General features: G+C 38.9%; 1 protein-coding gene across 1 annotated transcript; it reads left to right on the top strand.

Moving 5' to 3' along the window:
- Positions 1–8,046: 8,046 nt before the first annotated feature.
- On the top strand, positions 8,047–27,644 carry axin2 (axin 2 (conductin, axil)). The gene is given in 11 exon segments (NM_131561.1): positions 8,047–8,255; positions 9,453–10,360; positions 14,135–14,275; positions 16,769–16,871; positions 18,245–18,385; positions 18,542–19,017; positions 19,118–19,285; positions 19,810–20,022; positions 20,111–20,191; positions 23,281–23,448; positions 26,784–27,644. Coding segments are annotated over 10 exon segments (2,439 nt in total). The 5' UTR covers positions 8,047–8,255; positions 9,453–9,539; the 3' UTR covers positions 26,911–27,644.
- The last annotated feature ends 39,892 nt before the right edge of the window (positions 27,645–67,536 follow it).

Genomic DNA, 67,536 nt, shown 5'->3' with positions numbered 1-67,536 from the left:
TAAAGAGATCAAGAGGTAAAACCATACGAATCAAGCTGTTTAATCCAAGTCTTCCAAAGAGACATAATCTCTTTCAGTGAAAAATAGAATCTAAACCATACCTGATTTACATACCAGAACAGACCACACTGTTTAGGTAAAAGTATGAGTTTCCTGTCATTGTGTTAGAGTATGTCCTTTAGTTTGTCTATATTTTGAAAAGAGCCATTGAATGACAACAGAGCAGAAACAGCAGCCAAAACTGACTGACTCTGGCCATAACCGTGCTTCACCTCCTAGACGAATGAAGAAATAAAGAAGATGAGGGAGAACCTTTAGGATGTGCTTCCCACCACTGGCAGAGGAAATGAAAATGATTTCTACAGATGTGCTCCCATTCATGGCCAAGAGGGGATTAGCGAGAACATCAGACATTGTTTCTATGTATTGTTTGACTTTAAAGTCATGCGCAAAATGGGATTAAAACAAAACAAAAAAAATGCAGATAAATAACCTTCAGTAGCCCCCTCCTGCCTGAAAATGAAACCAGCTTCAAACAGCTACCATGTTCCCGACAGCGTCCCACAGCTAGCACCTCAAAGGCCATTCCAGGACAAAATTCGAGTTTATTTTCTTCAAATCTCCCATTTCTAACAAGATCCTCTTAAAAGCCCATAACAAGGAGCTGAATTGTTGCTCTCTTCATCTGGAGGGGTGTAAGACACCATGTCTAACTTCAAAGTCCATCTTAACGCCACACTATAATTGTATCTTCTCTGACACCCTGCATGCCATCTGATTCTGCTGACTTCACTTACTGCGCTTACACTAACAGTTCTTTCTCTTTCTGGCTCCAGTTATTTGTTCTTTTGACCCAATGTACACTTAAACATATTGTAGAGGTTTAATTTACTTAAAATCAGTTTTCATTAGTTTATTAAGTGTATGTTTTGAGGTTTTTACATGCTTCCGTGTAAACACCCAATTTGGGAATCTTTGAAAATAGTGATTACATGCTCTTGTGTAGTATAGGTTATGTAGAACAACAAAGAATTTAATTGAAATAATTCCAACCGTTTCATTAATGGAAATCTTATTTATTTATTTATTTATTTATTTATTTATTTATTTATTTATTTATTTATTTATTTATTTATTTATTTGATAGGTGGTATGACAGAGGTTTCTTTTAATTTATGAAGTTGTATAATTTTTATTTTATTTATTTATTTGACATGGACATCACAATTACACTGGACAACCAAATGCTTTTGTTTGAGTGTTTTAGCAGGCATGCTAATTCTCAATACCTGTGGACAGGAGGCTGAAAAAAAAAAAGATACATATACACAACATCACAATTATAAACAGATTGACCAAAACAGGTCCTACACTTGAGGTACTAGACAGTCACCATTAGCAGTTCCTCGTGTGACTGTGAGTGGTTTGATGCTTACTGATTAGATCTGAAAACACTATGATTTTTTTGTTGCTATCCAAGCGTTTGTCATCAAGTTATGTCCATATATTTTAAACATTCCTTATTTTTAGTGAGAGGACAACAATTACGCCCAAACTTTTATTGGATTTTTTATTACTGATAAAAATGTGACAGCAGATATGGCAAACAATTGTTGCGTAATTTTGACGTAAATTTTTCTGGACCATTTTTTTTTTTTTCGGATCAATTAAAGAGAGCACAGTTATTACTTAAAATGTCTAATAAAATAAGAGACATTTTAACACATTTTAAAGTTGGCGTAATGCATATCTAACAATTCCTAATTGGCTAATTATTTTAATAAATTTACCTCGTTTACTTTCTGGAACATACAAAAAATTTACCTTATTTAATTTATTCTGTCATTGCAATCATTCGTTTTCTTGTCGGCTTTGTCCCTTTATTAATCCGGGGTCGCCACAGCGGAATGAACTGCCAACTTATCCTGTGAGTTTTTACGCAGTGGATGCCCTTCCAGCCGCAACCCATCTCTGGGAAAGTCATTGCAATCAGATAAACAAAAACATATTTAGTGTCCTTGCTAGAATATGATATAAATTACCTATGAAAGATATATTTCTGTACTTTTTTATGATCATGCTATCAATTTTATTGGTTGTTTTGTGTTATTTATTAATTAATTCTTTCATTCATTCATTTATTCATTCATTCATTTTTCCCTCCTTCGCTTAGTCCCTTTATTCATTAGGGGTCCCCACAGCAGAATGAACTGCTTTTTCAGCATATGTTTTACACAGCGGATGCCCTTCCAGCTGCAGCCCAATACTGAGAAACATTCATGCACACTCATTCCCACACAAACGAACAATTTAGTTTATTCAATTTATCTAATACCACATGTCTTTGGACTGTGAGGGAAACCGGAGCACCCAAAGGAAACCCAGGCGAACACGAGGAGAACATGCAAACGCCACAAAAAAATGCAAACTGACCCAGCTGGGACTCAAACTAGCAACCTTCTTGCTGTGAGGTGACAGTGCTAACCACTGTGCCGCCGTGTCACCAGTTTTGTGTTATATTGTATATTGTGCTTGTTATCATACTATATCATAACTGTAGCAAGAGGCAATTCAATCATATTTTCACGTTAAAACAGCTATCATAACATTATTTATCAATATGTGGACTTTTATGGATTCTTGGTATATATGGAAATTAAAAATGTATAACAGGAAATACAATATGACCCTTGTTATTGTTTACATTCCTCAAAATGGTATATACGCAGAAATATACAGACGGAATTTTAAATTTCGGTAACCTGTGCTTCCGGTGCACTGCAGTTACAAAATCTGTGCGTTTGTCAAAAATCTACAATCTCCGCTGTCTAATTTATATACAATATAAAGTTGATCTCAGAATGTGCGAGAAACACAGCATTAAATACCATTTTTTGACATGTTTTACCATTAAAAATTAATTTTATTCCAGTATTTTTAATGGAGTTTCTACGCTTGCCCGCTGATCTTGACAGCGTGTGCATGTAAACGGCTTTTCATCTCATTTTACACTTGAACAACTAAATGAATGCTGAAGTCTATTTAACTGATTGTATTTTAATTAAATTACAACATCGATGCTGTAAAAGGAACCATATAAATTTTGAAAAAGTCACATTAATCGTCCACCGAAAGTTTATCGATATGGTAAGAAACACTAGCTGTGCGTATACCCTATAGAAGGGGTCACCAAACTTGTTCTGGAGAGTCGGTGTCCTGCCGATTTTAGCTCTAACCTTTATCAAACGCACCTGAACAAGCTAATTAAGGTCTTATTTGGTATACTTGGAACATTCAGGCAGGTGTGTTGAAGGCAAGTTGGAGCTAAACCCTGCAGGGACACTGGCCCTCCAGGACCCCTGCCCTATAGTGAAGTATGGTCGTGTTATTCCTGGTCAAGAGTTTGCTAACACTTCAGCAAAGTGTGGATGCATCATATACACATGGCAAATTCTAAATCAGAACCAACTACAAGCTTGGCGTATGTTTTGTAGGCTGTTTCGTAGATTTGTGTGAACACGAATCGTTTTGAAAATGTTGTGTGTACATGAAATTTTATAAAAGCGCAATGGAATAATTTTTCTATTTTTGATGACGTTTGTCATGTAAGAAGAGCCTCCATCGGAGATTTCCATCATATTTTTTGTTGCTTTGTGTGGTTTCAATGCAATCTCACAGCAATTCGTACCATTTGATTTAGTGGCTAATTTGTATGAATTTGTACAATCTAATTCGTACAATTTAGTACGATTTGCTCATCACCCAATTACGGTTGGGTTTAGGGGTGGGGTTGGGTGCCACCCCTCCTTTCTAAAATCGTACATTTTCGTACGACTGAACTCGTACGAATGAACCAATTTGTATGAATTAGCCACTAAACTGACAAAATGTCAAATACTTTCTCGTGAGATCAGACTTTTAGTTTGCCACATTTTGCCACATCACTTGAGTAGATTGGAAAATGAATTGATGTAAATATCACAGCATATAATTGAAAATGGGTAAAAACATAAAGCAACTTGATTTAGATTTTAGACTTGTAATATAATAGAAACAGTTATTGTGATATTAGTGCACTTACATTTCTTACAGTTCTTTTTTAGAGATGATTTCAGGTAACACTTTACAAAAAGGTTCATTAGTTAAAACATTTACTAACATGAACTAATCATGAACAACACTTGTACAGCATTTATTAATCATATTCGAACATTTGCTAATGCATTATTAACATTCAAGTCCATGCTTGTTAACATTAGTTAATGCTGCATGAGTTAACGTGAACTAACAATGAACAACTGTATTTTCATTAACTAACGTTTATTAACATGAATAAATACTGCAGTAAATGTATTGTTCAATGTTTGTTCATGTTAGTAAATGCATTACTTAACATTAAATAATGAACCTTATTGTAAAGTGAATTGTTTTCATTACACAAAAATAGCATCTTGGAAATGTGCATACTATCTCACTTTTGGAAAGACATGGATAAATGTTGACAAAACGTTATCTTCTGATTGCGCTGTACCGGTATTGTCCCAGTCTTGTTTATTTGCCTACGCCATCGTTTCCTCCCAAGGCATGGTCACTGCTCTGTGTATACCATGCAAATGATGATCTGTTTTATTTTCCTTTGCCTCCTTGTGTCTGCCTTCCTCCTCCCCCTCCTGCACACACACACACACACACACTCACATCAGACATTCACAAAGTGGACATTCACACTTCACTCCTGGTGGACGTCTGTGATAATTGCCATAAGCCTCCTACTTGCTTTCATTTTCCATTGTTCTCCCTAAAGTCTTTGCTCTGGCTTGTGATAAAGGGATAATCACTTCAAAGCAAACTGCTGAGAGTTTAGCCCTGAGCTGAAAGAGCAGGCAGACAATACAGTCATTGAGAGCAGTTACTGATCACAGCGTTCATCACGGAGCAGCAGACGCTCTCAGACGCACTTACTTTAGCCAGTTCAAAATGAATACTCAGCAAACAGGACTTTTTTTTTTTAAATAGTTTGGATGTTAGCTATCAACTCTATAAGACAGGTATAAGGTATTTATAAAATGAGTACCAATCCCCCCCCCCCCCCCCCCCCCCCAAAAAAGAAATATATATATATATATATATATATATATATATATATATATATATATATATATATATATATATATATATATATATATATATATATATATATAATTACACACACACATATATATATATATATATATATATATATATATATATATATATAATTTTTATATATATATATAAAATTGAACACAAAACTAAACAGTTGAAATGTGTTAATCTCCATAAGCCGTAAGCCTGTAAATGATTCCTCCTGGATGGTACATTGACATAACTCTAATTAGAATTAGAAAAGAACATTGACATTTGTGTCTCATTTGCTGTCTGTTTACTACAGATAAACATTTAACCGATGTGAAAGACTGTCTGTAAAGATAGAAGGAAATGTCAAAAGCTGATCTAAAATTCTTCAAACCTTTTCCAAAATGTACTTTATGTTCTGCTCACCATAGTATGGCGGCGATGTATACAGAGCTTCACATCTGCTCTTTAAATTCATCTCATTTAGCACTAATGCATGTATTTTATAATATCCTGCTCCTTAAAGTGAATGTAGAACATCAAAGGAAGCGCTCAAGCCTTTGAAGTATCATGAGTGGAATCAGTGGAACGTCCTCCCTCACTAGTTCAAAATGCAGGACAAGCTTTTCTGGTAGTTTTACTTTTTTAGTTGAGAAGGACTTTTAACTACGCTGCTACTGTAAAGTAACCTACTTGAAACTTTTTGTGCTGTTTCAACTAAGCTTATCAAGTCTGAAAGGGGAAGTTCATCTAACAAGTCATTTTCTTTATTTATATATATTTAAAGTCGGAATTATTAGACCCCTTTTTATTTTATTTATTTTTACAATTTTTTTTTATATTTCCCCAATGGTGTTATGGAGCAAGGAAATTTTCACAGTAAGTCTGACAATATTTTTTCTTCTGGAGAAAGTTTTGTGTTATTTCAACTAGAATAAAATCAGTTAACATTTTTTTATAAACTATTTTAAGGTCAAATTTATTAGCCCCTTTAAGCTATATATGTTTTCGATAGTCTACAGAATAAATCATCGTTATACAATAACTTGCCTAATTACCCTAACCTGGCTAGTTAACCTAATTAATCTAGTTAAGCCTTATATATATAATATATTTCCCTATGTTTATTCAATGGGAAGATTTATTCAACACGTAATCGTAATATAGTTTTAATAACTAATTTCTACACTGTAAAAAAATATTTGATCAATTAGTTATTGTAGCTTAATAAATTAAGTTAATTATGTTCTAACTTAATTTAATAAGTTATGCAAGATGTTTTTAGTCGGATTAATATAATATGTGTAATGGACTCATAAGGTAATTTGATTCAACTTTAAAATTTAAGGTTACCAGGAGTTTTTTTTTTACAGTGTAGTAATTGATTTATCTTTGCCATGGTGACAGTATATACTATTTTACTACATATTTTGCAATTTAAAGGCTCAACTAGGTTAATTGGGTTAACTAGGCAGGTTAGAGTAATCAGGCAAGTTATTATAATGATGGTTTGTTCTGTAGATAATAAAAAATAAATAAAAGTATGCCTAAGGGGGCTTATAATTATGACCCTAAAATGGGTTTTAAATTTTAAATCCTGCTTTTATTCAAGCTGATTATTTTTTTAATTTATAAAAATTGCAATGAGATTTTTATTATCAGTTCAGTAAATAAACAGTTTCTTGTGTTTTCCATTTATTTACACATTTGGGTAGCATTTTGGGAAATTGATCTGTGCTCTGTCAACATATTATGAGCAACCCAAACAATATATTTCATGACTAATATTTTCAAACCATATATTTCAAACTACTAAATTAACTAAAACTACTTCAAATAATAAGATCAACGACCCATAATACTGTCTAAAACAAATAAACAGAAAACACAAGTGATGTATTAATGTTAATAGTGTTTGTTTTTTTGTGCTGATATGTAATATAATAAATTATATATTAGTAATGATGGCAGAATTTTTATTTTTGATTGAACAATTCCTTTAATCGTTATGTATATGTCAGCTGTATAGTTTTCTATTTGACTCATAAACGATCATACTCACCAATAAATAAAATTGTCATAAATTACTTTAAAAATAACTTTTCGTTGCTTTCTACCAAAAAAGGCAGCGAGAATAAAAAGAAGCAATATAAGGATGTGTAAAATCATTTGACAAACTATTCTATAAAAGTTTTTTAGTGTCAGTAATAGCATATAATGCCATTGCATACCGTTCTTAAAGAGTAATCCCCTATGTATTTAGTATAGTCTGGTATAGTTGAGTATACAACATATGTGTTATTTTATTTAAAAAAATTTTTACTTCATTTATTTATTTATTTTTGCGGGGATTTCTAGGAATTGGAAAAATTATTTTGATTAAATGCTGATGTTTTTCTAAAACCTCAAAGTAATTAGGAGAGCTCTAAACGGCCAGTTGGGGGATTTTAGATTGCCAACTTGTCAGCTCTATTATTTGTGAATGACGGCGAAGAAGGGGTTAACAGTGCGCGTGGTTATGAAGGGGTTAACATCGAGTCCTCAGAGGAAAAAGCGGCCTGTGTCTTTAAAGTTTCTGTAGCAACAGCAGGATCGCGGCGCTGCAGATCACTTACTCCTGACGCTCCACAGCTCGAGGGGAGTCGGCTCAAGATCTTTCTGCTTTGATAAGGTCCTTGCGCTTCAGTTGAAACTTTTGCCTCACGGACTTTAGCTAGCGCACTTTTTGCTGTGACCCACGAATAGCGTCGAGGTTGCACGGGTTGATAGGGTTTATGCCAAAAGGATTGTGTGCGTTTAGACATTTTTTCCAGCCGTCTGTGTTGTTTTAAAGCGGGAATGCGAGAAATAGTGTTTTATGTATCTGTCGGGACCGTGCGGTCGGCTGCGCTCTTTGATGTCCGCTCTTAAACCCTGAGCTCAGTCCACACTGGAATAAGAGACCAGAGCACATTCAACACACTATACAGGGATCCAGTGTGTTCTTTACGGGAGGAAGAGTACGTTTAAAAGCTCCAATCTGCGTTTGACACTAAACAACACCAGAGAACAGAAGGACGTGCAAAATTGGATATATTGTGGATTATTTTTTTGTTCGGTTGGAAGATCGGGACTTTACGGACTGAACTCATGGATGGATGGTGAGTTAGCTGTGTGTGTGTGTGTGTGTGTGCGTCTGTATGTGTGTGTGTGTGTGTGTGTGTGTGTGTGTGTGTGTGTGTTCTCCCAGCGCTGGCCCCATGCTATTGCTTTGATGTGCTGTTTACCGACTTTGAAGTCATGTGTCGCTGTGAAATGAAGTATTTCTGATAGACGCTACAATAAAAAGCATGTTTTCGTTTTGGCTTTTTATCGTGTTGTTTTGAGGTTAGATTAGTGTCTCTTGACTATGCTTAAAGAGTGTTCATGATGGTGTTATGGGACTTCAACCCCTGTGATCTCATACTTTAGTTTTTCTCTCTCTCTCTCTCTCTGAGGGGTTTGAAGTTGCATGAATGCATTATTCTTTTATCTTATTTCATTCGGTCGCATACATGTAACTGGATTTGATCACTCTCAATATCTTTAATGGAGACTTTTTAAACTCGGAGGTATCTTAATGCGCCTTTTATGCTTTTTCGATCACGTTGTTTGTTTTACGATGTATTTAATCCGGGTTGTTACAAAGAGTAACTTTGTACTCTATAGTCCTTGATACTATAATTGTTTTAAATGTTAAATGAACATGTCGAGGTTACTGTTTGTGTTGAGAGCAGTCAATCTGGGCTGTTATTGATTGCTTCTATACTGTACATATATACTGTATTTATAGTTCGACATATATTGATAAATAACTTTCAGTTATTTGATATCAATACGATTTCAAGAATCGACAACATATTTATTAACACGGTGAAGAACGATTCTATTTTCACTTGTGTCGCCTTTTTGAAACTCTGAGCTCTTGTAGTTTTTTTTTTTTAATTCTTAGGTCTATGTACATTTGTGTGTTTAACACAACCAAGAATCATAATACAAAATCTAAATCGCACAACTCATCTGTTAAACTCTGGTTTCTTTGATGTATTTTTTCCTAGTTTTTCCCCCTTTCTCATAACATCACCGGGAAGTGCTTTAGAAGGGATTCGAAAATAATTTAATCATTTTGAAAGTTTGAAAAAAGAAAAAAAATCAAACATCGTGCCTACGTTGAATTTAAATAAGGTCGCTTCGATTGCATTCGACGAAGCCGATTGTACACCGCAAGCGCGCACAAAGTAGACGTACGTGTCTGAAGTGACTCTTTTGAAGTTTTGGGGCGGATCTGGTTTTGATGAGATCAATACTTTGTGTTTCAGAGAGAAGCTCCCCTGCTGATTTAAGAGAGAGAGGAGATTACAGCTGAGCTTCACACTGAAGGCTTTGCTGCTGGAGCTGCAAGAGCCATGAATAGGACACTAACAGATCCTATGGTCAGTAGCTTCAGAGAAGATGACCCACGTCCACCGGTCCCAGGGGAAGAGGGTGAGACGACATGCCACCATCCCAGCAAACTGGCCATGATGAGACCGAAGGATCCTGTCAAGACCATTATGGCTGATCTTCGTTGTTCCACGGCCAGGAGGGATGAGGATGGACTTGGGGAACCTGAGGGCAGCGCATCCCCGGACTCCCCTCTTGCCCGGTGGACCAAATCTTTGCATTTTCTTCTCGGGGACCAGGATGGTGCTCAACTTTTCCGGGCATACCTTGAACGCGAGAAATGTGTGGACACTTTAGATTTTTGGTTTGCCTGCAATGGTTTCAGACAAATGGACCTCAAGGATACCAAAACGCACAGAGTTGCCAAAGCCATTTACAAGCGGTATATTGAGAACAACAGCATTGTGGCCAAGCAGCTTAAACCTGCCACTAAGACCTTTATTAGGGATAATATTAAGCGTCAGCAGATTGACTCTGCAATGTTTGATCAGGCTCAAATGGAGATCCAGACGGCTATGGAGGAGAATGCCTATCAGATGTTTTTGACCTCGGACATATACCTCGAGTATGTCAGAACTGGGTGCGAGAACCCCAGTCATGTGAATCCCAATGGTCTAGGAGGTCTAAAGCTGGTGTGCGGATACTTGCCAACTTTAAATGAAGAAGAAGAGTGGAGTTGTAATGACTTTAAAGCCAAAGCTTTGGCCACTGTAGTGGGTCTGTCTGCCAAAACACTACGGTCACCACCTCTTCGTGCTGTGGAAGCACTGGAGAAAGGCTACAGGTAAGACATCTAAAAATCTTTATCACCCACTGTATGCTATGTACCCATTGCTGCATGACTTGTACTGCTTCATGTAACACAGCGAATAGGGTGTATCCATAGGGATCTAAAGATCTGGTGTGGAAAGTAGCAGGTTGAAAGATCACAAAGATTGTTTGATCTATGAGCCATCACTGTTTGTGTCCTTGAGCAAGAAACGGCTCCAGAATGATTAATTCTCTGAGTGTAATGCAAGTCACTTTGGATAAATTCATCAGACGAAAGACAAATGAATAAGTTTGTAATGAGTTTTCAAGTGTATTATTACCATTTCATCTAACTATTGCTCACGCAATCTTGCATTAAACATGAGGGGCCCTTTCTCGTTAGTTTGGGGAGGTTTGCTCTCACCTGGCTTGCATTACGCAGAGAGCGAAGGGAGAAAAAAACATCAATAGAGCAGCTCTTCCTTTCATGTAAATATTGTCTAGCACCAGGCCCTCTGCTGGCTCCACACAGTTTCCTCCGCTTTGAAATTCTTCTTCAGTTAGAGGATCATCTTCAAGGATCAAGGCTAGTTCACAATGCAGAATTGGTTTCAGTCATCAAACGGATAAAACAAGTGACACACATCAAAAAAGTCACTGATCCAAAAATGAAACTTTTGTTGTTGCTTTGCCGTGAACAGCACAAAGCATTTCAAATAATTTAGCTTATTCTGATTTAAACAGAGTGTGTAGTCCCACTTTCTTACTGCAGTAAGTGATGCTTGTATGACACCTTTAGATGTCTTGATGAGCGGTTTGGTTATTTAAAAAGGTTTATTGTCTGGGTTTAACAAAACATCAGGGCGAATTTGGCTTGACGAATTAGTACCTGTCACAACTCTCGATGTTGTAAATGAGGTGACCCATCAAAGAGTGGTGCCAGACAAATGTTTATCTGTCTCAAAGACAGCCCATTGGGAGGGTGATCTTGAAGAAGGTGACAGAATGTTTCATCCCTGCTTATCTTTGTCGGGTTGTTTATGTAGGAGATGATTAAGAACCAGACGAAAGTAAGCAAAGTCTCTCTTTTTTTGATGTTATTCCCTGATTTCCTTTTGAAGAATGTTCCTTGAGCAGTCTGTTTTTCCTCTCTCTCGGGGCACTTTTTTGTTCCTCTGAAGCATGTGGAACTTATTTCTCTCCCTTTCTGTGTTTCTGAATCGAGTTATTCACAAAACAACACGCAGCAGCGGTTCCTCTGTGAGTCACAGAGACCGTGGCCTTCATCTTCTCCGATTCTTATTTACCACCGTTCTCCTCTGATTTAAGCTGCCTCTCTTCGCACTTTTATCTAGGAAAAAAAAACCCCGACGGATGGAGAATAAGTACACTTTTTGAGCAGGCGGAAAAGAAGGACAGAGGGGGGGCGAGGCACCTCATGAAAGAAAGCATGAATGAGGGGGTGAGCGAGGGAAGAATGTGAACCCAGCTGTGCTAAATACCTGACTCTGAGCGAGAGCTTCCAAAGGTCAGGTTTGAGTTGGGGCCGTAGGCTATAGTCCTGCTGGGTCTCCCCTCACAGCTCTGCTGGCAGTAGGCATTCTCATAAAGAGAGGCCCTCCTTCCCCCCGCTTCTCTTCTTTCTTTCCGCTCTCTCATGTTCATTCTTTCTCTCTCTCTTTCGGCCCAGCTCAGGTTCTCTACCTCCTCCTCCTCTTCCAGTGGAGCAGGAATGTGTCACAGCAGGAGAGAGGGGTATGGAGAGTGAGAGAGATTTGAGGGAGGGAGGGAGGGGCGGCCTGGGTGGGTATGTGGAGGAGGTGCCCTAGCAGAGGAAAGAGCACAAGAGAAGAAATGACATGAAACAAGAAAGTTTGGAAGGGGGAGGTAAACTGAGGAATGGGGTGCCTGCCCCAGACAAAAGGCCCCAGATATGCTCCACTGAGGGGAAGTGGCATTGGCAATTCACACAGATGTGCTGCTCACTTAACTTTCCCCCTGATCAGCCCTCACCGGGTTGCCCCAGGGGGGGAGGTGGGGCAAGGGAGATGAAAGGGAAGAGGAGAGAAAAGACAAACTAAGTTCCTCCCCCACCATGTAGAAAAAAAAGGCTTTTATAGTCTTGGTAAAAAATAGTTGGACTCTTTTCACAAACATAAGGGAAACCAAGGTTGTTTGTGTTTTACGTCATATTTTTGCATAGTAAAGTAATATTTTAAAGATTTTGTAACATTTTTCTTTTTATTTATTAAAGGAATCATTCACCCCAAACTGAAAATTGTCACTTGCTCACTCTTATTCCAAACCTTTATTAGATTCTTTATTTTTGTGGAACACGAAAGAAGATACGTTGAAGAACACTGGAAACCTGTTACCGTTGACCTCCTACAGAAGTCAATGATTACATGTGTTCAGCTTTCTTCATCTTCTTTTGTGTTCAACAGGCTAATGAGGCTCATAAAGGTTTGGAACCACTTGAGGGTGAGTAAATAATGAGTACATTTTTGTTTTTGGGTAAAATATTTCTCTGTCTGATCTGCAATTGAGTTTAGGATCTTTGAAGTTACACACTTTTTTTTTTTGCATTACTGTGGTAGTAACAAACATCAGTGCACACCACAGCAAACGGATTGCCTTTAGATGCCTGCCTCATTAATTTGGTCTTCAAACTGTTGCCCTGCAGTGACTGTAGTATGCCTAAAAAGAAAAACTGTTTTGTAGTCTGTATTGACTACTGTAGTTTCCTTGGTGGCCAAGCTGAGAATGCAGCAGAACATGTTTCGGAAAGATACATTAAGGGGCCTTGCAGGTTCAGTCCTCATTGAAATGCCTGTCATAATAACTACTTGTTGGTGTGTGATTAGTTGAACTATATTTTATTATGTTGAAAGAAGATTATGAACAGTATTATTGTCATTTTATGACAATGTTTATGCCACAATATAGTACATTCTACTAGCAAACAGTAGAGAACAAACATCTTTTAATTCTCAAGAACAAGCAACCACAATATGACTTGGAGTGCTCAAATATATGTATGAAATGATCCAAATGTTTTTCAAAGTTATCCTAAGACAAGGTTTGCTCAATAGTTTTAGGCCAACTTTGATGAATGGTTGTGCTTCTGAAAAGCTGATTGATGAGCAATGGCAAATAAGGGACGCCCTGCAGCCAATAAGGGGCTTTATTTTAAATCATATGTTATTTTGTGCTCAAAATGTCTTTATCTTCCAGAAGATGCTGAAGTAAACCACTAATTCCAATCATGCCACTTTTGTAGATGGGGTTAATCTTTTGTTGTTTAATGTCTGCATGACTTTGTTTATATATTGAATAACATCTGTGAGCGTTCACCATTTTATGTCGTAAACTGAGCTCTCTGGTCCTTTTGGACTCTACTTCAAATAACTGTAGTTGTCAGGAATGCTCCGAATAGCTGTTGCTTTCTGCTCTATGTGTTGAGGAGATGCCTGACACCAGGCACACACCTGGCTACTAACTTAGACACAGAGTACTGCGACAATATGACTAAAGCAGCTCAGTTGGTTAAAGTGTTAGTGACACTTGGTGGTATTTTTTTAATAAACATAAAGGTCACTATATTGCATAAATAAAAAAGGGGATTGATCATGTCCATTTATTGCTTGCTAATTACCTAATAATTATCATCCGGATAGGTCTAATCTAAGGTGTATTGTCTTTCTCAATGCTCATTTGTTAGTTAGACATGTGGCCTTTGAAATAACTAGTCTTGAGTTATAACTATTATACTACTACTTAAACTAAAACTTGTTTTTTGTTCCTACAGGTCCTACAGACGCAGTGACCCCGGAAATCCTAATCGTTTTACGTCCGGTTATAGTTTTGCCCCTGCCACGAGTGCCAATGACAGTGAAGTTTCTAGTGATGCACTGACGGATGACTCCATGTCAATGACAGACAGTAGTGTGTAAGTGTGTGCATGACCTATATTAACCAAAGTAATAATAAAACACATCTTTCACAGCTGCCTACCTGTGTAAAAATATAGACTGTTCTCAAACATCAGCATCTTTTGTAGTGCTTTTAGTAGACATTACAATTAAGCAGTTAGTCATGGTTGGTAATGAGAAGTTACAGATTCAGACGATACATTGACATTTAAATATGTTTATGACATGTAAGTAATGCACTGCTGGAGGGAAAAGGGGCTGAGCTATCGAAATAAAGTGGACCCAAGAGAAGAATCCTCAGATAATGTACTTCCTTGATGTGCAAATTGAAGCTGATGTTTGCAAATTCCTCAACAGGAAATGACACTGGCCAGTGTGTCCTTCACCAATGTTCTTTTCCTATAAAGCTTTGATCTTGAAGGGCTTTTTGCACAAGATAGTCAGAAATTTTATTGGTTTCCCTGTTGTCCCAGGAAAAAAGAGGTGGGGGTTTGGAGCATGTGGACTATAAGATTCTCATTGAAGTGCTCGGGCAGTAAATTAAGGAATCTCAGCTCGTCAGGAAGTTTGGTATGAACTCACCAGGTATTGAACGGAGGGATTCGGTGTCAGCATAGGCCTTTTAGAGGTTAGCCATTTCTGGATCACAAGAGCAGGTCACCTGGGATTAGGGTGTTTGGGACACCCATCCCCCAAAAGCTCACGTACACCACCCATTCAACCCCACCTCCGCCTGAAAGCAGCCCTCCCCCCCTCTGTGTTTTTCGGCAGAGGCAATTGTGCGAGTGCATAGCTAAGTGCAGAGAGTGAGAAATAAAGTGCATGCTGGATGAAAGGCTTAACTGAATCGCTTTCAGCCCATTGTTAGGCCCCGGGAGCTTAGAGGGATAAGAGGGTGGCTGGCTGCTTTGAAAATTACTTGCACAAGTGAAAAGGAGATTCCCATAAAGCACAGCCAGCCTGTGACACCCCAAAGCTTGGAACACAGTGAGTGTATGTGGACAGTGGCCTGATTGAACCAAAGATTAATATTTTGATAGGCGCAACAATGAAGAACCTTTTTCGAACAAAATGCCCAAGAAACTGGGTGGCTTGTTCTTATACTAAACTCAAAGCAGCTCACGTGTAATGAATGAAATGAGTAGACAACAATGTTTTAATGCAAATTCAAGTAAAACTAGACTAAAAGCTCAACGCTGATTTTGAACTGATGTACATGCTTTCGATTTTCCCCATATTTAGCCGTTTCTTATTTTAGTTTATTTGTTTGTGTTTGCGTCACTTTGAAGTAGTGAATGCAATGGGGGAAAACAGCCTCTGTACTCTTTATTCGGAGGCTGATTTGATTGGAATAGCTGCGTTTTATTTGAGTTAAAAGGCATGGCGTTAAATCAGAATCTGAATTCCAGATAAAGGGAGGGAGGGAGTGAGGGAGGGGAGGAGAAGTGGGGGAAATTTTGCTTATATCTTATTTATGGATTTACTTGGACGCTAGGGAATGCCGCTGCGCTGACTTCAAACATTACCTTATCTTACAAACCAGCCTTTTGATGTGCGCAAGATCAGAGGCTGACTGCCGAGCGCTTGCCAAATGAAGATTGGAGCGACGGCTTTATGCGCATGACTGTGAGCTTTCAAAGACGTACTGGAAACTGCATTTGGGCTAGGTCATACACTTCAGAGTCAGAACAGAGCAAAGGAAACTGGCCTGGCTTTAAAAAAAAAAGCAGAGCGGAGGATGAGAGGGATGTCTAGCTTTAGAGGCAAGAAAGGGCAAGATTGAAGAGGTGGAGGTTTAGGAACATTCTGCTGTGGATTAGATGGATTATGAGTGTTTATGGAAACACAAGCATCTTTTATTGTAATTGGTAACCGCATATATGTATATAGATGTCATAACTGTGGCAATGCTTGATTGCTGCAGTGTGCATTTCCATTAGTGGCTAAGTAGAGAAATTCTGTTACCAGCACTCTTGGAAATATGTTCAATATCTTCATATCAAACAGAAGAAAATAAAGCATCCCAGCAAGAATTTAGAAAATGTCTAATAGACGTCTAAACATAGTTCTCTTGGCTAAAACAGGGCTAAAGTTGGGTTGTCAGTGAAAATCTAATAGTCGTCTTAGAAAAGGCCAAAACTAGACCGGTTGTCAAATAAACATGAAATGAATGACTACACCTATAAAGTCTGTCTAATCGGTCTATTTGATGACTAGTCTAGTTTTGGGCTAACTTGCCCAAGTTTAGCCTTGTTTTAGCCAAGCTGCCTACGTTTAGATGTCTATAAGACGTTTATTAAACACAAAATTGTTTGCTGGGATGTTGGCTTCTGAATGATATTCAAAGGAAAGTGATGGGGCTGATATCGTTTTCTTGACAATTATTGGAATGGCATGCTAATGTTGAACATTACGACTGCAGAATTTGAGCATGATGCAGTATGCGTATGTTAATTGTGAATGAGTCAGGACAGCTAATAACCTTCATGATTCTTTGTGTGTCCTGATAGAGATGCCATTCCTCCTTACAAGCTGGGAAGTAAAAAACAATTACAACGAGAGATGCAGCGCAACATGAGGATGAACGGCCAAGTGTCTCTGCCTCCGTTCCCTGTAAGTGTCCTTGCCATTATTTCGAGCTACACACAAATTCCAACATCACCCTCAATTAAAACATGCTACTCTCTCACTGTTGTGGACTGTTTGTTGTTGTGCTCTTTCTCGGATAATGACTCTTAATAAACTGCCACACCACACTAAATGAGTCTGTTTTATCCCGGGGCACCAAAATCAACTGTCTCTCTCTGAGAGCGCTTTGATCAGCGGATGAATGGGGCTGACTTCAAGGGAAGTGACAACTTCCAACTGAGCTGCACCCTTTTTATTCCTCCAGCAGCTCCCTCCCTCCATCCCCCTCTCCCTCTTTTCCTCTTTGCCTCCCTGAAAGCAGAAAAAGAGAGGTGGCTGGTTTGTGTTTGGAGAGAAAACTTTGAAAGACAGTTTAACTTTAGCAATTCAAACAAACTTGTGTCTACCCTCCCGCTCGTCCTCATCCTTCATTACTCTTTGTTTCTTTCCCTTATTCCGCTCACTCCTGTCACTGTTTGTGTGCTTGTCTTCTCAACACATGCAGTTTCAAACTCTGCATTGCAAAGACTTGCCGTTTTCTGTGTTGTCTCTGCCCCCCTACTTTCCTCCCTCTTTTTTTTTCTTCTTCTGGCTCGTAATATTTCCATTGTGATTTGGCGATGACTGGCTGCCTCTCCCAGGATGCTGCTTTTAGGCAGCAGGGGCCTGGAGCTGCTGCAAGTCTCACCATCAGCACGTCTTGCTTTCGTCTCTCCCTTCATCATCTTCACAAAGAGATGGAAAGAGGAAGCCAAATCAAGAAAGGCAGGGCAGAAAACATAATAATAAAAATAAAAAGAAAGGATAGAAAATCCTAGTGTGAGACGCACACATGGAGAAGGAGGATAATGTGGCTACTGTAGCTCAAAGGTGCCTGCTGTCGTTGGGGGGGAATAAATTACCTCTGTGCTTCTGATCTCCCACCGCTTGACTCCTCTAGTGGCGGCACACATCTCGCCATCTTACTTTCTCTTCTTTTAATCCCCCTCTCTTTCCTTTTTTCCTTTGCCTCCCTCCTTTTCCCCCCGTCGATATGTGACTTTTATTGCAAGATGTAAAGCCAGTGTCCCTGCCGCCCCTGGTGAGCGTTTGATATTTGACGAGGGCTCTTTGAAGCTGCCTGACTTCACAGGCCAGGCTGATGGCTTGGTTGCACTACAGAGGGAACAAGCCGAGGCTCCTTAGAGCGTGACCAACTGCTCATGCCGGCAGCGGCCCATGCCAGTGGTGTGGGGCATGTGTTTGTGTGTGTGTGTTGGATGGCCAGTAGACTTGTGCAGTGAGGGCAGCTGTAGAATCCAACCCATCCCGTCCTGTCTGCTCTTCTTGCTAATCTGTATCTCTCTCTGGTTGTGCAGAGGACGCGGCGGCCACCTAAGGAGATGACTCCCGTGGAGCCAGCAGCCTTTGCAGCACAGTTGATAGCCAGACTGGAGCGACTGAAGCGGGAACAGGAAACCATGAGCTCCCTGGAGGAGAGACTTCAACAGATTCAGGAGGTCGGTGTTGCTAGAAGTTTGTAAGAATGTTGACACTGATAATAGCGTGAACATTAAAAGAAGGTCATTCGATAACAGGCCTAATTGTGTCTCAACTAAACAACTGTTTGCAAGCAATTAGTTTTTTGTAAAATAAGTATTTGTGTGCGGTTGTAGGAGGAAGAGCGAGATGAATCTGAGATGTCTAGTAGCAGTGCGTCCCATTCTCTGCCTTTGCTCCCTCCTGGCACTTGTGAGGAGGATCCTCAGGCCATCCTGGACGAGCACCTTTCCAGAGTCCTCAAGACCCCTGGCTGTCAGTCTCCAGGATTGCTTCGACATTCCCCACGCTCTCGCTCTCCTGAACAGCGTCCCCTGCCTCGGGGAGGTCTCAGCACAAGGTCACAGTCTAGCTCTATGAATGGATATGTGCCAGCCAAGACCTTCATTTCTAGACAGTCAACCAAGCACATCCATCACCACTACATCCATCACCATGCTGGGCCTAAAAGCAAGGAGCAGATTGAGGTGGAGGCGACACAGCGGGTACAGTGCCTGTGCCATGGAACCTCAGAATGCTGCACTGCTCCTTACATTCGCAGCCGGAGTCTGGGCAGAGACCAGTGTGCCAGCCCTGCAGAAGTGGCCTTGGGGTAGGCTCGCCTATTTAATTTATCGTTTTAATTGTGGCATTTTGGTGTCTAGATAATAAAATTTTTGTTTTACTGATTTAATTTTTTTTTTTACTACTAGGCATTCCAGTACTTTATCCAAGCGTCTGTGTAAATCTGGAGAGGAGGTGAACATGGAAGGGCTGGAGAACAGTCTCCTCCAGCTGCCAGCTGACAGTACAGATCGCTCTCAAAATGTATGGCAATGGATCCTGGAGAGCGACCGACAAACCAAGCACAAGCCCCACAGGTTTGTAACTGCTGCTGTTGTAACTTTCATTCTCTGAGTTTGGTTTTAATTATGAAAAAAATTTATTTTACTTTTCTCCGAAATTGGCCAAATATTTTGAAGATGCCATTTGCTCCCTGCTGAAAAATCTAGCTTAAACCAGCCTAGGCTGGTTGGCTGGTTTTAGCTGGTCGACCAGGCTGGTTTTAGAGGGGTTTTGGCCACTTCCAGGCTGATTTCCAGCCATTTCCAGCCTGGTCTTAGCTGGTCAGGCTGGGAGATAACCAGCTAAAACCAGCTTGACCAGCCTAGCCAAGCTGGGAGTCCAGCCAAAACCAGCTATATCCAGCTTAAACCAGGCTGGAAATGGCTGGAAACCAGCCTGGAAATGGCCAAAACCCCTCTAAAACCAGGCTGGTCAACCAGCTAAAACCAGCCAACCAGCCTAGACTGGTTTAAGCTGGATTTTTCAGCAGGGCTGTTGCCAACTTGATCTCTATGAGACTTTGTGCTTACTTATCTGTTTAAATTGTCTGTTGTTGCAGCACTCAAAATGTAAAGAAGTCGCACAGTTTGGAACCAACGCGCACGCACACCTGGGGAGGTGGCGGAAGCAGTGGGCATCTCCGTGCCCACCAGCCCGCACACCCCTTTGTTCAGGACCCCGCCATGCCACCTCTACCCCCTCCCAACACCTTAGCACAGCTTGAAGAAGCCCGCAGACGCCTGGAGGAAGTTTCCAAACCCTCAAAACAAAGGTATGCAATGCAGTCCGTGCTGTTTTTTTTTATGTGTAGAACTCTTGATATTTGACAATACTAATTTAATATGCATTACCCCTCCCAGGCATTCAACATCAAGCCTTCAGAGAGACAAGAGTCACCCAGTGCCTGTTCAGAATGGCAGTTCAGCATTTCCAATGGACGAGTATGTATATCTCCTAATATTTCAAATCTTGCATTTAGTGTTCCGTTCATCAACAAAAACTAAGAGTAAAACCATTGTCAATATGACAAAAATGAGATGGGACGTGACGAAATTGCTGGTCATGTGACGATAAATATAGCTAAATTTATAATGCAATATTGCTGACGAATAAAAACAAAACTAGCAAACTTTACAAAATGAAAACTATGCTAAAATGTCTCCATTTTTGTTGACTAAAACGAGACAAAATTAAATGTTATAACATTATTTTCTTTTAGTTGTTTTATTATTATTTTGGTGTAGTGCAAACGCAGGTAACTTCACTATCTCGAAACAAATTTACAGCATTATTTAGAAGATGACAAAAGACAGACACACACTAAGAACGCTAGGTGATGGCATGATGGCAGGCCAGCCAGGGTTTGTTTGGGGAAAAAAAAACACATTTGGAAGAACTGTCATTACAATCACTTGAAAAAGAAAAGGGAATGTCAGGGTGTCCGCTGGGTCTTAAAAGGTATTAAAGGTTGTTAAATCAATTATAAGAAAATTAAGGCCCTTAAAAGGAAATAAATAGTCTTAATTGTATTTTTACGAGGTCTTAAATTTTGTTCAAGCGTTGTTCAACGTGTTCCAAAAAAGCATAAATGTATTTATTTTCCTCTTAATATTAACAACGGCGTACTCAATCCACGCCATTGGTTCAGGCTGAGGCGTGTCCAGTCAAGCTTCTCCGTACGGGTGATGTCACGTTATTTGCGACAAATATGGGAATGTGATGTGTCGCTCTCCACATGTAGTGAAACCATGAGTGTAGCAGACGGCAAAATGGGAAAATGTAAGTTAGCATACTTCTAGTTGGAGAAAGACGAGTTTAAACAGTGGCTAAAGCCTGTCGCTGAAAACAACTGCATAGTTTATTCTTTCAAGCTTTGTTTCTTCCGAGCTTATCTGAGATAAGTTTTGCTCCATTGATTTATTTAACTACAGCGGTTTATTAACAACTGTTTATGAAAGGTTTGATACTGATTAGAGCTTGAAGTGGCGATAAGGTCTTTAAAAAGGTATTGAAATCACTTTTGGGATTCCTGCATATACACTGAATGTGTTGTGGTAAAAGATGGAGAGAAACGCAGCCACAAAATGACAGGAAGAAAAAAAGTTGTGTGTGTATCAGGCCCGGATTGGCCAATCAGGAGGACCGGGAGAGTTCCCGGTGGGCCGCTCCGTTTTTTGGCCGCGAGGGCCAGTGTTTCTAGCTGCTTGCAGTAGTCACACTTTTTTTTCATTTATTTATTTATTTGACCATAGCCTCACTATTTTTATTCATTATTTTGCTGCATCTCCGCTCTTCTTATTTATTGTCTCGCAGCCCCATGAGCAAAATGCAGCCTGCAGGGCAATGATGATGTTACTATTATTCTGGCCACAAAAGCGTAACAGCGTCATTGTGGTCTAGTGGTCAGCACGTTTCATTACAACGTCGTCGATCCGTGTTCTATCCTCACCTAAGTAATTCTTTTATTTATTTATTTTTTCATTTTTATTGTTAAGACATATAAAACTGTAAGGTTGTTGTACATTTGAAGTTCTAAAGCAGCTGTTTTCTTGAAAAAGACATAATAGCGTAATTAGCAACTGAATTGGAAATGACCTTATTTTAATATAGTCAGTCGTGAACTGAGATGGGCCGGTCAAAGGCTTGAAACTTCAGGGCTGAAAAGGAGTCCCTGGCCCTGGTGTGTATTCACTATACTGAATTTCATACCTGGAATGTATGTGTTATTGAGTCTATAAGGTAACAATAATTTGATAACTTCGCTTAAAATTGGAAATGTAGTTTTTTTAGTCATTTTTAGTCTATAACTAGACTAAAATGTCATAATTTTTCATTAAATAAAAATATATGATAATAGTCATGGATGATTCTGACTAAAATAATACTAAAATGCTTAGATTTAGTCGGCTAAAACCTGACTAGACTAAAAAGTGTACACTGCAAAAAATGCTTTTCTTGCTTGGATTTTTTTGTCTTGTTTCTAGTCTAAATATCTAAAATTTCTTATATCAAGAAGCATTTTCTAGACAAGCAAATTAGTCTTGTTTTTTCTTTTGACGCAAGATTATTTTGCTTACTCCATTGGCAGATTATTTTGCTTGTTTTAAGGAAAAACTCACTTAAAATTGGCATATTATTTCTCAAAACAAGACAATATGTTTTGCTTGTCTAGAAAATTCTTCTTGATTTAGGAATTTTTAGATATTTGGACTAGAAAAGAAGGACTAGAATCTAAGTAAGAAAAGCCTTTTTTGCAGTGTATGAACATGACTAAAAATTATAAAAACTAAAACGTCAGCTTCACACAAAGACTAGACTAAAACTAAAATTAAAACAGGCCACCAAAAACAACACTACCTCCATGGTCAATTGCATGGTTCAATGATGAACGATATACACATGCATGATATTAGTCATTGTGTGCTAAGCAGCCCGTTAGCCTTGCTCCTCATTCAAAGAGACCTGGCTGTTTTTCCCTCTTGGTCTCTGACTAGTATTTGAAGTTTTGGAGCACTGGCCACCTGATGGCAAAACTCTTTTTCATTTTTAATTGGCTGACCTTCAGTCACAGTCTAAGGCTGGGTGCTTTCTGAAGTAGCACTACAAAGTGGAGAAATGGGCCAATGGAGGGCATGGATGAGCTGACAGTGACTGTCTGATCTTGACTATCTTTCTCTTCGCTCATCTCTCACAGCATTGCTTTGAATCTACTTTAGCCTCAGAAGTCATGGACTGTTTTCTGTGCGCATAACCTACACGTATATTAGTTTTTATCATCGACACTAACATTTCAAATGACTACAGTTTTAAGTTTGATTGTTTAAATCCTAAATCCAATCGTAATAGCTGATGCTTGCCTTAGTAAACTTCACAGATACTATCAGAAGTTATCACGCGTCCATATAATCAAAACAAGTTTAACGTTAAATTGTAAAATGACAGAATTTAAACGTGAATGCCATCTTGCCAGCATTGGTTTTTACTTGGATTATCTTTATGTTTGCGCTCATCTATATTTGTGTTTTTACAGAAGGAAAGATCCTAAGAAGATGTCAGGCTGTCACAGTAGTTTGGGCTCGGAGACGGTAGTCACGTACTTCTTTTGTGGTGAGGAAATCCCATATCGGCGGATGATGAAAACACACAGCCTTACCCTCGGACACTTCAAGGAACAACTACGGAAAAAAGGCAACTACAGGTATACTTTTAATTCTGACAACTTATTTATTAGTTCATTTATTTGTTCATTTATTTATTTATTTAAAATGTATACAGTTCATCCAGAAAGTATTCATAGCACTTCACTTTTTCCACATTTTTTTATGTTAAAGCCTTATTTAAAAAAAAAATTAAATTAATTTATTTCCCCCAAAGTTTTATATACAATACCCCTTAATGTCAATGTGATTTTTTTTTATTGTTGTAAATTTATTACAAATAAAAAGCGTGAAAAATCACATGTACATCAGTATTCATAGCCTTTGCCGTGAAGCTCTAAATTGAGCTCAAGTACATTCTGTTTCCACTGATCATTCTTGAGATGTTTCAGCAGCTTAATAGGAGTTCACCTGTGGTAAATTCAATTGATTGGACATGATTTGAAAAGGCATACACCTCTCTATATAAGATCCCAGGGTTGACAGTGCATGTCAAAGCATAAACCGAGCATGAAGATAAAGGAATTGTCCCTAGACAATTCTGTAGTCTGCAGGCACAAGGTTGGGGAAGGTTACAGAAAAACTTCTGCTGCTCTGAAAGTTCCATTAAGCACAGTGGCCTCTATCATCTGTAAGTCGAAGATGTTTGGAACCACCAGGACTCTTCCTAGAGCTGGCCGGCTATCTAAGAGTGATCGGGGGAGAAGACCCTTAGTTAGGAAGGTGATCAATAACCCTATGGTCACTCTGTCTGAGCTCCAGCGTTCTTCTGTGGAGAGAGGAGAACCTTAAAGTAGGACAACCATCTGTGCAGCAATCCACCAATCAGTCCTATATGGTAGTGTAGCCAGACGGAAGCCGCTCCCCGCCTGCAATTTGCCTAAAGGTATCCGAAGGACTCTCAGACCATAAGAAACAAATTCTCTGGTCTGATGAGACTAAAATCGAACTCTTCGAGTGAATGTCAGGTGTTACGTTTGGAGAAAACCAGGGGTCGCTCATCACCAGGCTAATACCACCCCTACACTGAAGCATGGTGATGGCAGCATCATGCTGTGGGGATGTTTTTCAGCAGCAGGAACTGGAAAACTAGTCAAGATAGAAGGAAAGATGAATGCAACAATGTGCAGAGACATCCTGAACGAAAACCTGCTTTAGAATGCTCTTGACCTCAGAGTGGGGGGACAGTTCATCTTCCAACAGGACAATGACCCAAAGCACATCACCAAAATATCAATGGTGTGGCTTCACAACAACTCGGCTTGGTTCAAAACAACCAGAGGCTATTGAACATCTCTGGAAAGATCTAAAAAAGGCTGTACACCGTCACTTCCCATCCAACTTGAAAGAGCTTGAGAGGTACTGCAAAGAGGAATGGGCAAACATTCCCAAAGACAGGTGTGCCAAGATTGTGGCGTCATAATCAAAAAGACTGTAATTGCTGCCAAAGGTGCATCAACAAAGGCTGTGAATACTGATGTACATGTGTGTTTTTTTTATTTGAATAAATTTGCAACAGATTTTTTTTTCACATTGTCATTATGGGGTATTGTGTGTAGAATTTTGAGCACATAAATTAATTTAATCCATTTTGGAATTAGGCTGTAACATACAAAAATGTGGAAAAAGTGAAGCGCTGTGAATACTTTCGGGATGCACTGTATTTTTGCTCTGTATTTGTTTGTATTTTTGACACCAGTTGTATTTCACTCTGCAACAGTATGTTCAATATGTCAAGTTATTTACCGTTGCACCAGTTTTGGGGTTTAGATGACAGGCAAGTAGAGGGGGTGGGTGTGCAGAGAACGAAAGAATGAGGGAATTTTAACTGTAGCCATTCGGTCACATCTGGTATTGATTTCATCTTAAGGCACATTTAATAAGCAGCTCTTTGAAGCTCAGGCCTTTCATTTGATGCACAAAGACTTGCACACATTTTTAAACAATTGTATCAAGCAACATTGCACTGCAGTTGTGTGCCTGTTTACATAAGACTATCGTTTTTTTAATGATTTCTCATTTATATCAAAGACTCTCTTTGTGTTTGCTTTGTATTTGAATGGGGCATTGTCGAATGGCCGCCATTGCTTTTCCATGTGCTTGCTGTCTTCATAAAAGCCATTTTAAACACACTGGGAAAAGTTGAGGTACTGGTAGCTGTGGTGTTTTTAACTTTTAATGGCCGGATGGCCAAAATCTTTAATGCTGTTAAATAAGCAGTCTCAGTGCTTTCCATTTAGATAATCTAAATGTATTTACACAACTATCAAAAGGTTTTAACGCATTAGATAGTTTTTTTTCCAAGTCCCCTATTCTACATGTCGAAAAATTCCCCACGTTAAAGGCGCTTCTCTCAAAAGAGAACTCTTAAGCTGATGGTTTTAATCGCAGAAAATGTGTGGAGTTGGGTCATTTCAACATGGCAGTAATTCAACAAAGAACAGTACTGCCAGAGTTGCCAGACGATATTGGTGCCAGATGTTGCGAAGAGAAAATCTTGCCATATAAAACATGTTCCAATGGAAAGACTTTTCTCCTTTTCTTTCTTCTTCTCCCTCACTTTTTTTTTCTCAAATAAATAAGAGCCATGCTGCCCTTTTGAAGATTTTGCGGAGGAGGATATAGCTTATTCTCCAGAAATAAGGATGTAATTATGTGCCATGTTGCAGTATTCTAGTTTGTCCCTCATTTATGAAGTTGGGCTTGGGCAGTGGCAGAACAATGGATTGTTTCCGACGTATTGAAAGAAGAAAAGAAACTTTGTTCTCGTTGGTTGTTGTTTTGAGTCATGGTTATTCCTGTGTGCGAAATGGTGGTGTTCGCTTGTAAAAACCGAGCATGCACTGCAGAGCGAGTTAGTAAGAGGGGGCATTTTCCATTACAAAGCCAATTACTGAGGCAAACCTCACCACTCCCTCCCCTCCCACTGTTTTCTCTTCCTTTTGGAAGAGGTGGAGATCATTAGTGCATCAGAGGCGGAGGAAAGAGACAAATCAGATGTTCGAAATTAGACAAAGAGGTCATCCATCAAGGTCAAACACTAGATTAAGCCCTGACTCGTACCATCAAAATGCGGTAATGAAGAAAGTTAGCGTAGACTCGGCGGCACCCAAAAATGTCAACCCTTGTCAAAGATCCCCGTCATTTGCTCACAGAGCTCCCAATTAGACACCGGAGGCCTTATGGTGCATGGCTGGTAGTTTTTGACAGACCCTCTAATTTAGGTAAAAGCTGCATTGTCCCCTAAGAAGCGCAGTGTCTGGCATAGATATTTAACAGCAGCATGAACTCGTCTACACATGGGAAGCCGATGTATTGAAAGTACGCCCATTATCTATGCGTTTATGAGTGACCGTGCTGATGTTCTCTGTTTCAGATACTTCTTCAAAAGGGCCAGTGATGAGTTTGAGTGTGGTGCTGTGTTCGAGGAGGTCTGGGATGACTGCACAGTTCTGCCAATGTATGAGGGCAAAATCCTCGGCAAAGTGGACAGAATGGACTAAAAGGACACGTGGAATTACCCAGCACTCGAAACTAACTCAAGGAGCTAGAGCTTCATAACTCAAAACGGATGTCCAATGAAGACGTTTGGCTTACAAGCTATTGAAGGAATACTGGCCAATGAAGTACAGAGGGATCTGAACCAGCGGGAAAACTACGACGAGAGATGTTCTAACCAATGAAGACTCGGTCAACTATTCGCTTATTCGGACTACAATTCGCCAACTTTGCTGTGTTACCAGAACGTGGACTGCTGACCAGCATTCGTGATGATAATTGTAGATGTGTGTACATGTGTTGGATGCAAGAACGTGTGCATGTGTATACAGAGGTGCTCCTATGTACACAGTTATAATATGCTTCTATCACAAGTTAAAGACTTTATTACTATTTATTAAACTGTCATTCCCCTCATACCTGTGTTCAGATGATGGACAAGCTGCTTATTTTATTGGGAGATTTTTTTCCAATGTCGACTCAACAGACTGTACCAGGAACCTTCTCTTCTGACCAATGAGAACAAACTGTGCTTTAGACCAGCACGCCTCTGCAAGCCTCTCAGCTGATATGGTGGATATTTCAACCTTTATCCCCCAGCCAATAGCCGATGATGTGTTGCATCTTTAGTGCCTTTGGTTTAAGGTCCAGACATTGCACAGGAACCAGTAGCCTTGTCCTGGAGCCTACTCCAAAACTATTTAAATGAACAATAGTAATAAAAAGACACACTATTTAAGAAAAAAAAAGAAGAAGAAGACAACAACTTAATCTTGAATTCAGCACTGTCTGAGAGATCATGGAAGGGTTAATGTCCTGTGTAAACGCTCAATGGAAAGACCTGGAGTAGCTGATTTAAAACCGCTAAGCTCCAGGGCAAAATCTCGGAATGCATTGGCATGAGCGGATAAGAACATGCTATTGCTAGTGTATTATACAGTACCTGTGCCTACATGGATACCATGCTGTGTGCTGCCCTGTTTCAGGGTGTGAATTTTCCCTTGCTTTTCCGAGGGGTTTATGTTTAAAATAATTTTTTTAATGCTTTGGATATCTTGTAATCAGTACATTATGTTTCAGTGTTTTGCTCCCCCAACTTTGTTTGTGTTCCACTTAAATGTAAATTATGCATTATATAGAGCTTCATTTTAAAGATGACTTGGTACTTTATTGTAATTATGAAGAGATGTAGCCTTTATTAAAAGTTATATTTTTTAAATGAATGACAGTACGTTTGTGTGGTCACTGTGCATTTGGGTTTGGTTCAGAGAGATTGTTCAGGTGAAGTTAAAGCCGTTTGTGTATTTATCGCAAGTTTCCCACATGGAATTTCTGGATTATCATGGTCCGTTCTTTCCACTTATTAAGGTCTAAACCAGGGGTGTTCAAACCCAGTCCTGGAGGGCTGATGTACTGTTTAGCTCTAACTTGCTCAACACACTTACCAGGAAGTTTCTAGTATGTCTTGTAAGAGCTGGTTCAGGTGTGTTTGATTAGGGTTGGAGCTAAACTCTCCAATACACCAGCCCTCCAGCACCGAGTTAGAACTCCCCATTTCAAGAGTTCACACTTACCTGATGATTATTTATAGGCTTGTTTGGCATGCTGTCCCGGGAGAGAGCCCTGAGCTCACAAGATCCTCGAGCACGGGGCTCCCTCCCGTTGCAATGCAAGAGGGGAGTTTGAGCTCAGGTAGATCTCGAGAACTCCCCTGCGGTAGTAACTAATAAACAGATAGTGATTGCTCTTAAGAGATAACTACTTACTTGGAGTATGTCTATAGTGTTGATTTGGATTAGTCAATTGACTTTAGTCGCATATTTTTTGGATGGTGGAAGGAAACCATGAAACTCTCATGAGCACGGGGAGAAAGTGCAAACTCCACACAGAAACGTCTGCTGGTTAGGTAAAGCTTGGAACCAGAGACATTCTTGATGTGAGGCAAAAGTGCTAGGCACTGGCCCACCGTGTCACCAGTCTAGGAAGAAAGAGGAGTAACAGTGGTTGGGGGATTCTTCAAAACAAAGAGAGCGTTGGTAGGTAACCCAGGGTATTTGTATTCACTTAGGAGTCATCTGATTGGTGCATTGACAATTGCATAATGCTGATCCAGCCGCTAGCAATCATAAGCATGTGAACCTCTGGAAGTTAGTTTATAAGTGTGCTTCATTCATAAACTAATTTCGAGAGGATCATGTGCTTATGATCAACACGGCTGGCTCCTCATTAGCTCTGTAATCTGCCCTATTAGATGATTACGGAAGCATTATAAATAGGAGTTTTTTACTCCAGTTATCTTCGTCTTTTTTTCTCCCCCTCCCGATAGGGTGAAACGGTGGCCCAGTGGCTAGCACTGTTGCCTTACAGCAAGAACACCACTGGTCCAACCTCCTATCGGGCTGGTCGGTGTTTCTGTGCAGAGTTTACGTTCTCCCCTTGTTTGCGTGGGTTTCCCCTGGGTTCCCCAGTTTCCTCCCACCATCCAAAACATAAACCATAGCAATCGACTAAACCAAATTAGCACCTAAGACAGCCTTGGTTTACACTTCTCACATGGCGACAAGCAGAGGAGTTCTCGAGACCTACCTGAGCTCGAACTCCCCTCTCGCCCTTCTAACGGGAGGGAACTCGGGCTCAAGGATATTACGAGCTCAGAGCTCTCTCCTGGGACAGCATGCTAAATACGCTTTATTGATTATCAGCCAAGTGTGAACTCTTGAAATAAACATCAATTATTGAAACGCATAATACAGAAAACTGTTGTTTCACAGGTTCAGTCTATTCCTTTACCAGTTTCTGCTGGATTGTAAGACACAATATAAAAAAAAAACAACAACTTGGCTTTATGTACCTAAACATCAACTTAGAGAAATACATTTTTGTCTAACTTTACTTGTAATTAATCCTAATGACTGTAAAAAGAATGAGTCCCAATTCCATCGATAAAGTGAAAAACAACACGTTACGCCTTTTCTTACTCAGTGAAGTCTATTATAAGGAAAAAGGTTAACGTGGCTTAATGCACTACATTACTACCTTGACTACAAGCAGGGAAGAGCTTGCGCTGCACTTTGTTGCGACTTGTAGTTACATTTTTTGAGAGGTGCATGTCAGTGACAGCCATGGCGTCAACACGTAGGCTGCACCGTAGCTTACGCGTGCAATTGATGCTGAGGTATAAATCAGCCTTAAGGCCCAACGACCACCCCTAGCCCTTCCCCTTAGAACCCCTACCAATCGTTTTGCACATTCCTTTGAAGGGGTAGGGGTGTCCCAATCCTTTTAGGCGTAGGGCTAAGGGAAAGGGGTTGATACCTTTTTGAACAAAGTTTTTCCAGGACCACACTCGAAACCAAGTGGTAAGAAAATTTCCCAGAATACACCAGCCACAACAGCAGGATAGTTGCAACCGGAAGTAAGGACATCCACAAATTAGTATTTTTGTCATTATGAATTTTTACAACAAACAACCACATGTTTTAATACATTCATAAGCACGATTGTGTTTTAACGTCATGCTTTAAAAAAACTCGCTAAAATAATATCAGTGATTTCCTGCAGATAAATACCAAAAAGTAACACAACTAAAATAACTACAGCAGTCCCGATCGTCTGATCTCATTTGAAGCAAGAGATCATGATGACATATGATGACTTGTGCAGGTGTTGTAGTGCTTTCCCAATTCTTATATGGATAAATTTTGAAGCCCTTCCCCTTCACACTCGGCTTTAAGGGCCAATGGGAAGGGGTAAGGGGATTAGGAATTGGGCCTAAATTATCAAAATGAACAAAACAAAAATCTTATTGAAAAAATGTAGCGATCGACGCAATGGATATTGTAGATATATTGAATTTTTTTTCATGGAAACTTTTTTGTCAGTAAAAGTCAGGGAGTTTGATATGTGGCTTAGAGTGGGAACCCTGCTATCCTTAACTCTGGAAATCTAACGTATTATAATGCAGATCTGAACAAACCTTGATGTTGAATGTTAATTTAGTGATAAGACAGTTTTTTTTTTTAAAGAGTGTAGTCTCTTACGCCAACACATTTCCCCTGAAATTTGTTTGCTTTTCCCAGTCCTCACCTCTGAGACCAGTTTCAGGCTGAGGGTGGCTTTCGGCAGTCTTTTATGCAGACCATTCTAACAGGAAGTTTGGTAAGGACATGATGAATGATAGCATGAGGATGTCATAAAGAGACTCCCTGATTGGCTGTTAATCCCATCCATTAAAGTGCAGGCAGGGTTTCTGCCAGTTGGGGGTAACTCTGTGGCTGTTTGTACACCATAGAAGGCTTTGTTCGTAGATCATTCTCCCGTCAGCTCCCTCCAGCCATGTCCCAGCACCTCCATGCTTAATTAAAATCTCACCCCCTGTAGCTCCTTCCATGAGAAACCAACTCCAAGGTGAAGGCCTTTCCCAGAACACGCCTACTACTTCCTCCGGTACGTTTCTCAAGCTCCAGACTGGGAAGGAGGGCAGATTCAGACATTAGGTTGCTTTTGTCACCATTTTGGCCGAGAGTCGCAAGAGTTTTATGTGAGAACGGTTTTATCTGGCTGCCTTAGTTCTGCATTTCAAGTGTTCACCATAAAGTGGGAGGGGGTTTTAATGGTGATATGCTTTCCTTGAGTGCCTCTCCAAACTTGGACCAGGCCCTGGCCTTTACCTCTGCATCGGGATACGTGAGCTTTGCCAGGGCCTGGGCAGCTGGTTTTTCCTGGGGCTAATTGGAGGATTAGAATGCCCCTGGAAGCACGACTGGCCCAGCATGCTCAGAGACAATGCTGCGGCATAATGAAGCACTTCAGACCCCGGTGAGAAATCCCAGCCATATTTGTTCCCATTATCAGCCTTTAATTTGCTCCCTCGTAGAAAATTAATAAATGCAGCAGTAATTTGGCCACTAGAGCCCTTTTTGTCTGCGTGTACAAGCTTGTACAAGCTTAGAGATAGGTTGAAGTGCTAAGTGTTTTCAGGATGTCCTACGCTTAAGCGTTTACATTTTTTTTCCTCCTTTGAATGGAATGCCAAACGCAACCTGGCAGAGATCAGAGCACGGCTGACCCTTGACTTGTCACTTCCCTTCTCCTAATTGTCCTTCATTCCAGCAAGCTCTATTTTAAAGTTTCCTGTGCTTTGATAGTGAAATCATCTAGGAAACTCTTGGCTATATTTCCCTAAACGGCCATGACCTTCCCACCTAAACGCAAGCCTAACAACATCCTGCGATCTTTGCTGTGCTGTCGTGGAAGGCGCAGGTGCCATCTGCCACCACGAGTCCAGCATTAGCTGACTTCACTCCTGATTCATTTAGACAATGCTGCAACGTTGGATTGATGATATCAGTGCTCTCGTTTCCCATGGCACAAAGCGCAGCACGTGGGAGGCAGCGCAGTAACCATATCAGGCAGTGTGTGCCAGGGGCTCGCTCTGAGGAGCACTAACTGTTTCATTCACTTCATTGTGTGGGGTGGTAATTGGCATTAAGCGCTACTCTGGCGGCTTTAACCAGCTTCTGTGTGTGTGAAAGGGAGAGAAAGAGACTGCCTTAGTTCACTTTCCAGCCAGAATTAGCTCACATGGCAGGCCAGGTCCATTGTGCTATCTCACTTTTGTTACACTTTAGAGAGGAACTCCAAACTGGTTCAACCCCCCCTTCCAAAAAGGTCTCTGTTGATAGATTTATTTGCCAGGTAAAAATGCTCGGCTGTGAAATGCGGGAGAAACAGAAGGGTGTGTGTGTGTGTGTGTGGGGGAGGAGGGTTAAAGGATAAATGAGGAAGAAAAAAGAAGGAAAAGAGTGCGACAGAGACTGAGACATGGGCTATTGCCAAGAGACACATCAAAGCGCTCCCTTGATGTTTATTTTGAATGGGCACTAATGGTTTCTGAAGGCATAGAATTGTAGCAGGAAGACGAAAAGAAAGAGCGAGAGAGACAGACAGACAGAAGTATGGAGCCAGGCAGCAATCCTGTGAGGGCACAAATATTCTCATCTTGTGTCTCTAAAAGGAACAGCAGGGTGTGGTAATGCTGGAGATGCTAAGACCAGGTTATGATTACGTCCACCCATGTACTGAGCAAGCTTCTTTGAGGCTTTGCCCAACAAGCTATGCTTGTCTCTGTTTTTACAGTTGATCAACCAATTATAAGTGTTTTTTTTCTTCTTTTCATTCTTTTGATTTTAAAATCAGCTATTTTTTAAGAACATTGAACTACAGCTAAATAAAGAAATGTGTGCATGTTTGCATGCTTGTGGGTCCTGGAAACAGAAAAAAGCAACCAGAAAACATGCCATATTGCTGTGGCTTCTCTCTGAATTCAGACAGTAGACGGCTGTAGGATATGTCTTTAATTCTACATCATATTTTATATCTTCACTAGCTGAATAACAACGCTCCCGCTTCAGTGGAGATCCTGTTTTTGTCACGTCACCTTCAAAACTCATCTAACTTATTTGGAAATTCCTGAACACACCAGAGGTCAGACTTTTGTGACCACAGATCTATTTTTATTTTTATTTATTTATTTTCACCCTTTTTAATCAAGACTAATGCAAAGTATATTTGTTTCATTCATTCATTCATTCATTCATTCATTCATTCATTCATTCATTCATTCATTCATTCCTTCATTCATTTTCCTTTGGCTTAGTGCCTGATTATCAGAGGTCACCACAGCGAAATGAATCGCCAGTTATTGAAGCATATGTTTTACGCAGCGGATGCCCTTCCAGTCACAACCCAGAACTGGGAAAAACCCATAAACTCTCGCACTCACACACACACATGCATACACTACAGCCAATTTTCATTCATTCATTCATTCATTCATTCATTCATTCATTCATTTTCTTTTCAGCTTTGTTACTTTTTTTAATCAGGAGTCGTCACAGCAGAATGAATCGCCAACTTATCCAGCCTTTGTTTTACGCAGCGATGCCCTTCCAGCTGCAACCCAACCATGGGGGAAACACCCATAAACTCTTGCATTCACACACATACACTACTGCCAATTTAGCTTATTCAATTCACCTACAGCACATGTCTTTGGACTGTAGGGGAAACCAGAGCACCCAGTAGGAAACCCACATGACAAGGGGAGAACATGCAAACTCAAGATACAAATGCCAGCTGACCCAGCCGGTGCTCGGACCAGCGACCTTCTTGCTGTGAGGTGATCGTGCTATGCACTGCGCCACCCTGATGCCCTACAGCCAATTTTGTTTACCCAACTGACCTATAGTGTATGTCTTTGGACTGTGGAGGAAACCCATGCGAACACAGGGAGAACATGCAAACTCCATACAGAACCGCCAACCGGCCCAGCTAGGACTTGAAACAGTGACCTTCTTGATGTAAGGCTAACCACTGAGCCACAGTGCAACCCATATTTGTCCCGTGCATGCAGATGTATAGTACACTGTACTATTAATAGCATTTCACTCAGCATTCAATATTTTGTTATTGACGATGGTGCTCTATGCCTGAATTTGAAATAACATACTAGTGTTTTGTATTATACAAAGATACAGCTTCATGTTTTATGTGATTCTCAAATGTCTCAGAATAAACAGAAAACAAAGGAGTTAAATAAAAAGCTAAATTGATCTGTTCCTGTGGTATTGGTATATGGGATATCACTGAAACTCTGTTGTATTTCTTTGCATCATGTCCACAGTCAGGCCCGTAGCCGAAGACGCACCCCTCACTGATAAAGGTCCAGAGTTTGTCCTCCAAGTAAAATTTCCTCAATTCAGAGAGTATTTGGTCCCTCTTTAAATAAGGGCAAACAGGTTGGTGATGAGTTAAGCTGCTGTTTGTGGAATTGCTTAATGATCCTCTACTGAGATTTTGAGAGATTCAATTTATTATTTTTCGGCTGATTTCATCTAAGGCTGTGACTGAAGTCAGTTGTAGTCGGTGGCGGATTTAGGCATGGGCTGTATGGGCAATATGGGCGATCGCCATTTTGGGTGGAGGCAGCACGGGGAGATGGTGCAAAACAAAAACGTGCCCCAGTAAAAATCATATGTGGCCCAGTAAGCTTTGAGATATGTTTTACTTTAAGCAAGTGTATAATCCCAAGAGTGGTAATGCCAGAATAAAGATGTTACTGGCCATTCACATTTGGCGTCTTTTTCAAGCAAGTTTGTTTATCTCTATGTGCAACTGAAACAAAGCTGGTGAAAGCAAACTGATACATGCGCACAGAGAATCATTCCCGCGCGCCTCCCAGATGTTTACATGCACCACGATAAAATACGCACCCTCCAAGCGCTCTGAAACAAGAGTAACAATCTTTTATGTTACTTATGACACAAGGTGTCGGCTCGCAGGGAGTTTAGCTAGTTGACAAAACTGAAGTTGATATAATATGATGATGATCTTATTTTGACTAAGTATGGCTATAGAAGCTGAAAGGATGGATAATGAGGCAAGGAGGTAAGACTTCATAACATTAATTCTCAGACTTGAGTCAAGTCTATGAACAGATAATTCTATAAAACATGTATGTTTATAGTACTATATAGAATTTTCAAAATTAATTGTTTTCTAGTTACATTTATGATTGATTTCTGGTATTTATCATCATAATTGTATAATAATAAAAATATTATTATTAATTATTAATATTAATATTATTATTATCAATAATAATAATAATAATAATAATAATAATAATAATAATAACAATAAAAAAACAATTATTATTATTATTATTAATATTAATATTATATTTATAATAAATATACATATGTATAATAATTCCAATTCTGGTTTTGTCCATATTTTACCCAAAGTTAGGGTAAAATAACAAAGATTCTTTAGAATGTACATGTTTAATGGTGTTTTTCTATAGATGTAACCTTCTAGAAAGATACAAGAACTACACCTCTATAAACCAACTATTTATAAGCTTGAGGGAGGAGGGAGGCAAATATGGGGTGGTTCGCACAAGGTGCCATTCAAGCTAGTTTTGTGTTTCTCTTCTGTTTTTCTAATAGCAGGTGTTCATCATCAGAGCTCAATCATCACCTTATTAAACCTTTCATTGTCTCATTGTCTCATTCATTTTCTTGTCGGCTTAGTACCTTTATTAATCCGGAGTCGCCACCAACCACCAACTTATCCAGCAAGTTTTTACGCAGCGGATACTGTTCCAGCTATCTCTGGGAAACATCCACACACATTTACACACACACTCATACACTAAGGACAATTTAGCCTACCCAATTCACCTGTACCACATGTCTTTGGACTGTGGGGGAAACCGGAGCACCCGGAGGAAACCCACGCGAAGGCAGGGAGAACATGCAAACTCCACTCAGAAACGCCAACTGAGCCGAGGTTCGAACCAGCGACCTTCTTGCTGTGAGGCGACAGCACTACCTACTGCGCCACTGCCTCGCCCCTGTCTCCTCGTCTAATCCTTTTATTGTTTCATTGTCTTAACTTGAGTAACTAACTATTAGAGTAACGCTTGGAGAGGGACCAAATACTATCTAAACTGAGTAAATTTGACTCATATGCCATCATAGTGAAAATAACCTATTGAAAAAGGCTTTAAGACCAAGCAGAATCCTCTGTTGGCTGTCACTTCAATGTGACTTCAGCTACTCAGTTTTGGGCAATGCTAACAAATATTTTTCATAAGTACAAAATCCAGCTATGCAGAAAAACAGACAATCTGATATAAGAGAAGTCATCTTTGGCTACTGTATTGTTGAGAAAGTGGCGCAGTAGGTAGTGCTGTCGCCTTACAGTAAGAAGGTCTCTGTTTCAAGCCTCGGTTGGGTAAGTTGGCATTTCTGTGTGGAGTTTGCATGTTCTCTCTGCGTTCGTGTGGGTTTCCTCCGGGTGCTCCGGTTTCCCCCACGGTCCGAAGACATGCGGTACAGGGGAATTGGGTAAGCTAAATTGTCTGTAGTGCATATGTGTGAATGAGTGTGTGTGGATGTGTCCCAGAGATGGGTTGCGGCTGGAAGGGCATCCGCTGCGTAAAAACGTGCTGGATAAGTTGGTGGTTCATTCTGCTGTGGCAACCCCGGATTAAAAAAGGGACTAAGCCAAAAAGATTATGAATGAATGAACTTTTATTTTAAATCTTGGACCTTAGTCTTGAAACAAAAAATTACATAAAAGTTTGAAGCACCAAATCATATCATTTTAAAATTGGTTTCAGTACGATTTTGGTAAAAATAGTCAAAAAGTATGGTTATGATAATCATCTGACAAGCTAATTCAGAATAGCGCTTAAAACATTACTCAAATGCAGTATTTAAATTTCACAATTAAATAGAAAAAGAGGCGTATAATTGCAAAACGGTCCACTTTTTGAGAAAAAAGAGCCACCCCTTTCACCAGGCTGGCTACAGGCCTGACGGCGTGTAAACCCCATATGCGCAGAGACAGTTAGTTTGTATGCTATTCCAAACAGTGTCTTAATAAGTGTTCAAAGTGCTTTGCCCTAAAGTTGATGTTTTTTTTTAACTGATTTATTTTATCTGTGTTTAAAATGCCTAAAGCTATTAATGCTACAGGAAGTAGATCCCTCCTCAAAATGTTCTTGAACCCCTTCATTGAATGGATAGCTTCAGAACAATTCTTACACTGCCTTTATTTTCAAAGGTCATCGCGATATTGTTAAAATACCATTTTATGCACTTTCATCATGAAAGGTCACGCCGTATACCTGAAGAGCCCCTTGGAGTCTTTAAAGGTAAGCGACTGTGTCTGCTGCCATTGTCGAGTCAAGTGTTCCCATGAGCGAGTCTTTCTTCTTTAAGGACAGAAGACTATCCTTTTTTGAGCATCAGCTTGAAAAATTAAGGTTGGGGGGAAATCTATGGTCAGGGGCAATGTAAGAGGGGGAATGAGTGACTGAATAGGGCCTGTGGGGGGCTTACTGTCGTTGAAGATCCTGCAATGTTATTATTGTGTGTATACGTCCTGCGCACAATCATCTGATCCAAGCTATTTTAACAAACTTCGGCAAACAAGACACTCACACTGCATGCAAATTTGAAGATTGTAGTTGTTTTGGAACAATGCTAAATGCTAATTATCTGAAAGGGCAACACAATCTCACGGCAATTCGTAACTATTTCATTTAGTGGCTAATTCGTACAAATTAGTACGATTTAATTCATACATTTTAGTACGATATGCGTTTCCCCCAATGACGGTTGGGTTTAAAGGTGGGGTTAGGTGCCACGCCTCCTTTTTAAAATCGTACATTTTCTTACGACTGAACTCGTACGAATTCGTACGAATTAGCCACTAAACTGCCAAAACGTAGAATACTTACGTTTTCTCGTGAGATCAGGCTGGAAAGGGAGAGCTGTCTCAGTGGAGAGAAGCTAGAGAGTTAAGTGTGTTAAGTGACATAATAACAAACATGTACCAAACAAATCAGGTTACCAAAAAAAAAACAAGATAAAGGAAAACAACACCTCTCATTTCCCAACATAACAGAGCAGGGGGCGTTCCAGAAAGCAGGTTATGTGACATACCCGGGTAAGTTTGAGAGTAAGTAAGTGGATAACCTCATCTTTGGTCAATCAAAAAACGAAAATAACGTTTGGGGTATGTTAAGTAGCCATAGCTGCTCTTTTGATGATAATTTCGATGGATGGACAAGCACAGATATACACGTTTTTTCATCCTGAGAGGGTTAGAAGTGCATAGTTTTATTCATATTCAAATGAATATTTGAATGAGCGTTGTCATTTTTCAAAAGAATCGTTAATGTATTTGACAAACCTTTTGAAATTAAACGACAAACCACGGGTCTGCGCTTACCATAGAAAACATTCAGTGCAGCTCTTTGTTTTAGTGTCAGGGCATTTACTGTACAATGTGGCAATAGCGTGCAGAACCATCTGTACAGTATGCCTGGCACTGAACTGTTTTATACACTTATGTACAGTTTATTGGCCATAAACCACCGTGTATAATTACACAGATGTTTTCACAGTGTGCCAATAGCGTAGTGGTCAGCGTGCCATTAGAGCAATGGTGCTCATTGCAGAGCACGAGTTCGAATCTCAGTTTCAATTCAATTCACCTTTATTTGTATAGCGCTTTTACAATGTAGATTGCGTCAAAGCAGCTTCAAATAAAATATCACAGAATCTTGCAAAGAGCCTATTGTTCTTGTCCTCTCTCTCTCTCTGCACCCCTCACATTTTTCTGTAGCCTATATATACTACTATAGGAAAGTGGCACCCTTGTCTCTTCTAGGAAAATATATCCATATTTTAAGATGTAGAAGTTCATGTATATATATCTATTCACACTGCACACACACACTTCATAAATTTTTTTAAATAATTTTTTCAAGGTTTCCAAATGCTATTGGGTGCATGAACTGCAGCCTCTTTTAAAACTCCATCAGTCAATAAATGACACTGATAATATGAAATCTGTCCATTGTATAAATGTGCAGGTAACTTTTTTGTCCTTAATCTTTTGATGTTACCAACTCATAACTGTTTTCCACTAACTAGCTCATATGTTACCCCACCTCATCACTATGTTGGGGGTAAATGGCCAGGGTGTGTACATGATGCCAGGATGTTCAGGGAGTCTTCATTATGACACACATTCCAACAGGATGCATTTGATTTACTCAATGTTTTTCAGGTGTGCGCCTTGCACATGCATTAACCCATGGTTATCTTCAAGAGGTTGATTTAACTAAGTCTTATCAGCTGTTTTGGAAACGACATACTCAGGGTAAGCAGGTTTTGGGTTAATCAACCAAGTGTTTAGTGTTTAGTAGATGGTAAGTTAACCCAGCTTTCTGAATACCCCCCAGGTGAGGTAGTCTACAATTGTTTAACTAAAACTAATAAGGGAAACTATTTCAAAGCTTATGATCAACATCAATTTATCTCACTCAAATCATACACTAAATTGTTCAAACCTGAAGCAATTGTCAAGAGAAACAATATAAAAAACAATATGACATAGACAGATGGATTTGTGGGTTTTGCTTAAAATTAGCAAACGTAGTATATATTCATTTATAAACATTATATTTATAGAGAGTATAGGATGGATCCATCACAAGGTTCTACTGCAGCTAAATAAAACATACAAGTCAAATTAAAAATCAGTGTTTTAATTTAATGAAGTTTATTTACAAACAAATTTCGAGAGGAGCTCGTGCTTATGATTGAATACGGCCGGTCCCGCATTAGCTAATGTATGATCCATCAATCTGACTAAGCCTAACTCACTATAAATAACCAGAGCGTCTTACCTTAGCCATCTTCTTGTTGAAGAATCCACCCTTTCACCCCTACTCCTCCCCCTTTTTCCTTGACAGGGGGACACGGGGGCCCAGTGATTAGCACTGTTGCATCACAGCAAGAATATAACTGCAGACATCCCAAGTTGAGAATAGTGATTCCCGGGTGAGACCGAGATGATTTGCAGGAGGTTGCAGGAGTTATGCGACGTGAGGGGGTTTGACAGAGCGCGCGATGTGTCTAAAGAGCGAGGAGAGATGCGGTGGGGGGGGGTAAGATGGGTGCACTACGTATTTGAGGACCGGGAGGGAGATGCGCAATTTCCGGGAGATTTTCACTCGTTTGCGGGCATCCGGAAGTCTCTATGCATTTGTGGGAGACTCCAGGAACTTCCGGGAGACATGGGATGTCTGTCAACGTGTCAAGTTTTTACCTAGCCAAGTCGACATTTCTGTGTGGAGTTTACATGATCTCCCTGTGCTGTCGTGGGTTTCCCCCGGGCTCCCCGATTTCCTCTCCTCTTGCCCTACAACGGGAGAGAGCCCCAGGCTCAAGATCTCATGAGCTCAGGGCTCTCTCCTGGGATGCCAAACACACTCTATAATCAATTATCAGCTAAGGGGGAACTCTTGGAATCTAAGAGGATATTATTTATACTAAAAAACTTTTTTTATTTATACTACAAAATATTAAGTTTAACACAATTTAGTCACAAGTTTTTTAATCTTAAATGTTCAAGCAAATCGTGTGCAGAGGATTTGAAAAAGCAAATCGACTTTTATATTGTGAGTTGTTGGTTATTTTTTTTTAATACTGCTGCCTACATCAGGGATTTGCCAGCAATTGCTGAGTAAGTAATTATTATTTTTTTTAGAAAGTAGTAATAAATAACACAGATATTGAATAACGGGAAAGAGCCTGTCATTGCATAGGGCCTAAGAAAACTGGGCTAAGCCCCTGCCTATGATACAACAATTTAAGCTGTAAGCCTACAATTTAATATCTAAACCTGTGAAATCATAATGAAGTGATAAAATAATGGTAATAAAAGTTGTTACATCTAGACACAAAAAGCTGTTAAAAAATAGATTGCTATCAGCAGCAGCTAACTCATATGATTTGTTTCTGCATAAGAGGAAATAACTGTCTATAACAGCAGGTGGCAGTAGACTGTATTCACTAAAACTGATTGGAGATACAAACTAGAAAGAAAGTACTGCTTTTGCCTACAGTCTTGGCCTGATTGTTGGTGCTTCTAGCTTTATATAAATCTTAGCATATAGGGTACACATACAATTTTAAATGTAATGCAAGGTTAAAAGCAAAATTGCTCAGCATAAATGAATACACTGCATTTTGAAAATGTTTTTTTTTTTTAAATACATTTTTTAAGTAAATATATGAAAAAAATATTTAGGTGCATTTGAACAAAACAGATTTATTAAACAGATATGTTTACTAAAATATCATTTTAGTCACAGAACATCTTTAGAAATAAAAAGATAATGCATTTTAATTCAATATTGGAAAAAAATTACAAACCACAAAATTTCAACAACATTTCATATATTCACATATTCAATATATATTTTTTTGTTTCTCTTGATTTTTGCTCTTTAAGAAAAAAAAATATATAGTTTTTGTAATATTTTTCCCTGACATAAATTTGAGCTACGAATTTGTGGACGGTTATTGTAAACTATTTTGTTGGATTAGCTCCAGATTTGACCTCGTTACTGACTAATCTAATGTATATGAACACATATAATATTGTAAAGCTTTCTATAAAATGAAATAAAAATTGAATGAGAGATTTGTAAGGGTTGTACTTATATGTACTGTATGTGCTTAAGAAGTAAAAATTATACATAAAGGATCATTGCACGCATGCACACGCGCACACACACACACACACACACACACACACACACACACACACACACACACACACACACACACACACACACACACACACACACACACACACACAAATTTAAGTGCAGTATTTAAGGCATATTATTCATTTTCCTTTGGTTTAGTCCCTTTACTCATCGGGGTCGCCACAGCAAAATGAACCACCATCTTATTCAGCAGATGTTTTACACAGCTGATGCCCTTTCAACTGCAAACTAGTTCTGGGAAACACCTATAAACTCTCATATGCACACACTCATACACTATGGCCAATTTAGTTTATTCAATTCACCTGTCTTTGGATTGTGGGGGAAACCGGAGCACCCAGAGGAAACCCACGTGAACACAGGGAGAACATGCAAACTCTACACAGAAATGCCACCTGACCCAGCAGGGACTCGAACCAGTGACCTACTTGCTGTGAGGCGACAGTGCTAACCACTGAACCACCGCATTGCCCAGGCTTATTACATTAAAGTATATTATAAGTAACGGAAATTAAACTGCCTAAATATGAAAGTAATCCCCTACTTTACTTTTTTTCAGCAGAAAAGTAATTTAATTACTGTTATTAGTTGTTTTGTAACTAATTACATTCAACACTGCACATGATCTTGTATTTTTGAAATCTTTATATATTCAAAATTGTTTGTTGCCATCGATGAAGCAGAGCAGACCCTCCAATGTTGTCATGTCAATGTGTGAATGCACTCGTGTGCCAAAATCAAAATAAAAACCTCTCCCAGAGATGCAATGTCAGACACAATGCATTCAATGGAGCTTGTGACATCATTGTGACTTGGGGTCCTCTCTGTTATTCTGCAAACCTTGGTATGCTAATGACAAATGTGAGTTTTCTTGTTCACCTTCTGAACTGGTTATCACAGGATGTCTAATACAATAGGCTAGCTCAGGCGTGGCCAACCCTGTTCCTGGAGAGCCACCTTCCTGCAGATTTCAGTTGCTACCCATATCAAACACACCTGAACCAATTAATTAGGACCTGAACACCAAGTGATAATTACAGGCAGGTGTTGTTCGATATGGGTTGCAACTGAAGTCTGCAGGAAGGTGGCTCTCCAGGAACAGGGTTGGCCACCCCTTGGCTAGCTTAAGTGTATGATATGGCGGTATGGTGGCAAGAAGGTCAGTGGTTCGAGTCCTGGCTGGGCCAGTTGGCATTTCTGTGTGGAGTTTGCATGTTCTCCAGGTCTTGCAGACACCTTTAACAATATCTAAATGCTTTTGTGATGCAAAATTAAGTTAAACCTCCAGTTTTTGTTTACACCGATTAAAAAACTGGCTACTGTATCATATTTAACAAACATTTACTCTGAACTTTTTGTAAATTCGATCACATGGATAATTGAATATTATTCACATGATGGCATTAAGCTGCTGTGCCATCAGCCAATCGTTGCATTGCTGATCATGATTTCGATGATCGATAGATCTGTCCTTCAGAACATGCGCAGTGATCTCAGATCAGTCCATCCAGACATTTTAATCTGATCCGCGAACTTGTTTGAAGAACCAAGTTAGCCCGAGATCAGTTATCAAGATTAAAAGATCCAGGATCTGTCAAATAATTTTAGATCATTTAAGCGAGATTAGAAAAATAGATCCCAGATGGAAACTTTTGTTTTGTGTTTACCTTATGATTAAAGTTGCGTCCGCCAGTCCCTGTCTCAGAATGAGCCAGTTTTAGCAACTTGTACATTAAGTTAGATCAGAAAAAAAACACAACATCAGCGAAGAAACACAACACAGAGGAACATAAAAACCTTACTGCCAGCTAGCGTTTCAGAAGTGTTATTGCAGAACAACACACACTGCACGCAGAAGTATAATTGCATGACTACACGCAAAGCAGGCGCCATGGGTCTCTGCGATCACTCGATGCAGAAGTATAAACCAGTCTTTAGTTAGCAGTGACATAAAACGCACCCCAGGTTGGTTCTTTCAGGGTATCTTGAGACAAAGAAAGCTCAGATCATCTAAATCTAGGGGTCTGCTCTTCGTACGCGGATTACTTAGCTGGATTTGATTATTGACAATTTGACACAATCCAGGTTCGTTTCTTCAAAGCTCATCTGAGAGTTGCTGTCATAGCAACAGTTCTGGTAGCTCAAACGTGCTCAGGAGCAGGTTTATTTCATATGGATTGGATCGGGTCAGTTCAAGCAAAGATAACACTGAAAGTATGTACCGAATTCTGATAATTTCTTACAGTAGTAGTTTATATAAATTTGGGAAAATAATATATATATATATATATATATATATATATATATATACATATACATACACACATATATATATATATATATATATATATATATATATATATATACACAACAGTTCTGTCTGGTTTTTGAATCTGATTGGCTGATAGCCGTGATATATTTATGTAATATCAGCACCCGTAAAGCCTCTTTACCCTTTGTGTATTACTCCACCCACATACAAGCAGCAAAAAGCAGACACTACAGATCTAAAGTTTAAAAGATGCTTGCTCAGCTGTTTAACTGTCAGCTTATGATTTGAATCCAAGGTGGAAGAAAGTAGTTCCTCAAAAGGGTTTTTGAGACTCTCCATGTTTGATTTTGTTTTTATATGCACAATTATGCCGTCAATCTGTTGTATAAATGTAATATCACACTCGTAGCAGCAATCGGTTTTATATATATATATATATATATATATATATATATATATATATATATATATATATATATATAAACTATATATAAAAATTTTAAAAATATATATTAATAACATTTAAGCAATCTGCACTCCAAAATAAAAGTACAAGGACTGCCACCTGGTAGTTCAAAGAGAAATTGTATTTATATGAACTTTGTAGATAAAAACACGCACACTCGCTTTAGTGCAATTTGTGTATGATAATAGAAATGCACAATATGTGACTTTTTTTAAAGAAATAATTCATTTATGCAGTTATGAACATGATGATTTGATGCTTCACAAAAGTTGCAGACACCTTTAACAATATCTAAATAATTTTGTGATGCAAAATTAAGTTAAACATCTAGTTATTCTTTACACCGATTAAGAAACCATATCATATTTAAAAAAACATTTTTTATGAATTTCATGCAACTTTGCTCACATATATAATTGAATATTAATCAGATGATGTCATTACGCTGCTGTACCGTCAGCCAATTGTTGCATTGCTGATCATGATTTCAATGATCGATAGATTTGTCCCTCACAGCACACGCAGCGATATCAGATGAGTTCATTCAGACATTTTAATCTAATTTGCGAACTTGTTTGAAGAACCAAATCAGCGAGAGATCAGTTATCAAGATTAAAAGATCAAGGATCTGTCAAATTATTTTAGATTATTTAAGCGAGGTAAAAATAACGGACCTCAGATCTCTTTTAAGTGCACACATCTGTATAGACCCAATAGTAGCATCTCTGGTAAAAATGCATATGGAGCGAAACTGTGACAAATACACAAACCAGTTAATGTGCATTTGAACAAAACATTGTGTTGAAAAGGCTCTGTGTTTTATGTTAAAGTCTGTCTTGTGTTTTATGGGCCCGGTTTCAATTAAATATGGAATCGGTTCTCTTTAAGCTCATGCCTGTTTGTTTGCCTCTGCTGAGAGATCTGTGTGATGGTTGTCCATCGTCGTTTTCTCTTATTGTTTGGTCTTCTCATGACCTCGTTTTTGTTGTTTTTATTATTGCTTTTTTATCTCCCTCTCTCAGCTCTGCGAGGGTATGGGTACATGGGCGAGGGGTCACAGTCTGTGAAGGGAAGAGTACATGTGCAAATTTTTATGGCTAACCACATGTGTTTTTGGATCTCTTAGCCTCTGTTTCTCATGGAAAGGCAGTTGGGGGTAGTGTGGGGTGGGGATGGGTTACAGGGTAGGTTGGGGGGATACTGGTGGCAGGGTAGTTGGTGTGGGAGAGGAAAACATATGGTTCTTGTTTGAAGGGTTAAGATGAAGCAGCCATGTTTCTTCCCTGTGAAGTACAACGGAAATCCAAACATCCCCTCAGTGATTAAACAGTATGGCTTGGCTTCTGCGACGCCCTCATAGGAGAAACAACTAAACACACCATCATGCTAAATGGCTGCATAAACATAATAATGTAAATGGTAGATGGGGAAGGAGATGCAGCGCTCTTGGTATGTAAAAAACATCAGTGATTAAGAGTTTAGTAAACTTTCCAATATCCCTCAGGCCCTCATGTGGCCATATTTTAGTGCTGATAATTCATTGGACAGGATGAACACTGTAGACCAGGCACCTGGCAGCTTTAAATAAACTAATAAATTATATAAAAATCAGTAAGAGATGTTGACACACTTGACTACACTGTAAAAAAAAAAAAAATATTATCTTATGTAAAATAATAGACGTTAAATTACAGACATTTACTGTAAACTAATACATGTTGAATTACAGACATTTACTGTAAACTAATAGACGTTAAATTACAGACATTTACTGTAAACTAATAGACGTTAATATACAGACATTTACTGTAAACTAATAGACGTTAATATACAGACATTTACTGTAAACTAATAGATGTTGAATTACAGACATTTACTGTAAACTAATAGATGTTGAATTACAGACATTTACTGTAAACTAATAGATGTTGAATTACAGATATTTACTGTAAACTAATAGACGTTGAATTACAGACATTTACTGTAAACCAATAGACGTTGAATTACAGACATTTACTGTAAACTAATAGACGTTAAATTACAGACATTTACTGTAAACTAATAGACATTGAATTACAGACATTTACTGTAAACTAATAGACTTTAAATTACAGACATTTACTGTAAACTAATAGACGTTAAATTACAGACATTTACTGTAAACTAATAGACATTGAATTACAGACATTTACTGTAAACTAATAGACTTTAAATTACAGACATTTACTGTAAACTAATAGACGTTAAATTACAGACATTTACTGTAAACTAATAGACTTTAAATTACAGACATTTACTGTAAACTAATAGACGTTAAATTACAGACATTTATTGTAAACTAATAGACGTTGAATTACAGTCATTTACTGTAAACTAAGACTTTAAATTACAGACATTTACTGTAAACTAATAGACGTTGAATTACAGACTTTTACTGTAAACTAATAGACGTTGAATTATAGACATTTACATATATATAATTTATTTATTTTTTTACATGTTTGTTCAGTTATTTTGTGTCTAAGTACAAGTCTGTATAGTTCACCTTAAAAAATGTAGAGAGATAACATCGCTATATTTGTTTAAAGGAGTGTTAAAGGTAATGTTTTTGTCATTAGCTTTTGGGTGGATGGTCTAGTTTTTGGCACAATGCTTTTATACATCTTATGCCGAGTTCAGACTGCATGATTTTCAAACTAGTCGTGTCACAGATGTTTTCACACTGCTTGACTATCTGGGCTTGCGTTTCGTCGCTGCTTTGTTTACACTGCAAGATGGTTCGGCGACATGGACATTCACACTGCATGACTTTACTATAGGGAGAATCGCCGACAACTTCGTCCAAACTACGTCTCACAGCCAAAAACATGTAGTACATCTTTTGTTATTAACTACAAAATGAGAAAGAAGCATTTAATGGGGTAGAATATGTACATGTTTGCTCACCTGGGTTTAAAGGGAATTAGCCATTTCTCCTCAACGTTGATAATAAACTAATTTCTTTCTGTATGAAATGTCAAACAGACACGGTTGCTCCTGAGTCCTGTCAAACCTCCACTAGTTTTTCCTCCATTTCGTGAGTCCAAATAAACCGAAAAAAGAGCGATTTTAACTTCTCCCCCAGCCTCCCGCTGGCCTGCAGCAGGTATACACACACGCTCACACAAATGAAAACTGCTCTCTCATTGGCTGTAGGCGATCGCTGATGATATTTTCAGTCAAAACTCAATTCACACGGCATGATTTGAATCGCCGACAGCTCCAGATATTTAGCACGCCAAATATCTCACAGGCATCGGCGACTCATCGGCGATTCTCTCAGATCGCGTCTTTGATCGTTCATACTGTGTGATTGTCACTCACGTGCACGAGCAGCGATTTGCCTGTGATTTCAGGCATTTGTCAGCGATTTCTCAAAACCTGTCGGCGAGCCAAAATCGGGGCTAAAATCACGCAGTCTGAACTAGGCATTATGTGTTTTATGTGTCTCCATTGGATCATCCTTCAACAGTGCCATCTGTATTATGCTGAATTGAATCAGTTATAATTTAGCTAGACTTACATCAGAATTCTACCACTCAGCTGTCTGCCTAAAGTAATGAACATGTTGCACAATCCGAAATATTGTTTTTACCAGTGTTGGGGGAAAGTTACTTTTAAAATGAATGCATTACGATATTGTACTTGTATAGCCTTTGTTACTTATTTACTTTTATGGTAATGCGCTGTTACTTTTGAGTTACTTCTGCGTTCCTTTTTCTTACCCGAGGCTTGATCTCTTCTAGAACCTGCAGTTGTTGTAGTTGTTGCTTTAAATATAAAAGCTCTGCAATTAACAATGCATTGTACAACCTTCATTTACCTTAAAAAAGACATCAAAAAATATTTAGGATAAAGTTTTCTTATAAACCTTCCTGACCCCAGACCTCTATATTGTGCTTGGTACTCTTACACTTTTTGTCTTATTAGTAACATAAAATCACTGTCCAGTGTCCCCTTTTTCTTTTCTTCAATGCATTCACAACAATGACAATGCCTCCATCGCAATGTAAGGGTGTACTCACACTATGTATAGTTGCCTTGAACCAGGTCGAAACACGCTTGCCCCCCTCCCGTCTCCCCCGACAGCCCGCACTCACATTACATTTGGGCCTTGGATCTATGATGTGCTGTACAGTAACCAGTGCTCTCGCTCAGCACATTGAAGATTTCTTTAGTTATATCGGTTTAGTCGTTTGATATGCAGTGACACGCAGACAAATATTTCGCCAAAAAGATCAGCCACTTTGACGCTCCATAACAATCATAAAGTCCTCGTGCTGCAGGAATTAGGAGGTTTGCTAAAGGTGCAGCTGTCATGCAGTGAGGGCTTTGTTTCTTCAATAATCTATTACAGTTTTCATTGAACAGTAAGAATGATTAATAAATCCATATGAAACAGTCCCTTAAAAGTCACGTCTTTCTTTCAGTTTCAGGCTTTGGCTCCTGAAAGCTAATTGAACCGCGCTCCAAGTGAGCCCGATTCAGCGCACTCACACTTCTCAAACGATCCAGGAAACGAGCCTGGGCATGGTACGGATAGCATAGTGTGAGTAGGCCCTAAAAGTAATTTCGGGCTAGGGCACACTTTGCACTTACACTACAAGCGTACCAGGCCTGAGCCCAAGTGAACCGTGCTCTGGCACACCTCTTCCAACCTGGCCAGGGCTGGCCAAGTGAACCGTGCCTGAGCCCGATTCAGCACACTCAAACGATCCGGGAAATGGTTCGGATAGCATAGTTTGAGTACGCCCTAAGCCTCTGGCCTGCCCTCTTCATTTCTTTCTATTCACTCCGAGAGCACATTCAGTAACACTTTTTTTTTTTTTTTGATGGTCTATTTAAGTATTAGTAGACTGCCTGCTTAATTTCTATTGATACTGCTCCTTCAACAGACATTTAACTGACAATAAGAAACTTTGCAGGCACATGTCAACTTACACTAACCCTAACCCCAACCCTAACCTAAAAGTCTACTTATAATGTAATGAGAATTAGTTGTCATGGAGATGCAGTGTAACTTAATTCTACAAACAGACCATCAAAATAAAGCGCACTTAAAATACAGACCGCACATTCTTTCATTAATTCAATGTGACTACATTCATTTTCATTCTTAATTTTTTTAAAGCAAATTAATCAAACTAAAAAGTAATCCATATATAAAGACTTATTTGTTTTTAAGTATTGTGTTACTTTACCCGTTACTTTGAAAATGTTTTATTATGTAACACGTGTTACTTATAATGCATTCCCCCAAACACTGCTAATGGTTTTTAATGCTTTGTTTCTTTGTCTATGTTAAGCTGCTTTGGCACAATCTACATTGTAAAAGCACTATAGAAAATACTTTTAAAGTGCTTTAAAATAAAGAGAATAATTGAAAAGTAAATACATATTCTTCCACTATGATTATGTTCCTTTATATTCAGAGACTATATACAGTTAAAGTCTAAATGATTAGCCTTCCTGTGAAATTGTAATTATTTAAAAATATTTCGCAAGTGCTGTGGAGAAAAGATTGTTTTTAACACGTTTTAGGTTTCAATTCTAATGACAATTTATTTTTGTCCGGGAAAGAGAATTGACTGATTTTCAGCATACATATTAAGGAAACTTACTGTTAAACAGGTTACAGACTTTTACCATAGCATTAATTTACTGTTAAAATTACAGACATTTCTTACAGTGTGCAGTTGAAGTCAGAATTATTAGCCTCCCCTGATTAATTAGTCTTTATTATTAGTTTTTTTCCCCAATTTCGGTTTAACAGAGAGATTTCTTCAACACATTTCTAAACGCAACAGTTTTAATAACTCATTTCAGATAACTGATTTATTTTATATTTGCCGTGATGACAGTAATGACAATTATACTAGGTGTTTTTCAAGACACTTGTATACAGTTTAATGTGACATTTAAAGGCTTAACTAGGTTAATTAGGTTAACTAGGCAGGTTAGGGTAATTAGGCAAGTTGTTGTATAATGATGGTTTGTTCTAGACTATCGAAAAAAAATAGCTTAAAGGGGCTAATAATTTTGTACTTAAAATGGTGTTTAAGAAATTTAAATCTGCTTTTATTCTAGCCGAAATAAAACAAATAAGACTTTCTTAAGTAGAAAAAAAAATATCAGACATACTGTGAAAATTTCCTTACTCTGTTAAACATCATTTAGGAAATATTTAAAACAAGAAAAAAAAATCAAAACGGGGCTAATAATTCTGACTTCATCTGAATTTTGTAAAATTATACTTGGGAAATATTTAAAAAAAGAAACAGAAATTAGCAGGAGGCCTAATCATTTCACCTTCAGTGAATGCCTAACTCTGGAACTTTCAGACACTTACAGCACGGACTCCTTGATCAGTTGCCGTACTTTGTGGATAGTTATGTTTATAGTGTGTGAGGTAATGTGAAGCATTGTTCCAAATGTCTCCTTCACCAGCGTGCCTTCAGAGTCATCCAGCTCTTCTGCTGGCTTGCAATCAGAAGCAGGGAACAGCAGGAATCCAAAGCACTGATCAACCGCTCCCATCACCACAGCGTCCAGACCTGCAGCTGAGAGCAGCCGGCTTGGAGAGAGATCACACAATCCTCCTCACCTCGCATGAGGAGTTCTTTACAGATTCAATGCTCCACTACACAAAGAGAGAGAGAGAGAGAAAAAAAGAGAGAGAGAAAGAAAGAGAAAGAGAGAGAGAGTGCAACGGGAAAGATTAGCAAGGGTGATCAATGCTCTGAAATGTTTAGAGCTGGATAGTCCTTTGAAAGGAATGCAAGGCCCATACACACCGGAAAAAAGGAAAGATAAAGCGAAAGGCACCGCGTGATCTCTTTCCGGTGGAACTGAAAGTTCCTTAGCAAGATGATAATGGCTAGTAGCAGTAGAGAATGGCAAATATGGAAAATTAGCCATTTTGCTCAGCTCTCACTAGTGGGTCGTTGTAAACAAACCAAGTGCTTATGCCAGCGTTTGATCATGTGAACTGTAAAATCTTCCTAGCAAAAACAGGAAAATTAGCCCTTCCATTTGAATGCAGAAGGGGCTGTGACAAATGCTAGTGTGGTTGCTGTTGACTGAGTTTCCTCTTTGAACTAGGGTGTTTGATACTAATGCCCGTGTAGTTAACTAAAACTGAAACTGTTAACCCCTTATTAATATCTATGCAAGGTTTCAATAGTCATGTTGCCACTGTCAGTGTGTGAAAAAAATTGACTGCTTCATAAGGTAAGCAAGTTATTCATACAAGAGTAGGAGCACAGTACATATATACAGTAAATGTACACTAATAAATTGTCAAAGCATATATGCAACAAAATGCTGATATATATATATATATATATATATATATATATATATATATATATATATATATATATATATATATATATATATATATATATATATAGGGTAATTAGGCAAGTTATTGTATAGTGCGCCCGGTCAGTACCTGGATGGGATTGTATAGCTGCGCTCGGTCAGTACCTGGATGGGAGACCACTTGGGAAAGCTAGGTTGCTGCCGGAAGTGGTGTTAGTGAGGCCAGCAGGGGGCACCCAACCTGCGGTCTGTGTGGGTCCTAATGCCCCAGTATAGTGACGGGGACTCTATACTGCTCAGTGAGCGCCGTCTTTCGGATGAGACGTTAAACCGAGGTCCCGACTCTCTGTGGTCGTTAAAAATTCCAGGATGTCCTTCGAAAAAGAGTAGGGGTTTAACCCCGGCATCCTGGCCAAATCTGCCTACTGGCCTCTGTCCATCATGGCCTCCTAACCCTCCCCATATCATGATTGGCATATCATCACTCTGTCTCCTCTCCACCAATCAGTTGGTGTGTGGTGTGCGGTCTGGCGCAAAATGGCTGCCGTCGCGTCATCCAGGTGGATGCTGCACACTGGTGGTGGATGAGGAGATCCCCCCCCCCCCATTGTGTAAAGCGCTTTGAGTGCCCAAAAAAGCGCTATATAAATGTAACAAATTATTATTATTATTATTATAGTGATGGCTTGTTTTGTAGACAATTGAAAAAAATATATAGCTTAGGAGCTAATAAATTCGACCTTAAAATCTTGTTTAAAAAATTAAAAACTGCTTTTATTCTAGCTGAAATAAAACAAATAAGACTTTCTCCAGATGAAAAAATATTATCAGACATACTGTGAAAATTTCCTTGCTCTGTTAAACATCATTTGGGAAATATTTAAGAAAGGGAAACAAATGAAAGTGGGGAGGCCAATAATTCTGACTTCAGCTGTGTATATATTTCTCGCTTAAAAAAAATAATTAATAAACATTTTTTGATTCAAACAAACAAAAAAATCTGTTGAAGTAATAAATAAATATTGGTGTAATAAACTTTTGCATGTCTTTTTATTAGATTTTAGATGAGATGAAATATTAAGTAATGTTAAATATTAATAGTAAATAAATATTAGTATTAAGGTTAATAGGAATCCTGTTTTATCAAATAATTTTTTTTTGTACACATGTCTATTTGTAATTTTTAAAGTTGTGAAATGAACAATATTTTCAACATAGGCTCATTCTGGATATGTACCCTATAAACGTTTCTAGATATTTCGAATTATATAGCCAGAGGATCGTAGGGCTTTATTTCATCTTTAAAACGAATGATACGGTGTGGCATAAAGTCGTTCCTTTGTGCTGACCGCTTACCTTGGTGTGGATGGCTTTTCCGCTGTTACAAGTTTGTTCACTGGCTCGTCGCATTTGTTGGAGGATTTGACAGGCAATTTGGCGAAGAACGCTTTCATAAAGCAGATAAGACAAAAACAAAAGCCAAAAAATAAAATCGGAAAACGTGGTAAAAATCAGGCTGCTATGGGGCTTTCCTTTTTCTGGATTGCTTTTGAAAACACTGTCGGTTGGGTTGAATCTTGGTTTATAATTTTGCGTTGTGACCGGCGTAACCCATGGCGCATGTAACGCGCGTAGCTGTGAATTTATACTTCTGCACGCTGTCTCTGTTGGTCTGTATTAACACTTCCGAAATGCTAGTTGGCAGTGAGGTGTAAATGTTCCTCTGTGTCTAGTTTCTTCGCTGGTGTTTTGCTTTTCCTGAACACTTCCTGAATGTACAAGTGGCTCAAACTCGCTCATTTTGAGGCAGGAAGTGCAACAACTTTAACTATGAGGTAAACACAAAACAAAACTTTCAATCCAGAGCTCCTTCACAGGACTCCACACTTGTGAAGAATCGCTCCATCGGGGTCGCGCCATTCGCGCGGCTCTCGGTTCCGCCGAAACTGTACATTGCTACCAAGCCAACCAATCACAGAGCTTGCGCTACGCGTCAATGTGACATGCAGTTACATTTTTTGAGAGGTGCACGTCAGCAACACCGATGGCGTAGGGCTATGTGTCATCGCCGTAGCATATGCTGCTTTTGATGCAGAAGTATAAATCAGCCTTACGGGAAGTGAGTGCAAAGGTCAATCGGTGCTTTTTAAAACACTATCGGTTGAGTTTAGAGAAGGAGGAGGGTGGGTCATTCGATCAGTCAGTCAGTAATTTAGTCAGTCAACAGAGGCCTCTGGTGGATTTATGCGAGAACAGCAGGCACAAATGGCACTAGTGGGAGAAATCTGAGAACTTAAAAAGCATAAACAGCGGCCTCTGCTGGATCCATGAAAACAAAAACTGCAAAAAAAAAAAAACGTAGCTCCTGGGAAATGATGAACTATAGATGTAAACGTTACCCAGATTTTTTTTTTTTATGTTTGAATAAATACATTTTCATTACATTAGTTCATCATAACACAATTTAAAAGGGCAAGTAAGCTTCCATATGGGCTCTTTTGACTTTGAGAATGAGTAACCAATTACCAACAACCCAGAATACACTAGCAAGCATATTATTAAGCCTTACAGCAACTTTTATTAGTGACAATGAGTTTTGCATGTGGAAAAAAAAACTGTGTTGTTCATTTTTACTTTAAAAATCGGACCAGGCTATTTCTTAACCATGATGCTGCGATACTGAGGGTGAGACCTTCATGATTATCTTTATTTAGTAAAGTTATCGGCCTGTATTAATGGGACATAATGAGCTTGATTTTGAAGCACCAGACGGCAGCAGACATGCCAAAGGACAATGACCTAGAACATCAAAACGCCACACATCTCTCTCTGTTATGTTTGAAGAGCTGAGCTACCTTTGAACGTTTGTTGTTTGGCTCGAAAGGAAGATGTCAAAGGGAGGAATCTTAACTATGAGGCTTTGCCGCAGCCTTGAAGATCTTGAAATTAGTGTTTAAAAAGAATTCAAAGCATAATGCACACAAAGAGAAGAAGCCTGAAATGTCGGTACTCTGGTGTTAAAAGAAAGATCCGAGATGAGAGATACATGAGGCTGACTTTGGTGTCACTTCAAAGGCTTCCTTCACAGGCACACAAGCTAATCGCAAGATATGAAGATCTCTGTGCCTGTGTGACCCTGACCAGCTGGAGAACCAGGGACAAAGCTTTCTACATGTGTGTGTGTCTGTCTGTGAGATTTAAGAGGTGGTCTTTGTATAAGCGTTCTTCTCCCTTTTTAGTTTTAAAATAGTTGGTCTTCTGACTTTCGTTAAAGCATGGTCTTCTTTCTGTATTTTTTTGAGGCGCATCTAAAAGCCAAATGTCCCAACATCTCCTAACCACTGGTATAAAGTAACTAATACCAAATACTCAAATTACTGTAATTGAGTAGTTTTTTTTTTTCAGGAGTTGTAGTTTATTAAGTAGTTTTTTAAATGTGCACTTTTACTTTAACTCTACTACTTTCCTTCAACCTCTAGTAACTACTTAATTTGTTTTTTAGAAAAATCTGAAAAATCAGTCCTGTGATTCCTGTCCAATTAAAATCATTTGCCAAAAAAGCCTTAAACTAATGAGACAAATATTGCTTCCCCCCATGGGTGGAGACCCCAGTCTCATCAGCACCTGAATTGGGGGAACTCCAGGCACAGCCGTGGCTGCGCAGCCTCCTCGCATGGAACTGCTACCATTAAAAGGTATTTTAAACAACTTTATCTGACAGACTGGCACGAATAAGCAGACATCTTCATTCTCACAATGAGTTTCTGAGCTCTCTCACCCTTCCAAAAGAGCTTGAGACATTTTGAAGCACTTCACCTCAGATGTTATTCGTTATTCTTGTTTATCTGGTAGATAGCCGACCAAGAAATTAATGTTAAAATTAATATACAATGATATGCTTTCATTTTCTTGGTATTGCTCATGGCAATGCCCTTAAATTAAATAATGTAGCCTTTGACCGCATGCATTAGTGTTTTTTTTAGATTGAAATAAGAATAAGGGATGATAGGGCAGGATGGTGCTGGATATGTGCGTACCTTTGAATGAAATCCTGCAGGCGCCCTGTACACTCCCATTCACTACAGATAACTTAGCTAACAGAAATTCACCTAGAGCATGTCTTTGGACTTGTGCAGGAAACTGGAGCACCAGGAGAAAACCCACGTGAACATAGGGACAGCAACCTTCTTGCTGTGAGGCAACAGCGCTATCCACTGCACCACCAGGCTGCCCATACATGTGTGTGTGTGTGTGTGTAAATATATATATATATATATATATATATATATATATATATATATATATATATATATATATATATATATATATATATATATATATATATATATATATAACAAAAGGATCACATGATAAGACACAATTAATGAGCAACTAGACAACCAATGAAGATAAAGTGCACATAAATGAGCACATGGCAGGAAACAAGGGATGAAACAGGAAGACTAGAATAGCCTATCAAATATAACACAAAAAAAAAACAATGACACACCTTACAGGAACACATATTTCCAGTATGCACATAACTAGTTTGGTTTTAGTAAAACTTGCTGCATTTATGTCTTGTAGCTGTGGATGTGGCAAATGAAGCACTGAGGCTTTCCTAATAAACTGAGTTGATGCTTCAAAGCTTCTGACACAGTGCTCTACTTCGCCATCTGGTGGTCAATAAAAAATCCTCCACCTACAACTGATTTATTTAAATGTTTTGTTCATCGGGATGTCCTTGTACTTGTTTAGTTGTATATTTAATAAACATATTAGCAAGATGATGGCATTTGTGTAAATAAAAAAAATACACATTATAAAAACACATTATAAACACATTATACACATTATAAAAATACACATTTATAAAAAAATACACATTACATTTGTGTGTGAGGTGATATAGTTTTTTCTATAGTTTTTGCACTTGATGAACAAATGTACTCTTCTTTTTTATAAGGTATATAGTGTTTGTTATGATGTATCTGTGCATTTTATTATTCTGTAAAGATGTATTTGCTCCCAGAATCTTTAATCATGTCCTAACCTTCTCTCCTTGATCGAAACAATTATTATTATTTTTTTACTTCTGGTCACACGAAATGCCTTTCAGACAAGGCTATCAGGGCATGTCTCGTTTCTGCTCTGCCTTCATCCATTTGACAATTTTTCTTCATTTTGTTAGCAACACCCATCTCCCAACAATCCCCACAATTCCCAATGGATAAAATCATGCACCGCCCTACATTTATTTCTCATTTTAGGACCTTTTCAAGTGGCTGTGCGTCATGATAGAAAAAAAAAAAAAAAAAAAGGACCATCTTAACTTCTGTTTCACAGTGACTTTAATACATTGCATCGGAGTTACTTACAAACCAATGCCAGCATGATTTATCAACATCCAGATTTAAACACAGATTTAAACCTTACAATTTTAAATTTTAATACTTGTTTTAACAATAATGCACTACTCAGAAACAAAGGAACAAAATCTGTCACTGGGGTGGAAACCTTTTCAAAAGGTACTCTTTTTGCTGTACAGGTGGACTTAAGTACCTTTAGGGCACCTTAAGGACCTTGAGGCACATTTGTACTTTTTTAAGGTTCAACTTTGTACCTTTAAGACAAGTTTGTACTTTTTAGGTATTAATATGCAGGCTAACTTTAAGAAACCTTTATGAATAAAAATGTTCCTTAAGGAAAGGTACTGCCCCAGGGATTTTGTACTTTTATTTCTGACAGTGTATACAAAAAGGGATGTACATATAACCCTGACATGATAAATACAAACACTGACACTAATGATATAGTGATAATTTGATTGCAAAGTACAAAGAGTGCAACACACTTTGGGCCATATCATCCACCCGGCGCAATAAGGTGCAATACCTGTTTGCCCCGAAGTGTTGCTATTTTCAGACCAATGCAACCTTAATTTTCTTGTTTTACGCCACGTTGATTAAATAGCAAATCCATTTGCGAAACGTTGTGTACTTATGGATGTGCTGGTCTAGAAAGAAGGTGTGTTAAGGCGCAGTGTTGGCACAATGCCATTTTGAGGAACTAAAATAGACTGCGTAATAGACCAGCTGAAAGCAGGTCTAAAGTTATGTAGCGCTGTAAAGCTTAAAGCGTCAAGTTATTTAAGTTAACCATAATACAACCATAATGTTCACATCGAACCGCACAGCAGTGCTGAATGTTTGCTGCTGGTTAAGTCATTAAAGAAATGCTACCCTTGTGGTCCAAACTAGCAACACAGACTCATTGTGAAAACGTACTCGCATATATATTGCTGGAGAGCACAAATTATGTATCCATGGCCAAGTATGGCTACATTTCATCAGTAAAACGAAGGCTACAGGATGGTATGATGCCACTGATGACTTCTGTTTCTTTTTGTGCTACCAGCTGACTCTCTTCTGTGTGGATTGCTTGTAACCAGTTTGCCCAGTGGCTTAAGCAGGTCGCACACCAGAATAGCCGCTCGGCGCCGCGACACGGCTCGCACATGACAGTTTAAAGTATCGCACACCAGACGCGCACATTCGAATGATATTTAACATGAAACTAATCAGATGGTGCTCTGTGGTGCGGCTGAAATTTGTACTGCGTCCTGAGTCGTGACTGGGCGCCGCCGACAGGCGCCGACTTGCAGTGCCGATGTGTGTATCCTGATAGAAACCTATGTTTAGAAGCGGCGCTTCTGGTGTGCGACCTGCTTTACCATATACATCGGTGGAGAGGAGTTAACTGCAACGATAGGGCTTGAGTCTAGCAAAGAACAGTTCCAGAAAGCAGGTTAAAAAAAATAAATTAAAATAACAAGTAAATAACAGGGTGGGCGATGCCGTGGCGCAGTAGGTAGTGCTGTCGCCTCACAGCAAGAAGGTCGCTGGTTCGAGCCTCGGCTGGTTCAGTTGCAGTTTCTGTGTGGAGTTTGCATGTTCGCCCTGCGTTCACGTAGGTTTCCTCCGGTTTCCCCCACAGTCCAAAGACATGTGGTACAGGTGAATTGGGTAGGGTAAAATGTTCAAAGTGTATGAGTGTGAATGAGTGTGTGTGGATGTTTCCCAGAGATGGGTTGTGGCTGTAAAGGCACCCGCTGCATAAAGAAACATGCTGGATAAGTTGGCAGTTTCTTTTTCTGGACTGCTTTTGAAAACACTGCCAGTTGGGCTTAGGACAGTGGGTGGGCGGGGGTATTGGTCAGTCGGTCGTTCAGTCAGTGAGTCAGTTGACAGCTGCCTCTGGTGGATTTATGCGGGAAAAGCAGGTGCTTATGGTACCCGTGACAGAAATTTGAGATGTGAAAAAGCATACACAGTGGCAAATATAAAATATACAAATTTATAAATTTAAAGTATACAAATTTCGAGACTATCACATGCTTATGATTGAACACAGCTGGTCTGGCATCAGCTCCGTATATTGCACCAAACAGATGAATACAGACACACTATAAATAACCAGAGCTTTCCACTCCAGTCATCTTCGACTTTAAGAATCCCCCTTTTAACCTCTACTTGGTCCCTCTCCGGTCATGTTCGCGTGCGTTTTCCCTGGGTTTCCTGGTTTCCTCCCACCATCCAAAGACATACACCATAAGTAAATTGACTACTCCAAAATAATATCTTAAGACAGCTCTTAGCCAGATATATTTCAGCACGTTCACAAGTAGGGGAGTTCTCGAGACCTACCTGAGCTCAAACTCTGCTCTCACCCTTCAAAAGGGAGTGAGCCCTGGGCTCGAGGATATTCTGAGTTCAGGGCTCTCTACCAGGACAGCATGCCAAATACGCTTTATTATCAATCATCATCTAAGTGTGAATTCTTGAAATGTGTTTACATGTACGTAACAATAACAAGCCTAGGTTGAAAACTAAACAACTGTTGTTGTGGAGCTCTAGTGTTCTATTAATATCCGTTTTGAAATATGCTATATAAATCTTAATAATATATACTCAACTGTTTTGCTGCACCTACTTTAATTAAATATTTATTTATTCTTAAACTATACAGTGATAGTGGTTTAGATGCCAAATTGTGGTCAGATGTGGAAATTCATGTGACACTCAAACTCTCACAGTGCATTCAGAGGATTTTCTAGCTGTTGAGTGTACAAGGGTTGTAGACTCATTATTACTTTGCATTGATTGAGTGCAATTAAGAATGTCCACTATGATTTCAGACACCACTAAAATGGCTGCTGTTTCCAAGAGATTTGATTAGATACATGTTGTACATTGTGTTTAACCCAGTATAATTATTTATGATTGTGTCACAATTGTTGGCTTGCAAAACACCACAGATATATACACTAGATATCGCATAGGGACCCTGAGCATGCGTCAATAGCGCCGCCACATTGGTACAGTGCTCCCAGGACAAATGTCATTCAACCGCACTAGTCAAGACAGTGTTATTACATGAAGATGCGGGACTTTAGCACTGTCTAAGGGTGTAGTAATGAGCAAATAAAGAAAACAAAGCACAAAGGCAGAACATTTTATCGGTAATATTAAGTTTTTGACGTTTTTGCATGTTCTGAACTTTTGTGCTAAACAGGTAACGGTATTGATGATAATACAGTCACTTACTGCATTCACCGTAAGGCAAAGTAGCACCAACTTGCACTAAATACTCAGCATATGCTAGTTTTGTTGAATAAAATCAGCAAACAATGCAAAAGAAATATGATAACGAGATGCTGCGGTGCCAGAAATTTGTATTATTGTCAGCTAATGAAAGAGTCGTTCATAATGGAGATACATTCATAAACGAATCGCTCCCTCCGTCAGTATGAGAAGTGAAAGCAGGAGAGGAGGTGTGTTTCAGGACATGATTAGATCAAATTTAACAGGGAGGGTGGATAGTACATTTCCGAACACACAAACACAAGCTTTTTGTCAGGAATGCCAGTGCGATCACTGATCCATCAATGTAGAAAAGTGATGTAATATTATAATTTTCGTAATTAAAAAAACATTACATACTAACATCCAGGAAAACTCCAGATCATAGTTATATGTGTATGTGTGTATATATCTGGCTTTGGATGGCCACAGTCCTCCACTGTACCTTGGTCCCGCATTCATTTCAAAGGAGCGCTACCCTGTTCCAAAATGGCGGCTCTATTGACGTATTGCTTCCAATAGACAACAACAGGGTAGGCGACATCTAATGTATAGATCTATGACAAAACACTATTGTTAGGACTGCATTGTTTTGTGTTTGTGTGTTTGATTTGATTCTAGATTGGGGGCATGCCTACCTGATGCTGGTCAGCGTCCTTATTTAAACGCCGGCAGAGAGCTTGTCGGGGCCGCTGTCCATTCACTTGGAAGTTGGCCAGAGCTGTGCTCCAATTTGGGCATTATGCATCCATACACTATCACTGACAACATTTACCGCATCCATACACTTGTAATTCAGACTGATTGAACATACTGATACTAATATTTTGATTATATAATTTGAATTGAGTTAAATAAATCTTCTTTTTGATTATACTTTTTGTCGTCTCCCTTACTATGTTACATCCCTGAGCCAGGTGTAACACTATATTCAAAGGTCTTGCACATTTATGTCTGGGTCACCAAAGTGCAGTGATGACTTTTACAAGAGATCAGTTAAACAGGACATTGGGCAGGTTATATCTTCTGAATGTTTGTTCTTTAGTTTGATCAGAGTTTCCAAAAAAATTAACACTTCTAAAAAAATAAGAGTCGGGAGTAGTAGCCACACACACATCAGTAGCATACAGCTCTTCCTTCTTTGAAAACACACTTCAAAGGTTCTATATTTCCAGCTAAACCATAATGAAAAGGGGGAAAAATGTGACAAAAAAAAAAAAAAAACAGCTTGCGATACAATAGAAACCATCATTGAGTTTTCCCAAAGGGCTATTTGACTTGTGTAAATCTGATGGACCGCTGCCGTACAAAAGCCGCCTCTGTTTGGAGCGCTTGCCAGGTTTGCTGAAGATGTCGTTCGGCATACGAGAGATAAGACACCTCACTGGGATAATAATGCCTCTGAAGTCTTACTGGCTATTCAGTTTGACGCTGGTGTCACACTTACATATAAATTAGCATTTGAATTTCAAAGGCCGTCTAATCCTCTGCTTTCATGTCTTTGCAAAAAGTTCTGAAGATGACAGCCCTCTATGAGTACAAATGACACACTCAACAACATGACCAAACCAAATGACAAACTGAACTTGTCTTAATCGTGACGTTCACTTCTGCTTCTGCTGGCACTGTTTGGGAATCAGAAGCTCATTTGAGGTTAATGTACAGCTGTCTTTAAAGGCACCTTGTGATGAAGTATTAATATGACTGTGACATGTATTGTTTAGCAGATGGTATGTGTTTTCCAGAGCATGTTCCCCCCTTGACTCTCAGAAGTTTGTTGTGGGAAGGGGATCTGACCCATATTTGCCTTCAGTGCAGATGTTTAGATAAACCTCTGCCCTGTCCGTTCCAATAATGCAAATACGCACAAACTTTATGTTGGGTTGTGTGACACTTTGGACTATGTATAAATTATAAATACAGTTGTCAGAGTGTGATTGCATTTGATGAATTGCATGGTATACAACAATACACAAAGTAAAAACTCCAAACATATACTTTTTTTTTTTTAACCATGTACAGTTGAAGTCAGAATTATTAGCCCCCCTTTTAATTTTTTCTTCCTTTTTAAATATTTCCCAAATGATGCTTAACAGAGCAAGGAAATTTTCATAGTATGTCTGTTAATATTTTTTTCCTCTGGAGAAAGTCTTATTTGCTTTTTTTCGGCTAGAATAAAAGCAGATTTAAATTTTTTAAACCCCATTTTAAGGACAAAATTATTAGCCCCTTTAAGCACTTTTTTTTCAGATAGTTTTTCGATAGAAATACACCTCGTAAAATATTATTTACTGTCTTCATAGCAAAGATAAAATAAATCAGTTATTAGAAATAAGTTATTAAAACTATTATGATTAGAAATGTGTTGAAAAAAAAATCTCTCTATAAAACAGAAATTGGAAAAAAAAATAAACAGGGGGTTTAATAATTCAGGGGGGCTAATAATTCTAACTTCAACTGTATCTTTTGAAGTTGGTGAGTAGTTAATGGCTAAAACCAATGATAATCACTAATAATAAATGCCTTTACCATCATAATTCTGCATGCTTTGAATGAAACATGTTCCAAGGTTTCCTATCCTAGATTATTTTATAGTAAAACAGAGCCTCTGAGGTTTTTCAGATTTAGAATTTGTACATTTTAGGTTAATAGGTAATTTTTTTATTACATTTTTTAATAGCTGTCTGTGTTGTATTATTTTATTAGCAAGACAAAGTTATTAGCAATACATACATATGTGTGGTTTGATATACAGTTGAAGTCAGAATTATTAGCCCCCTGTTTATTTTTATCCCAATTTTTGTTTAACAGAGAGAAAAAAAATTCAACACATTTCTAATCATAACAGTTTTTATAACTCATTTCTAGTAACTGATTTATTTTATCTTTGCCATGATGATAGTAAATAAAATTTTACCAGGTGTTTTTTTAAGACACTTCTATACAGCCTAAAGTGACATTTAAAGGCTTAACTAGGTTAATTAGGTTAACTAGGCAGGTTAGGGTAATTAGGCAAGTTATTGAATAACGATGGTTTGTTCTGTAGATTATCACAAAAAAAAAAATAGCTTAAAGGGGCTAATAATCTTGTCCTTAAAATGAAGTTTTAAAAAAAATTAAATCTGCATTTATTCTAGTCAAAAAAAAGCAAATAAGACTTTCTCCAGAAGAAAAACTATTATCAGACATGCTGTGAAAATGTCCTTGCTCTGTTAAATATCATTCTGTTAAACAAGGAGGGCTAATAACTCTGACTTTAACTTTATGTCAGTAAGAGTAACTACTGTTTTAGATGTTTCACAAATGATGACTGTGCCACCTGGAATTGTGTATTGGTTTCTTGCTATAATAGCTTTACAGCATTTATTGTAGCTATTTGAGCTACTTGTCTGTGATTATATGCCCTAATAATTCTATAGCTGTGGCGTGATTGGGATGGCATTAAGGGCACACTCATACTATGCTATCTGAACCGTCCCCATGCCTGTTTCCCGGATCATTTGAAAAGTGTAAGTGCTGTGAACGGAGCAGTCACGATTCAGTTGGCCGGACCCAGTTGGAAGAGGTGTGTCAGAGCGCTGTTCACTTAGGCTTTGGCGCCTTGTGCTATGAGTGCAAAGCGAGCATGTGCCCGAAACTGAAGACGAGATGTGACTTTTAAGGGACTGTTTCATATGTATTTATTAATCATTTTAACGGTTCAATGAATGCAAACTGTCGTAGATTATTAAAGACACAAACCCTAAAACAATATAAGTAAAGAAACCACCACTGTACTGAGCGAGAGCATTTCTTACTGAACACTGACGGAAGTGTGCTCAGTCACAAATGCAGTGTGAGTGCAGGCTGTCAGCGGAGACGGAAGGAAGGACAAGCATTCTTCGGCCCGGTTCAAGGCAACTGTACATAGTGCGAGTACACCCTAGGGGGATTCATTCATGTAGGATGTCACTGAAGGCTTAGATGTGAAATGCACGATCCGCCACTGCAATCTATTTACATCCTGATTTAAATTATTCCTTTTTAAATTCTTCTCTCAAGTCTCAGTTGTTGTTTTTATCTTTGTTTTGTTTAATTTTTTTAATAAATATAGGGGAAATCTGATATCGGAGACAAAGTTTAGATTTTACATGAAAGGACACTTTCTCTTTGGTCCCATCTGCCACTGCAGGATGAACATCACAGATGCTCACTGAAACACATGATGCACATAGAAGGGTCTCGCTAATTTCCTGCGACGGGTCACTTTGCTCGCTCAAACGGAGTCATTTTGCTTGGCTTTCCTGCAAGCAAGAGCGTAATGGGGTTGGGGGATGGTGTCACGGCCGCACTGATGAAAGCGATCTGGCATCCTGTGCCAGCTTGGAGCCCTGCAACTGATTAAAAATGCTAATGTGCCCTGTTGTGCTTTGATGTCAGGGCAAACAATGCCATGGAAAGTTATGGCTAGACGTTGTAATCCTTTATTCGGGAGGGCATGCTGATGCCCAGCTGAGTGCCATGACAGTCGAAATCAATCATGGCCCAGCCGTGCTTCTGTGTCTGCAGCACCCCTGCTGGGCCTGCACACTTTAATTAGCTGCCATCCAAACCATCAGCCTTATGTATCATAGGCAGACAGGACCAGTGCTTTAATCACTTGATATTGGACACTAAATGGCATACATACACCTCCAACAAAAAAGAACCAATGTCTAGGAACCAACGTCATTGTCAAACACCTATTCATAATATCTAATCCTATATTACAAGTAATGTTTGTCATTCAGATTTTGCCTACATTGTGGGTACCAAATGTCTAGTGCAGGGGTGTCCAAACTCGGTCCTGGAGGGCCGGTGTCCTGGAGAGTTTAGTTCCAACCCTAATCAAACACACATGAACCAACTAATCAAACTTGCTAAATATACGAGAAACTTCCTGGCAGGTGTGTTGAAGCAAGTTGGAGCTAAACTCAGCAGGACCCCAGCCCTCCAGGATCGAGTTTGGACACCCCAGGTCTAGTGGTTATGAAAAATACGAAATCTTGTTAATCTGAAAATCTAAAAACAATGCTGTATGGGTTAGGTTTAGCGCTAGGTTTAGTTTATTTAAATTTTGTAAAGTCAGTGCAGAATCAATGGAAGTTTAAGGCAAGTCCTCATAAAGATAGCAATACCAGAACTTGCGGGGACATTTTTTCGGTCCCTTTTGTCACAATTACCAGCGATCGTATTGCAGAGATCGCTGGATCTCACAAACAATATGGACTACAATTCCGCCATTTCTGGACTACATTTTCATACATGCACTCTGCTTAAACACACACTTTGGCTGCGTGCGAAACTGTCTACTACTCAGTAGGTACTGCATTTGAATTTAAACGTACTACTCGACCGTTAGAAAAGTACGTTCTATACAGTATGAACGTAAAAAGTATGAATGGAATTCGGACGTACTACATCCGCCATTTTGACATAGTAACGTGACATACCTGCGTCATTTGCGTCGCTCTACTCCCATTGAATTCTATGAATTCGGACATACTACTCGGCTCGCAAACTGATTTTAGAGTACTATATAGTATGTGAGTATGCGGTTTCGGGCGCAGCCATTCTTTCTCATTCTGACTGATCACACCCGCACCACCACCAAGGATTGTCAAAGACTGATTACACACACTATTTAAGCAGCACACACACTCACTACCAGAGCAGAGTCTTGTTTTCTGTTACAATGACAAATCAACGCAATTCTAGTCTTGTTTGCCAGTGTATTTACCTCGCCTTGTTTATCCATTTATCCCTGTCTGACGCCTGCCTTCCGACCTCTCGCTTGTTATATTGACTGCGATTCTGGACTGCCTTTATACATCTGTTTGCACCCGTGTTGTCCATTGCTTGCCTGACTGCTGAATAAAACCTGCTCGTGGATCCTCACCTCAGTTGACTGTGTCACTCCCCGTGTCACACCTTTCAGGAAAAAAGGCTCATAGTTATGTTAGGTTCCTTTGCTGAACGTATTCTAGGTTGTGTGTGTGCTTCTGTTTGTGTGTGCATGTGGTGTTTTAAGTATGTTACAGGTAAGAACGCCATTGACGAATCCACCTTCTGTGCTGATGACGTTGGCTGCTGATGCTGGGACCGCATCACTAATTGCTTGTTGGCATTACATTTAAAAAGCCAGCCAAAACTTCAATGTGATTCCTCTCTTTTCTTTGTTTTTTTTTTGTTGGGTCTGCATGAGGACAGTCTCTCTTGTGAAGGACTGGTCTGAGAGAATTTTGATTTTCGTTTTCATTTGTGATCAGTACTCATCTAAAGACTCTGTCAGAAGAATGCAAAATACATAAAAAAAAACTCTGATGACTTTTTATTTGGTATTATTTCATTGAGTTTAAAATAGTTTTTTTGTGGAAGAGCAATTTTGTGACTTTGCCCATTCGTTTTTTAATTCAAAAGTATTTTTATTGGAAATATTAGATATGACATTTTCTTTTTTTCACAACAAACAAACAAAACCCATCACACACATGTACATTTAGGTTCTATAAAATATATAAATAATATTAAGATAAGATAAAAATATTATATTAAGTAAAACATATTTTACTCTCATATATAAGGGAAGAAAAAAACAAGGAAAGGTTCTACTCTTCTAAAATGACTGAGGGGTCCATCTTCTTTTGTGATCTAAAACAGGTTGCCAGTTTTTCTAAGGTCAGGTGGTGTAGAAGTTTCATAAGCCAT

Source organism: Danio rerio, chromosome 3, assembly GCF_049306965.1.
Source record: "Danio rerio strain Tuebingen ecotype United States chromosome 3, GRCz12tu, whole genome shotgun sequence".
Classification (NCBI taxonomy): domain Eukaryota; kingdom Metazoa; phylum Chordata; class Actinopteri; order Cypriniformes; family Danionidae; genus Danio; species Danio rerio.
The sequence above is the reverse complement of the archived record's forward strand: the minus strand, read 5'-3'. Positions and strand labels throughout refer to the sequence as shown.